Below are 71,706 nucleotides of genomic sequence, written 5' to 3'. Positions count from 1 at the left end.
GTGCTCTTGCTTACTTCACTAGAGCACCAAACAAATGCCGTGCTAAATTCACTTAATGACACAGTGGATGCAATTAATCCAAGAAAAATGATACCTACTCTCACCTACCTCTCCAGTGCAGTAATGCTCATCATCAAAACTACTAACCTGTGCAGTGCCAGTGCAGCAGCATGACTGGGCTCACAGGCTTCCTAGCTCGATTATTGTAAAGGTGTTATTTTTTTCTTTTGGCACCAGGGTTGGGACTGCCGCGATCTTGCTATCTTGCTCAAGTGTCATGTTTCTTTCTTCTAATATCTCTGATATCGCTGTGAGTTATTCAATACTTGCAGCTTGTTAGAGCTCAGCGGTCAGTTGCTCTGAACTGTGAGTCAGTATCAGTTTTGTTGGTGTAATATTGAATGGTAACTATTTTAACAGCAGTTTAATCAAAAAGGTTAACAACACGATCTGATAATCTATCGCAGCACACTTTGATCTTATGTCAGCTGGACAAAGACAAAGAAGAGCAACATCCACTGTTTGTTTTAGTTTCTCTACATGATAAAGAAATGCTGCTGTAGTAAATTTCTTTTTTTAAACTGTATGAAGTAAATGTATAAAATTACAGAAATGTGTAATTTAATTACTTTGGTGTATTGTGGATGGCCATGGGGGAGGTCTTTATCAGTAGGACAAGCTGTAAGACTTAAAAGTCCAAAATGTATGTCCTACTTCACATTTTCTAATTTCACATGCGTTGTACTCGCATCAGGGCTCCCAGTTTAGCCAGGACATCGGAATAGTAAATAATGGATACAGGGGTGGGTGGAAAACTTTGTTCTGTCTGTATCCATGTATCTCGTTTAGGAGTTGAGATACATTTTCGATTGTGGCTCAAGAGTTGGGAGTTCGCCTTGTAATCGGAAGGTTGCCGGTTTGAGCCCCGGCTTGGACAGTCTCGGTCGTTGTGTCCTTGGGCAAGACACTTCACCCGTTGCCTACTGATGGTGGTCAGAGGGCCCGGTGGCACCAGTGTCCGGTAGCCTCGCCTCTGTCAGTGCGCCCCAGGGCAGCTATGGCTACAATATAGCTGCCATCACCAGTGTGTGAATGGGTGGGTGACTGGATGTGTAAAGCGCTTTGGGGTCCTTAGGGACTAGTAAAGCGCTATACAAATACAGGCCATTGTCAGGGTCCTGGGTCTCCTGACCCAGCGTTTTAGTTCATTGTGATTTTTGTATTATTGTACTTGGTGTGAGTTTCTATGGTTTCTAGTTTCGATCCCTTGCCCTTCATGTTTCTCTATGTCCCCTCTGTTCTGTGTAAGTCTGTGTCTGCATGTTTGAGTTCCCCTCTGTGTCTCTCAGTTCTTAGAGTCCTCTGCCTTATGGTTTATGTCTCTGTTTTTCTTAGTTGCTGTCTCCACTGTGTCAAGTTCGCGTCTCTGTGTGATCCTTCCTGTTTTACTTTGTAGGTCCGTGTCTTATGTGAATGTGTCCTGCTTTGCTTGTCTCATCAGTTCTAATTTCCCCCAGCTGTGCCCTCCTTCTGTGTCTCATTCTCCTCGTTACTTCCCAGTGTATTTAGTCCCTGTGTTTCTCTGAGTCAGTGTTGCGTCGTACCCTCAACAAGCTGTGTGTGTTTTGCCTCCGTGTTACCAGTGTTTTGTTTCCAGCTCTAGCTCCAGTTCAGTATTTCTGCTTCAGTGTTTTAGTCCACCAGCGTTTTTGTTTGTCCTTTGGTGAGTTTAGTTAGTAAGAGGTTTTCCAGCAATAAAGCTGCGCTTTAAGTTGAACTTCTGTGTCTGAGTCCTGCATTTTGGATCCACCACTCCTGCTTGCCCGCCTGCCACACAGCCAACCATGATAGAACGACGCAACCATCAAATGGATCCGGCGGACTCACGGTCTCAGTATCTCGCGCAGTTGTGGAATTACTGCCGGGAAGTAATCCACGCTGAGGACACCCCCAAGAGACTCCTTCAGGTGGTCTTTTTTGACAACTTTTTGTCTTCCACCCTCTGCACAGCTGGTTTTTTGGACATTAACAGATTAAAACAACTAATAACAGCTCTGAGAGCCAGGATATGCTTCGAACTGTTTGGCATGGGCGGTCCAGGCACGGTAGAGTCAGCTACCCTCCTGGAAGCCCTCGCTGCCTGGTATTCTCAGCATCAGCATCTGTTCCCATCAAGCTTTATCACTAAATCATTCCATCCTCCCTTAAGAGAGGGACTGCATCCTCGTTGCCTTCACCCCAGTACACCAGCGTCACCTGTGTCTCCAGCAGCTCAGCTCCCAGTGTCACCTGCCCCGCAGCCTCCCCCAGTAGCTCCAGTGCCGCCTGTAGCGCAGGCCCCAGTAGCTCCAGTGCCGCCTGTAGCGCAGGCCCCAGTAGCTCCAGTGCCGCCTGTAGCGCAGGCCCCAGTAGCTCCAGTGCCGCCTGTAGCGCAGGCCCCAGTAGCTCCAGTGCCGCCTGTAGCGCAGGCCCCAGTAGCTCCAGTGCCGCCTGTAGCGCAGGCGCCAGTAGCTCCAGTGCCCCCGCTACCCGTAACTCTGGCTCCAGTAATAGTGGTCTCACACACTCACTCCATGCAGGGAGAAAGTATAATTTTACCTCAAGGTGCTTTTTGTAGTTCAGCCGCCTTTGGCACAGTTTGCCGCTCCAGGGCTTCCCCAGAGGCTAGGTCCCAGTCCTCAGCTGATTCTGGACCCCTGGAGTTTAAGCAGCCACCCGAGGGACCGCTCCGGCCTTCGTGTCCTGTTTCTGCTGGAGGGTCCGAGGGACTGCTCCGGCCTTCGTCTCTTGTCTCCGCTGGAGGGTCCGAGGGACCGCTCCGGCCTTCGTTTCCTGTTTCCGCTGGAGGGTCCGAGGGACCGCTCCGGCCTTTGTCTCCTGTTTCAGCTGGGGGGCCCGAGGAGCCCGTCCAGCAGCCTTCCTCGTCAGCTGGTGGTTCCGGAGAACCACACCGGCCTCATGCCTCGTCGGCTGGAGGGTCCGAGGGGCCCGTTCAGCCTCCCGTCTCCGCTGGAGGGTCCGAGGGGCCCGTTCAGCCTCCCGTCTCTGCTGGGGGGCCCGTTCAGCCTCCCGTCTCCGCTGGAGGGTCCGAGGGGCCCGTTCAGCCTCCCGTCTCCGCTGGAGGGCCCGAGGAGCCTGTCCAGCCGCCACCTGCGGCCGCTTCGGCGTCGCCTGGTCCAGCTTCATCCGAGTCTTCGTCTTCGTCCTCGTCTGGTCCAGCTTCATCCGAGTCTTCGTCCTCGTCTGGTCCAGCTTCATCCGAGTCATCATCCTCATCTGGTCCGGCGTCATCCGAGTCTTCGTCTTCGTCCTCGTCTGGTCCAGCTTCATCCGAGTCTTCGTCTTCGTCCTCGTCTGGTCCAGCTTCATCCGAGTCATCATCCTCGTCTGGTCCGGCGTCATCCGAGTCTTCGTCTTCGTCCTCGTCTGGTCCAGCTTCATCCGAGTCTTCGTCCTCGCCTGGTCCAGCTTCATCCGAGTCTTCGTCCTCGCCTGGTCCGGCTTCAGCCTGTGCTTCGCCTGGTCCAGCCTCATCAGAGCCTTCGGCCTCGCCAGGCCCAGCCTCATCAGAGCCTTCGGCCTCGCCAGGCCCAGCCTCCATGTCTTCAGCCTCGCCTGGCCCAGCCTCCGTGTCTTCAACTTCGCCTGGCCCAGCCTCCGTGTCTTCAACTTCGCCTGGCCCAGCCTCCGTGTCTTCAGCCTCGCCTGGCCCAGCCTCCGCCTGTGCTTCGCCTGGTCCGTCTGTTCCTGCCTTGTCATCGCCTGGTCCGGCCCTGTCATCGCCTGGTCCTGCCTCATCTGGTCCTGTGCCCACCGGGCCTCAGCCAGTACGCTTGACACTGGAGTATGTGGCAGGGACTAAACACGATCACAGACTTTAGAGGGAAAACCAGCACACCGCAGACCACGGCCTCTCTGTGTGAGGATCTAAACGTATTCTACGCTAGATTCGACACAGCGAACACCATGAGACCGGACAGTGTGCGCACCGCGGATGACGTCAGTGCGCACACTGTGTCTGAGGAGGATGTGCGGAAGTGCTTCAGGAAGGTGAACGCACGCAAAGCTACTGGTCCGGACGGGATTCCCGGCCGCGTCCTCAGGTCATGCGCGGCTCAGCTGGCTGGAGTGTTCACGCACATCTTCAACCTTTCCCTCTCTCTGTCTGTAGTCCCAGCCTGCTTCAAAATGGCCACCATCGTCCCTGTACCCAAATCCTCCACCATCTCCTCATTGAACGACTGGCGACCTGTAGCCCTGACCCCCATCGTAAGCAAATGCTTCGAGAAGCTGGTCAGGGACTTCATCTGCTCTGCACTACCCGACTCACTGGACCCTCTACAGTTTGCATACCGCCACAACAGGTCCACTGATGATGCCATAGCCCTGACACTACACACTGCCCTGTCACACCTGGAGAAAAGAGACACGTATGTGAGGATGCTGTTTGTAGATTACAGCTCAGCATTCAATACCATCGTTCCCTCGAAGCTGGACAGGAAACTGCAGGATCTAGGACTGAGCAGCTCATTCTGCAGCTGGATCCTTAGCTTCCTGTCTGACAGACGCCAAGTGGTCAGACTGGGCAGCATCACCTCATCCCCCATCACACTGAACACTGGTGCTCCACAGGGGTGTGTACTGAGCCCTCTCCTGTACTCACTCTACACCTACGACTGCACAGCCACTAACAGCTCCAACATCATTGTGAAGTTTGCGGACGACACTACAGTGGTGGGTCTTATCACCAACGGTGATGAGACGGCTTACAGGGAGGAGGTCAGCGCCCTGACCCACTGGTGTCAAGACAACCATCTCACCCTCAACGTCGCAAAGACAAAGGAGTTGATAGTGGACTTCCGGAGGTGCAGAGAAGTACACACCCCCATCACCATCAACGGCGCTGCTGTGGAGAGAGTGAGCAGCTTCCGGTTCCTTGGAGTACATCTGGCTGAGGATCTTACGTGGTCAGTACACACAAACAAAACAGTGAAGAAGGCGCAGCAGCGCCTCTTCTTTCTCAGGAGACTGAAAAGATTCGGCATGAGCCCCCGCATCCTCAGGACCTTCTATCACTGTGCCATTGAGAGCATCCTCACTGGATGCATCACCACCTGGTATGGCAACAGCACCGCCTACAACTGCAAAGCTCTCCAGCGAGTAGTGCGGTGCTCTGAACGGATAATTGGAGGTGAGCTTCCCTCCCTCCAAGACATCTACAGGAAGCGCTGCCTGAGGAAAGCGGGGAGGATCATCAAGGACTCCAGTCACCCCAGCCATAAACTGTTCAGACTGCTTCCATCAGGAAGGAGGTTCTGCAGCATCCGGTCCCGTACCAGCAGACTGAGAGACAGCTTTTTCCATCAGGCCATCAGACTGCTGAACACGTCATAGACACCTCAGCTTCACTACTGGAACTTCAACATTATGCACTCCACACTGTATATAAATGCCACTTGTTTTGCACATATTCAACTCTGTATATTTTATATATTTTATTATTATTATTTTTTTTTACTATTTAATTTGTAAAAATGTGTATACACACACACACACACACACACACACACACACACACACACACGTAGGAAAATATTTAGTATACACATCCAGAAATGCATACACTATTATATATTGTACATATATTTATTAGTTTCAGGTTGGCCATTCTTGTATTTTGCTCGTTTGTGTTGTTGTGTTTGCACATCTCTGTTGCTTGTGGGGCTCGCACACAAGAATTTCACTCGCATGTGCTGTGCCTGCACATGTGATGTGACAATAAAAGTGATTTGATTTGATTTGATTTGATTTGGAGCGCCGCCGCTGCCTTCCGCGCGGCCGGCCCCCTGAACTGCTCCGTCGTCTCCTTCGTCGCCGCCGCTGCCTTCCGCGCGGCCGGCCCCCTGAACTGTTTGGACTCCTGTGCTGTCGGCCCCCGGGCCGGCCCCCTGAACTTATCTGTTTTGGACTCCATTTGCTTCGGTGTTTTTGTTTCGTGCCCTCCTTCCTGGGCCCCCGCCGCCCGCCCTGGTCGGGTTGTTTCCTGTTTTGGGCGGTTTTTGTTTTTTTTCATTTTCTTGTGTTGGGCTGTCGGGAGCCAGCCCTTGGGGGGAGGGTACTGTCAGGGTCCTGGGTCTCCTGACCCAGCGTTTTAGTTCATTGTGATTTTTGTTTTATTGTACTTGGTGTGAGTTTCTATGGTTTCTAGTTTCGATCCCTTGCCCTTCATGTTTCTCTGTGTCCCCTCTGTTCTGTGTAAGTCTGTGTCTGCATGTTTGAGTTCCCCTCTGTGTCTCTCGGTTCTTAGAGTCCTCTGCCTTATGGTTTATGTCTCTGTTTTTCTTAGTTGCTGTCTCCACTGTGTCAAGTTCGCATCTCTGTGTGATCCTTCCTGTTTTACTTTGTAGGTCCGTGTCTTATGTGAATGTGTCCTGCTTTGCTTGTCTCATCAGTTCTAATTTCCCCCAGCTGTGCCCTCCTTCTGTGTCTCATTCTCCTCGTTACTTCCCAGTGTATTTAGTCCCTGTGTTTCTCTGAGTCAGTGTTGCGTCGTACCCTCAACAAGCTGTGTGTGTTTTGCCTCCGTGTTACCAGTGTTTTGTTTCCAGCTCTAGTTCCAGTTCAGTATTTCTGCTTCAGTGTTTTAGTCCACCAGCATTTTTGTTGTCTTTTGGTGAGTTTAGTTAGTAAGAGGTTTTCCAGCAATAAAGCTGCGCTTTAAGTTGAACTTCTGTGTCTGAGTCCTGCATTTTGGATCCACCACTCCTGCTTGCCCGCCTGCCACACAGCCAACCATGACACCATTTACCATTTTACAAGGCATTTTTACCTTCACACTGCTGAATCCCTCTCAAATACTGTTGCTAATATCAGTTAAAAGATGGAGTTATACAATATACAACATCCATCTTGTATATTGTGTGGAAAATACAAACATGTGCTGCTTTAAATGCAGTATTGTGTTGATTAAAATTTCTCACACAAAAATCTGAACAAATGTGCACAGAAAGTGTTGAAAGGGCTAAACAATGTCAGTGTGTGGCGTTGTTTTTAAAGCGCTTCGGGTCCTATTAGGCTCCAATGATTGCAGACAACACTGTAAAATCGGATCTTTTCACCTTCTGACCCTTAAAGAAAAGCAACATATCAGATGTCTGTGGGTTGCTACACCTCCCAGCTTTTCAGGTTTTATGCAGGTCACTGTTTGAAATCCAATGACGCATTTCACTGAAAATGAAACACATATTCCAGAAAAAAATAGCAGACATTAACACAATTGTGTGTTGTTTGTGGGGGGGTTTTCTATCTTTGTTATCAAATCTCCCCCACAGATTTATCATGTGATGCTTTGAAAGGAGTCCTGAGGCTGGGAACTACCAGCTTACACAGGAAGCTACAATATCGCCTTGACCAGTGTAGCAGGAAAATGCGATGGAATTAAAGATGATTTCATATACTGTGTCAGCTACTGGTAGAAGATAAGTCAGTCACAGGGCCCAGTCTAATTCAACACTTTACCCAAAGAAATTTGGATTTTCAAATCATATGTGTACTAGAAATGTATCTAATTACATATTTGATTGCATGCATACATATTTAAAAATTATATTAAGTACTAAAACTGAGAAATATCATTGTTTTTCCTGCTCTGTTAGAATTTGATACCAGATATATAAAAAAATTTTGCATGAAAAAACAAAGTTGTATCGGGAAACCAAAAATTAAACTAGTTCTTAGACTAGACAAATATTAGACAAGTAAAAAAAAAACACTAGTTTTGACATTTTCAACAAATTCAGCTAATGCAACAATGATGGGCATAAAAAGAGCATCACAGTAAGGCTGAGTTTCACTGTTGAGGTTTGAACCACTCTGTGGAAAACTGTCCTGTGGTGTGATCAATCAAAATTTGGTACTAGCACCACTGAAAATATCAGTATTGTTAAATCTACATAAATATGTCAGTATACTTTTAAAACCAAAGGCTCCAAATGATCCGAGTACAAAAATCTAAAAAAATATCCGGAGCCAAAAGCTCAAACCTCAGAATCCATAATCTTCACTCTCCATCGCGTCATCATCACCTTGACAGTGTTTTGTCACTTTGCTATTGAGTGGGCCCGTGGATCAATATCTCAGCTGTTAGAGAGCCCTCTTGTGTGTGAAACCGCAGACAGCTCAGACAGCCTCCCTCTCACCCTACTGCAGCTGAATAGACTCCACCCACCGCCCCACCCCCCGCAATCTTAAATTAGCTTGCTGGTTAGGAACATGGATGGATGACTGAACAAAGGCTAATGAAAAAGATCAGTTTAGTTAGAGCACAGGTGTTACTGGAATTCAAGCTCCATTAGTTTTATTAGACCTGCGGCCATAGTCCATCCATGTGCACCACTGCTTTCTTTTTTAATTGTTTATGATCACCAGCCAAAATGCTGGAGGTTTATATTAGAGAGTGAATAATATACTGGTCAAATTTACTCTCCAACCATGCTGCCCATATTGCACTTTTTACACCTTTAATTAAACTGTCGCAGAGTTTAATTAAATTTATTAGGGAATTATTGTTTCCTCTTTTTTGCTCTTAAGTACAATTTACACTAAAGACACATTTCTTCGTTTTTTCCTGATACTTTGTATCATACACTCCTTGTATTCGTGACAAATGAACAAACCCAGTCTCAAAGTCAAACACACACATACACTTATGTCACTTATATTTAGTGTGTGACGTCTCTGTCAGCAAATTACAAACTGAAGGGAACATGACTCATTTTTGCTATTAGAAATAAAACAACAGTTGTGTTGGAGCTTTGTTTTACATCAGTAATAAATGAAAATGAGTAATAACTGTCACTTTTAGGAGTTATAAGGAAATGTCTTTGTTTTCACTGTAAACCACATCCAGCTCGCAGTAAAACTATTGTCTATACAAAACTCCGCACCGCACTCATCTCTCGCTCACCCTTTCAATGAATGACTGAGGTGCTGTTTATTTTCCAGTTCGTCTTTGTTTTGTTACCTTAAGCACCGTGTCTGTCAGCCATAGTGTAATTATATGGAGACCGGGGGGGAGTGGAGACAGCCTTCTCTTTCAGCTGCTCTGAGCCGCGACCAGTTCGGCCTGAAGCTGCTCGCCTTTTGAACAACAGCCAAGAGATACTCCAACTCGGGTTTAACCCCTTAGATCACCCGAACAGGTTTTTGGTTTTTATCAGTTCACCTGTGTCTCAGAAAATAGTTCTGACCAATCGGCAAACGTAGAAAGTGACGTTTTTTACCCTTTAAAACGGTTGTGATCCACAGGTTGGTTTATTAACCACTGCCAGGTACTGAAAAACACAGAGAGGGGAGATTCTCGTTTGTTTTTACAAGACTCATTTATCATTCATTAGGTCTAATCCAGCACGGTGGCACGGTGGTTAGCACTGTTGCCGCACAGCAAGAAGGTCCTGAGTTCAATTCCTCCATCAGGCCGGGGTCTTTCTGTGTGGAGTTTGCATGTTCTCCCCGTGTTTGCGTGGGTTCTCTCCGGGTACTCCGGCTTCCTCCCACCGTCCAAAGACATGCAGCTTGTGGGGATAGGTTAATTGATTAATCTAAATTGTCACTAGGTGTGAATGTGCGAGTGAATGTCAGCGTGAATGGTTGTCTGTCCCTGTGTGTTAGCCCTGCGACAGACTGGCGACCTGTCCAGGGTGTACCCCGCCTCTCGCCCTATGACAGCTGGGATAGGCTCCAGCGCCCCCCGCGACCCTGAAAAGGATAAACGGAAGCGAATGGATGGATGGATGGATGGATGGATAGGTCTAATCCAGACTGAGGCAGCACCTGTAGGTGTAGAAGTAAAGAAGTTAAGGATTTTCTGCACCAACACAGCCACCGAGTGTGATGTGAAAATTTATGTTAAGCATCAAACTTTTAAAAAATCTTGGCTTCTCAGTGATCTCAATTGCTGACTTTAATCTTTGCTGCCTATTTAGTATTATGGTGTTTGCCCTACCGGCATCAAGGGGCAGCCCACCTCCTCTTCCTGTTGAAAATGACTAGCTAGTCCCTATTTTATCTACATTGTTTTGTTTATTTACTTTTTTATTTGACCTAATGCAGCATTTCCACCTCAGTGTCAGAGTGTTCAATGCACTTTGCTGTCATTCACAGACGTACATCTCCTGTGCTCTATCTCCATGTGTGTGTGCGTTTTACAGGTGACTAGAAGCAGAGCAGAGCAGCCGGGAGAAGATGAGATTACCTGAGCTGGCTGCAAGTCGTTATGTTACTCTAAGTGCCACAAAATGCGCTGATAGCAGGGAGGTTAGTCTTGGCCAGATGTTACAGCTGCATCCCCCTGATGAGCACCTGAGACCCTGGAACTCCTTCTGGCTGTACAAGTAGAAGCAAATGTTAATAAAAAAGCCGTTCACACTCAATATGGAACGACATAAAAAAAAATGCATATAGGGAAAAAACGGCATCATTCTCACCTGTTCACCTGACTAGAGGCCTGTTAGCCAACTGTATATCATCCCCCACTTTCTTCGTTTTTAAGTTTTTCTCTTCAACTGTTTCTTAACAAAACGCACTGTGGACATAAATGCAAACATACCAATATTGGATTTTTCCACTTTACAAGCTATGCACAACCCAATTATAGACCTATTTGTCAAATGCCAAAGTGGCAATAAAGCTAAGTGGCTTCTAAAGCAGGACCCAATAAAGACAAGTTCAAAATTCAAAAGGTTTATTGAGCTGAGGCAAACAGACACAGCCACGGAAACTATTGGGGACAATTTGGATCACAGGGACTGGAGCCACTAGTGGAGAGGAGAGGTTGGTCACCCCTGGTTAATTAATAATAATAATAATAATAATAATAATAATAATGGATACTTTATTGATCCCCATGGGGAAATTACTTGTTTTTCTCTGCATTTGACCCATTCACTCAGTGAAGCAGTGGGCAGCCCACTAAGCAGGCGCCCGGGGAGCAGTGTGTAGGGACGGTACCTTGCTCAGGGGTACCTCAGGGTAGCCGTTAAGTGGATTAATTCACGAGAGTTGCACAAAATATATGTGACTGCTTACTTGCTCGGTCTGGGAAGGATACTTGGGGGGCACTGGTCTGTTTTATGCTGGTTGTACAGTTGTAGCAGGGTGAGCAGCTCGGTGGGGACACTCTTCAGCCACACGGGGAACACTAGGAAGCAATATGTGCTTAACCCAGCCTAGACTAGAGATTGGGGAAAAAACCAAATCCATGGCACTATTAGTGTTCATAAAAGCTGAATGCATATGATGTCTTATTCTTACATGTTGCATAAATCTGCCAGACATCAAATAACAACTAGATCGGGGCTAGCTTGCTTCTTTCCTCCATCTTTTTGAAAGGCATGTATCTGAAAACAATGAAAAAGCACACAACATATGGTTGTCAAATAGTGGTTCAATAGTGGTTAGTGAAAATATCATGGCTGGTTATGCTGGAGTAGAGCCACACCACCCGGACGATAGCTACAGCACGAGACCACACCATCAAATATCAAAACCAGTCCTGTTTTCAATTTCTTATTGTTCACAGATAAAAGATTCCACTTACAAAACTTGCATTTATCCAAAATACCAGTGCCCCCCCCCCCCCCCCCCCCCCCCACACACACACACACACACACAAATAAATTAAAAAAACAATCACTGCGCAACCACTGTACGACTTGACTTTTCTTCTTTAAGAGGTTTAAATGTTTTCCATATTGCGGTATTCTAAATGGATGCAGGAAATGCTGTCACTCCACTCTGCTTTCCAAACTTCCACAGTGAGGTTTTGGCTCTGGTAGATGCCAGTGTGGTAGATTTCAGAACCGACCGACCCTGCTCAGGTTTCGTTTCGCTGGGGGAAGTCTCATTTCTCTGTTGTGCACACTGTGTTTTGCCTTTGTTAGCGATTGAGCTGATTTTAAATCCTGTACAAATGTGTTTGCGTGACTTTTCTAAACAGAAAATTTCTGAACAGACCCAAAAGGCATCATTTAAGCACAGCTGACCGTGCCCGTTTTTTCTCCTCCTGTACCATAAAGTGTCTAGATCATAGCAGATGCCCTGATGTGCTGTGCAAGCACAACGGAAAGCACATATAAATGCTGTGACATAGTGAGAAGCATGTGAAAATGTAGATGTAGATAAATTTCAGTATGCATAGCAGCATGTTTAATGCTGACCTAGTCTTGTCAGGAGTTGTTGGGGTTTTTTTTTAATTTGCATGAACAGCATTTAAAACTGACAGCAATTAGCTTGAAGAATGAGCCTGTCGCTACACGCTTGTAAGTGAACATTCATAAAGCCGCAGTTTATCTACTCCTCAGAAGTTTGTGCATTTCTGAAAAACTAATAAATGTCACAAAATGTGAATAAAATGTATTAAATATAAAATTCTTCCAATACACATTGAGAAACTGAACTGTTACTATTCAATGGCTCTGCAGCCATGCTAGCAGCTCTGCTGTTCTCGTTGTTGTTGTTGGATTTAAAAGCTAAACGATCATGCATGCTACTTTATCAATATTTATCATGTCGAGGATATTATGATACCAAGGCAGTGCATAATCAGGAAGGTAAATGAGGGAAGATGAGAAAACAGATTAAAGGTTAAGGAAATACAGTTTATCTTTATCAGGACATTTAAAAGTAGTCTGAATTGAATCACAGATTTCTACTTGCGACCATTAATTGTTGAACATTATTTTAGCCCTTCATCTAATGCAATACATTAAAGTCTCGCCCATAGTGCTGGACCAACCAGCGCACTGTTATTCCCATCCTACAGCTACACCCCAGATGTGAAAAAGAACGTTGGCGCCCTGCCCTCAGCTCGTACTCCGACACCCGGCCTCTGGCAGAGTCGGCTGCCTGTTGCTTCTGGTCTTTTGGGGCTCTAGACATGCGATGGTAGACCGTGGTAGATCAGGACATGTGTCCTCGGGTCTTCAGCTCTTTTGGGGGTCCGTGAACTGGCCGGGCCTCCTGGACTTTGCTCTGTCAGCCTTTGGGCCCCAGGGGCCGTTATTGCAGTTTCCCACCCTCATTGTTTGTCTCACGCTCACCACACACACACACACACACACACACACACACACACACACACACACACACGTTTGTGTATCTATTTTTTCCCCTTTCAGGTGCTGTTTGTCTTTGTTGCAGATGCAGCAGTTGATGACCCGTTCCACTTTATTTGTGCTTTGACCTTTTAGTCTTATCGATTCACCTATTTTTTCTCCTTTTTTCCTTCTCTTTTCTCTGCCTCTCAGCTTTGGCATTGTTACATGATACATATATAAAAATAAAAATGAAAACAAATTATGACGATCAGTTAATCAAGTGCATTCGACTAGCAGGATCTAGCTGCTTACTGACCCTCTTTATTCCTTTGGAAGCAGTAAGAGTGGACTTAGTTATTTTACACATTTAATGACGTCCCCTTTAAAGTCCTGTCCAGAGCTTTCAGATTTCTATACATTGTGCAGTTTAAAAATGGAAGTAAATCCCAATTTAGAGATTTTCTTTTTACATTTTCTTCCTTTTGTCTTCCCATTCACCTTTTAAATAAAAGCATTTAAAGAACTCATTAATTATACACTGAAAATAATAATATAATGGACCTGCCCATAGGCCTTTCATCCTTCTCAGTATAATTATTATGTTTAATGCTCTAACTGGCTGCATTCGTGACATCTGCAATCTGTGGTAACGGCTTCATTTGTGAGCAAGACTAAACTGAACCTGAACACAAGAAAGTGCAGGGCTGCATCAGACAGCCCCAAACGGCTGGAGACATTAAACGTGACTCTTTCATCTCTTTTCCTTTCTTCTTTTCTTTCAAAGACATTATCCCTCATATCAAAGCATGTTACTGAACTGCAGCAGCCATCTAAAGCCACAAAGCCTCGTTGTCCGACCCCATTTGAGCCAGTCAGAGGTATAACATCCATTTTTCTTCTCTCACCCTTTGTCTCAAGGAAGGTGTTAAAAACAAAAATAAAAAGGTGGAATTGAGAGAGCCCCTGCAGCTCTAAGGGTAACATGTTGGAAACTGAAGGAATCATTTTCAACCCATCGAACTGACAAGAGAAGATAACTCCTCTACTGTCAATCAAACCGAGGTGGAGGTGAGAAAACTATGTTGGCCTGTCAGGGTGCTAGTGTTACAAGTACTAGCCTGAGCCCTAAAGGCAACACAACCATCGCTACTGATGTTCTTGAGATAACTGAAGGAGTTGTCAACACATGCCCTGCAGTGCTACGTTCAAATCTGATTTCTCCCTCTCTGTCTGTGTTTCTTTGTGCTATTACATTTTCATCTATAATGTGCTGGAAAGTCCTGAAAATCAAGACATCTTCAAAACCTAAGGAGAACTTTTTTTTTCTTTTTAACTAAAACTCAAACCACAGAAATGTTGGCACCAGGGTTTGCATTGCATTGCACCTAAAAAACAATGGAATACTGTGCATATTGCAGATATTACATGCCAGTTATCCTTGCATCTACAGTGCAATTCTGACTTTACTAGAACAATTATTTTTCAGAGGCCTTTAAAATCACGCCTAAAATTCAAGCATGACCCATTTCACCCTTTAAAACACCCTGACACAGGCACACTGTAATCAGTTTAGTTATTTGGTTTCCTGTCTCTGAGGCAGATCTTCAGAGCAGTAAGGAAATCCATCATACTCATGACATCCAGTAGAGCAAGGACATTTGACAAGAGTTTGAAAAGTAATTTTAAAACATCTGTGATTTTAATTAAAAGTAAAATGTGAATATCACCCGCGGCTGTGGGATGTGGCTGTGGCTCAACAGCATGGTGAGAGTTGAAGCTGGAGGGTTCAGGGTGGAGGGCAATACCAGAAGAAGCTGGGCTGGTAAAGCTGGGGAGTATTTTATAATCCGGTTGTTCAGTCTGACGTCACTAGCCGTGTCTGGGCCTAAACTCCGCTGCAGGTCCATATATCAAACGATCACTATGGCATTACTGAGAGTTGAAAAACTGTCTAAAGTCTTTCATCTTTAATAAAATGATCTGTGTTCTGCTCTACCAGGTGTAACAATTGAGTTTAACATCCAGGCATCCATGAAAACGGAATTTATGACATTTAACGGAGTTAGAAGTTAGCATGAAGTTAGCTCGCTAGCTTCTATCTAAATACAATATAGCATGTCCTGACTGCTGGGTTTTGGAAACAAATTAAAACGTACAGCTCTGTTATCACTTCCAGCATAAATGAAGACAGAAAACTAAACAGCAGTGACGTTTGTAGGGTTACTGAAGTTGGGCTAGCTGGTATATAATGATGTGCTACGTGACCGCTAGCGACACAGCTATGTTAGCATAATATAAACAAGCTAACTTTTTTTCCACTCGATAAAAGTTACCGTGAGTGTTCTCGGTGGTCAGGAACAAATGTAATCGCATGGCAGGATGCTGTAAAAGGACCAAACTTCAGCCAGGAGAACAACTGAGATAATCCATCCACAATACGAGGTTAGTCATTCATATACTGCTGCATGGGCTGGGCTGTAGTTACATCCTAAGGTTTTAAAAACTGAGCTTAAATAAATGATTAGCGGTAATAAAAGCCGAGGGAGGTCAACAGTGATCACTGACTGTTTTAGGAGCTTTTTGAGATCAAATAGAAGAAAATACATAACATTAAACATGTTAACAACACAAAAGCCATATTAAACGCAGACTACTTTAGACCCGGAAGTAGGATTCGTCGCGTCATCACTGAACAACCGGATTCTCCTTCTCTTGCAGTACTGCGCCGGGACCAGGAGGAGGCAGTATAAGGAACAGCCACCAACGCTGCAGGGGCCATGCTGGGTAACCACTGAGAAGTTGCAGCATATACAGGGAGTGCAGAATTATTAGGCAAATGAGTATTTTGTCCACATCATCCTCTTCATGCATGTTGTCTTACTCCAAGCTGTATAGGCTCGAAAGCCTACTACCAATTAAGCATATTAGGTGATGTGCATCTCTGTAATGAGAAGGGGTGTGGTCTAATGACATCAACACCCTATATCAGGTGTGTATAATTATTAGGCAACTTCCTTTCCTTTGGCAAAATGGGTCAAAAGAAGGACTTGACAGGCTCAGAAAAGTCAAAAATAGTGAGATATCTTGCAGAGGGATGCAGCAGTCTCAAAATTGCAAAGCTTCTGAAGCGTGATCATTGAACAATCAAGCGTTTCATTCAAAATAGTCAACAGGGTCGCAAGAAGCGTGTGGAAAAACCAAGGTGCAAAATAACTGCCCATGAACTGAGAAAAGTCAAGCGTGCAGCTGCCAAGATGCCACTTGCCACCAGTTTGGCCATATTTCAGAGCTGCAACATCACTGGAGTGCCCAAAAGCACAAGGTGTGCAATACTCAGAGACATGGCCAAGGTAAGAAAGGCTGAAAGACGACCACCACTGAACAAGACACACAAGCTGAAACGTCAAGACTGGGCCAAGAAATATCTCAAGACTGGTTTTTCTAAGGTTTTATGGACTGATGAAATGAGAGTGAGTCTTGATGGGCCCGTGGCTGGATTGGTAAAGGGCAGAGAGCTCCAGTCCGACTCAGACGCCAGCAAGGTGGAGGTGGAGTACTGGTTTGGGCTGGTATCATCAAAGATGAGCTTGTGGGGCCTTTTCGGGTTGAGGATGGAGTCAAGCTCAACTCCCAGTCCTACTGCCAGTTTCTGGAAGACACCTTCTTCAAGCAGTGGTACAGGAAGAAGTCTGCATCCTTCAAGAAAAACATGATTTTCATGCAGGACAATGCTCCATCACATGCGTCCAAGTACTCCACAGCGTGGCTGGCAAGAAAGGGTATAAAAGAAGAAAAACTAATGACATGGCCACCTTGTTCACCTGATCTGAACCCCATTGAGAACCTGTGGTCCATCATCAAATGTGAGATTTACAAGGAGGGAAAACAGTACACCTCTCTGAACAGTGTCTGGGAGGCTGTGGTTGCTGCTGCACGCAATGTTGATGGTGAACAGATCAAAACACTGACAGAATCCATGGATGGCAGGCTTTTGAGTGTCCTTGCAAAGAAAGGTGGCTATATTGGTCGCTGATTTGTTTTTGTTTTGTTTTTGAATGTCAGAAATGTATATTTGTGAATGTGGAGATGTTATATTGGTTTCACTGGTAAAAATAAATAATTGAAATGGGTATATATTTGTTTTTTTGTTAAGTTGCCTAATAATTATGCACAGTAATAGTCACCTGCACACAGATATCCCCCTAAAATAGCTAAAACTACAAACAAACTACAAACTACTTCCAAAAACATTCAGCTTTGATATCAATGAGTTTTTTGGGTTCATTGAGAACCTGGTTGTTGTTCAATAATAAAATTATTCCTCAAAAATACAACTTGCCTAATAATTCTGCACTCCCTGTAGTGAGAAAATAACAAAAGAAACATGCAAACAACGCTGCTACAGCCCACAGAAGGCATTTATACTAGTGTATCCACTGGAAATAGATTTTTCTAAAAGGAGCAAAAGAAATGAATTTTTAAAAAAATTTAATTCTTGTTAAACTTTATAATGTCTCTATTTAGAAATAGTTTCACTTGTTGTATAAACTAAACACAATCCAACCTTTAATAGTGTTGTTAGTAATACTTATGTTTACCTCTACTGTTTCATATCAAAATGCTGTCTAAGAAATGTTGATTCATGTAAATAGACACTGTTAGTGAGTTTTTATCTTTGTTCAGCAGGCACTTGCTGCTCACTGTGCAACTGGCGAGTTTTTGCTGCCACCATGTGGCACGAGTGTAATAAGGCATGTAATGTTTCCGTCTCAACAGCAGACCTGTGTGGTACACAAAAACAAAACAAAACATTGTTTAAGTGTATATCCATTTTCAACCTCTTACAGAATTTCCCAGATAAACCTTAACCCACAGCTGAGATTATAATTAAATTAACAGCTAAAACCTTGATATGAACATAACAATTAGTAATATGTCACCACCTTCCCCATTAGGCATATAACAGCCCTGCACACTGGGCTTACATCATACTTTAATCAAGATATCATTATTATTTAATCACATTCGCTCAACAGTGTCACACAAATATGACACATACTTGAAGTGACCTGTTCAGCATTTCATAAATCTTTTTTTTTTTAAAAACAAATCAAAATATAACAAAACATATTAAACATGAATATGTACCAGTTAGCATAACTTATATTTGGTTTTAATGAGAGTTAGGCATGCTCAATTGCTCAATACTGGCATGTTAAATAAAAAAATAAAGAAAAATAAATATGTTTCAGTTAACCAGTATAATGAATCAGAAACGGAACGGTGATTCTGATAACAGGCCTCGCTCAGAGCTTGTTCACAGTCTGATCTTGCTGTGTTTGGTTGGTCAGAGCAATATACTGGAGCCACTAATCTCAGAGAATGTCTGACTTATGAAATGTATGATTTAATAAAAGGAAGTTGCAAAAAATAAATATAAATAATTAATTGGTGTTTGACAAACACAGAGTGCTAAGAGTGCACTCACACTGAGGCATGTCAGCAGCCACAGATCTGAGTATTCCAACCAAATCGACAGCCTTTGTGAATAAAGAGAAAAAGGTACAATTGCACTACCAGCGGCTATTTTCCTTTATTACAATCATATAGACCTAACAATTTATCTTTCTGACAATGTAGGTTGCTTACTCAACCAAATCAAATATTATATATCTCATAAAGTAATTAAAGCTCATTAATCCTGAAAAATCTTAATCTTTTTTCTTCTCCTAAAGACGAACAACATACTTTATGTCTAAAGTCCTCCTACTCTGTGGGATTTTATGAGCATGTCTGCTGCACATCATACGCTGCAAACAGAAAAGTGGATGAGACTGAGAGTAAAATTCCAATGTGACTCATAATTGCACATTATGTCAAATATACCAGCCTGCTATTTGCATTTACGGGGCAACTAAAACCCTCAGAGAACATATGCATAGAAGAGCAAGCATTTCTTAGTGGCTGATATCAATTCTCACTCGCCTGAGCCCCATTCACACACTCATGACAATATGCAAACCACTGTATTGCTGCAGTTGAGCAATGCGAGAGGTATGAGCACTCTGGTTGTTGGAGTTGTTATCAGACTATATAAATCATGGACACAAACAAAAGAGATCTGCCTCATAAGGGTTCTGCATGGAAAAAAGAGGACACTAAATTGATTTCACAGCTCATCGCAATTTATTCCAACTTTTTTTCCTCTTTCCTGCTCGTAAACAAACGGTCACCTAGGCAACCGGAGCCTCGGACATCCGCATGGGACCGGCTGGCAGCTGCATAGCGATGTGCGAGGACCAAATAGCTTCCAGTGTGTACGCAGCTTAATGGTAAGTAGTGTCGAATCACGTCAACATAAGAGAGATTAAAGCTGGAACATTTGAAGAGCATTTCAACCCAACCCAGATATTGTACCTACCGTTAGCGGAGTTGTTTACCTTCTGTGCGCATGCGCTAGGAACACGTGTACGTCATAAGGTGGAAAGAGCAAAGCATTTCGTATGACGTCAAAAATTCGCAAGATTAACTTAGCAGCAAGAAGTCTCGATAGGACAGCATTAACTGCAACGAATCCCGTTTATCTGACTTTACTGATTATTCTGATTATTTGGTGAAAGTAAGTACCAAATCTTTAAAATATGATTTCCCAAAGAAGGCAACAAGGTCTGTAAGATTTTGTTGCACAATATATGTTCTATATTTGTATTTAAAAAAACAATTCTTTCCATATTTGTCTTTCACAGCTATGCTGAAAAGAAGCAGTCGGTTACAGTCTAATGGCTATTATAATAGCACCGGCAAACCAGTCATCTCCTATAAGGAGAGACTGTATAGGTAAGTGTTTGTATGCATATTTTTTTGCTGTCAAACGTGTGTATACACCCATGTCATGTATGCTTTCATTAAACAGTCAGCAGTTCTCAAGCAGACTTTTGTTCTCATTTGGTTTTATTTCATTCAGAGTTTTCAAAAGGCGTCGATTTCATTTCCGAAACGGCGAAGAACGTCACTTTGAACATGACTTGGAGCATAAAATTTGCACAAGTGACGCAGAGCCTGGATGTGGCTCAACAAAAAGAAAGACATTTCTCCTCATCTTTCTGGTCTTCTCTTTTGGTAAATGATCCCTTTCCACAAACCATTACATCCTCTCCAGTAGCAATATGTGATTTTCTTTTGAATTAACGTCTTATCACATGATTTCTCTTCATCCACCAGGTCTACTCTTCAGTCTGGCAGTTTTCACCGGCATCCCCTCTGTCATCATGACAAAGGTATGGCGTACTTATGCAGTTTAGAAGAACAATAAAAGGAAAACAATCCTGAACAGAAAGTAATATTGTAAAGGTGTTTACATTAAACATAAACAAATTCTTTTTGCAATTATAGATATTCACTACAAGCTCCAAGCAGGCTTGGAAACAACTCGAGGAGCTTCAAAGTGAACTGGCCAGTCTGAAAGAGAAAATAGACTTTCTAGTTCCGGTGGCAGACAGGATGCCAAACTTTGCCCTGGAGTCACTCGGTAAGTCAGAAACTCAAACTGTCAGTTAGGTCCAAAGAAAATATGTTGTTGTTTTGGAATTTCTTTCTCACTGTTTTTTATCTATAGGAGCTAGAATAATTTACGATAAGACGTCAGAAAGCTATCCCCCTGATAAACCGGTGCTACGAATCTTTGGTTTCACGTTGATTTGTCCCAACCAGCGACCATACAGAAGCCCAAGAATCCTTCTTGAGGTAAAAAAACACGTATTCCACAAAGCAAAATATGTCATGATATAACAGCCCGACTGCTTTGCCCTTTACTCAACTCTATTTTCCTTTTGGTTCCCCTCTTTAGGGCCGGGCACCAATGCTTCCAGGTCAGTGCTGGGCATTTGGTGGTAGCCAGGGACAGATTTCAATTGGCCTGGCCCAATACATCACGATCAGCCACGTGTCACTGGGGCACATACCACAGATGCTATCTCCATATCTGACCGTGTCAAGTGCGCCCAGGAAGTTTTCAGTATTTGTAAGTCACAGATTCCTCAGTACCACACGATTGAACTTCTGCATACATTACAGTGTGTTATAGAAAAACTTGATATGCATCTCTTTGTGTCTCAGGGAAATCAACATGCTGAGGATCCAGTCATTTATCTGGGTACCTTTCAATATGACCCAAAGGGAGGGCCGCTTCAAACATTTAAGATAGCCGTGAGGCCACTGTGTCATTGTTCACATGCACATACACTTTTTTTTTACCAACTTTTTAGAAAATAATAATTGTAGATTATCCCCTATATCCTCTTGTAGTAATGATCATATCTCTGATTTTACCATCTTGTCACCTTTTTAACAGTCACATTGGTTTTGTTCAACTAACTGTTATTTATCTTTCTTGTCTCACAGGAATCTAACATCAGTGTGGTGAAGTACGTGACACTACGGATTCATGACAACTGGGGCAACTCCCAGTACTCGTGTATCTACAGTTTTAGAGTTCATGGCAAACTAGCATGGCATGAACACTAAAACTGTGGAGACATGCAGGACTGTGGTGGAGTTAAGTATAAATGGAAAAAGAGAGAAACATCCGTCCTCCACGTAACTCTAGTTAACAGTTTGTAGTCTGATGCGCCTCACACCCAGCCGGTCGTCATATTGTTGGGGTTTTCTCTCTTTCCTTTTTCTTTTTTAATTAAATATTTTTCATTTCATTTCATTTCATTTCATTTCATTTATTTAATTTAATTTATTAAAACATTGCTTTAAAAAAAAATCATGTGTGTCCTTTGAAAGTTCTTAAATGACTGTGTATATTATGATACAAAATTACTAATTACAAAACACCTCGAACAATCTGTTTAGATTTCACGTACTGAACAGTAAGACAGATGAAAAGCACTAGAGCCACACGGTTTTCCCCTTAATAAAATTCAAGTCTATGTTGAATGTGCTCTGATATGACAGACTTATACTGTGAAATAGGATTTAAGGATTAATGAGGAGACTTGAGGTTTGAATGGGTTTTCAGGTGTACAAAGGTGGCTTACTACTTACCCTGGGTACCACTGTTACCATCATAACTTTTGCTGCAGATTTATTCTAAACAATAAGAATTTATAGATGTATATATCACTAAAAACTGATATTTGATATGTATATCCACATAATTATGGATTATTATCATATATATATATAATATTATGCAAAAAGACAGACTGTATTTTAAAAGAAAATACGTGAAGAAACACATTATATTAGATTTTTATTTCAAATATGACAAAATGCTGATTTTACAGCAGTAAAATTATTCTATCTCTGCACTTTAAACATTTAATAGCCTTTCTTCCTTGCACAGAGTGGATAGTCAAACAAACTGACTAATCATAAATACATTTTATACAAAGTTATATTTATGTTATGAAGCTGCCAGTTTTAAATAATCTGAGGCCACGCCTTCTCAATTCAGACTGGCCTATAAAAGAGCTTCAACCGAGGCAGGGAAAATAAGATGGCCACCACAGAGGCAACCTGCGAACACTTTGCTGCATTAGTGCTTCTCAACAATTTATTACTTTATTTTTTTGTTTTTATTACTTTTTTATTATAGCACTAGGAATAAACAATAAGATAAGGATTCTGGATCTGGATCAGCACCATGATGCAAACTTGTGGTCAGAGTATTGACTGTGTTCTGGAGCAGGCATAAAATGTCACTGTGCATGTGTGCGTGCATCTCCACCACCACTATAACAAAGGTATGGCAAACAGACCCATTTTCTAATAAAATATATATATGTTCATAAAATTATTGACAATATAAGCATTTAAGCACAACTGGATCTAAAAAAGCACTTATCCCAGTGTTCCAAGTTGATGAAAATCACCCAACAGGAAAGCAGCTGGGCATTCAGAAATATGATGTTAATCAAATCCTTCTGAATTAACCATCTAACACGGCAAAAATGAGCAGATGAAAAGCCAAAAATTCCAGCAGGCGGTGCTGGACCAAGGCCAGGAAGATCGTGAAGGACCTCAGCCATCCCAACAACGGACTGTTCTCTCTGTTGAGGTCAGGAAAGCGATTCCGCTCCCTGAAGACCAACACAGAGAGACTGAGGAGGAGCTTCTTCCCGCAGGCGATACGGTCTCTCAATCACACCACCACACAGTACTGACCCACACATATGGTTCTTACACACACACTGGACATTCTGGACTTTGTTTTCACTTCATCACTTAAATCAAGACACAAATGTGGATTGCACAACACTGGACATTATATTTCTTCATTTCCATTTAATACTTGTACAGCTGTTGTTATTGTATATATATATATTTATATTTCTTCACACATTCTTATATACTTCTATACTGTGTATTGTGTATTTTGTTGTACAGTTATTTTATTTTCAACTTTAACTTATATATTTTATCTTATTCTTTCCCAGTTAAATTTACCCTTCATTCTAATTTGTGTTGTACAGTTATTTCATTTTTAACTTAAATTTTTATATTTTATTTTATTTTATTTTATTCCTTCCTAGTTAAATTTACCCTTTTTAATTTTCATATTTATTTCCCATCTTATTCATAGCCTTTTCTTTTTTTCTTTAGGTCACGAGTAGTTGTCCAAGCATTTCACTGCATATCGTACTGTGTATGACTGTGTACGTGACAAATAAAATTTGAATTTGAATTTGAAATCTATTCACAGGTTCACAATTTGGGCTGCGGTTCCCCCTGATTGTGCAACGGTGTTAACCATCAGCAAAACCACATATAAACCGCTCTGTGTTTAAGAATTGCAACGCTTATGCTATTCTTCTGATTTAGGATTATTTGGATGATGAGTTGGCGACACAGTTCTTATCTTCCTGCATTTCTCCAAAAACACACAAAACTGCCAAGGTTGAAGCTGGCACATGTACTCATACACACACACACCCTCAAACACTCAGACATTACAACAGCTATGTCTACTATTCAAACTGCTTTTCTCATACTGATCAAACATATTTTGATTTATATCCTTGTGAATAAAAAATTTTCACTATTTGGAAATAGAGAAAAGCTCTATTTTAGCACTCTGATGATTTTTACTCACATAAGGCTGAATATTGAGACCTTTTACTGTCTCTTAGCTGTGATATGGATGGGCGGGGACTTCAATCTCTTTCTACGCCTCTGTCAGTGCGCCCCAGGGCAGCTGTGGCTACAATGTAGCTTGCCATCACCAGTGTATGTGTGAATAGGTGGATGACGAAATGTAGTGTAAAGTGCTTTGGGGTCCATAGGGACTAAGCAAAGCGCTATACAAATACAGGCCATTTACCATTTACGCCAGGTCACATGACAAAATTAAACAGCTTGTGATGGACAGAGTTACCATAACAGACAAGACATAGAAAAACGTAATTTGTGCCAGTATAATTTTATTTTATGAGAAACAAATTAAAAATGTGACCAAGATACTAACATTAAACTAAAAACTGATCAGAACAGCTTTGGCTGAGCTCTTTACATTTATGTATGGGCTTTTTTTGTTAGGATGCCTGGGTCGTTGACCCAGGGTTTTTTAGTTTATTATGTTATTTATAATTTCTAGTCTTTGGGTTTTTGTTAGAGTTATGTCTTATGGTTTGTCTCTGTGTAATCCTTAGTTGCTGTCTCCCCTGTCCGCTATATCCCCGTGTCCAGTCAGTGTCTGTGTCTGCCCTGGTCCCACGTCTCTGTTCCCTCTGTTGTAGTGCCTGCATGTGAGTCTGTGTCTTTGTTCAGTCTGTGTTATGTGTTTCCTGTTTTACTTTGAAGGTCTCTGTCTTATCTCAGTGTGTTCACTTTACGCTTCCTTGTCTTGTCAGTTCTGATTTGCCGCAGCTGTGTTTCCCTCCTGTTGTCCATTCCCTGATTGCTCCCTCTATGTATTTAAGCCCTGTGTTTCAGTTTGTCATTGTTGTGATCTACCTTTATCTTGCTGTGTGTTTTGGCTGCATAGGTGTATTTTGTAGTCTTAGTTTTTGTTACCCTTTTGAGTTCAGCATTAAAGCTGTTTTGAGTTACTTTCTGTCTCCGGAGTCTGCACTTTGGGTCCTTCTCCTGCCTGCACACAGCCGTCACATAACATTTTTGCTGTCATCATGTAGCTGAAGTGAAATAAGACATGTAATGTTTCAGCCTCAACAGCAGACCTGTGTGGTATAAACAAACAATTATTAAACATATTTTAAGAGGCCTGAAACACAGCTGGGGGGGTTGGTGAGGCCAAACGTCATAACGAGGTACTTAAAGTGTCCCAGGTGAGTGTTGAAAGCAGTTTTCCATTTATCCCCTTCTCGAAGGCAGACCAGATGATAGGCATTGTGGAGGTCGAGTTTAGAAAAGATTGTGGCACCTGCTGTAGCTCAAAGGCGTATGCTATCAGCTAGCACTTATTCTTAACAGTTTTTAATTTAACCCCCGAAAATCAATGCAGGAGCGCAGGGTTTTATCCTTCTTATCAACAAAGAAGAATCCCGCCCCGAGGGGAGATGTGGATTGCCGAATAATGCCTGCTGCAAGTGAGTCCGTTATATAGTGCTCCATAGCCCCGTGCTCAGGCTTTGAGAAACTGTACAAGCAACTGTTTGGAAAGGAAGCGCTAGGGAGAAGACCTATACAAAAGTAATAGGGATGGTGAGGCGGGAGCGGCAAGGCCCGATCCTTACTAAACACTTGGGAGAGAACATGGTATTCAGTGTGAACCGCAGAGAGGTCAGTGATAACCTCTGCTGGGTTAGTGGCTACAATGTTAGGTACAGCCAACCTTAAACACTGCTTGTAGCACCTAACACTCCACCCTTGCTGCTTTAGGGGCATTTAGTACTTACTTTCGCCAAATAATAAAAAATAATCAATCAAATAAATACAGAAAAACATGGATTTGTTGTAGTCAGTGCTCCTGCTGCTACTTACAGCTGACCGAACTTTGCACTGACATCATAGCCCAGAAGTCTTTGATACATCAAAGGCAAACGTATGATGTACACGTATTTCAAGCGCATGTGCGCAGGAGGTAAACAAATGCATCAGGTGTGAACAGATGACTGCGTTCGCTAACTGAAGGTACAGTATCTGGGTTGGGTTAAAATGCTCTTCAGATGTTCCAGCTTTAATCTCTTTGATGTGATTCGATACTAATTACCATTAAGCTTCATACACACTGGAAGCTATTTGCTCCTCACACATCCTTATGTAGCTGCCAGCTGGTCCCTTGCAGAATCCCAAGGCTCCAGTTCACTAGTTGACCCTCTCTTTACAAGCAGGTCACATGTCAATATTCTTCCCTGTTCTTGGCAGACTCTTCAGTCAGCCTGTTGAATGTTTTTGCCTGCTCAGTGTAGTGGGGAATGCAACTGCTTGACACTGAAATGTTCCTGCTTCCATTCTTGCTGGAGGCACAAAAGTATCCAGTCAAGCACGTAGACTGACTCCAGTTTTACAAGTAAGCACCCAAAAAAAGCTGCTACTATTAATCTTATTTATCTTAAATTGGTTAAACATCCATCTCGAGGAAAATTTTAGTTTAATGTCTTCTTTTTTGCATGTTTTTCGGTAATGCAGAACCCTTATGAAGCAGACCTCTTTTGTTCGTGTCCATGACTTATACGTTACACATTTTTAAAGGCTTATGAAGTCTGATAACAACTCCAACAACCAGAGTGCTCCTTCCTCTCGCATTGCTCAGCTGCAGCAATACAGTGTTAGCCCAGGGACATTCTTTGCATATTGTCATGGGGTGTGTGAATGGGGCTTAGGCGATTGAGAAATGATATCAGCCACAAAGAAAAGCAATGGTCTGTGACCAAATGCTTGCTCTTCTATGCATATGTTCTCTGAGATTGAGGGCTTTAGTTGCCATATAAATGCAAATAGCAGGCTGGTATATTTGACATAATGTGCAATTATGAGTCAAATTGGGATTTTACTCAGTCTCATCCACTTTTCTGTTTGCTGATGTGCATACTGGAGCATACTAAAATCCCACAGAGTAGCAGGACTTTAGACATAAAGATGGCTGATCGTCTTTAGGAGGAGAAAGAAAGATTAAGACCCTATGTCCAGGATTAATGAGCTTTAATTATTTTATGAGATAAAATACTGACGATGTGTGCTGCTGGTAAAGTTTCTGGGCTGCCTTTCCTCATAAAAGCCATCCCTCAAGATTCTCTCCATATAAAGCAATGCAATATCAGGGACTATAACATCTAGTCCTTTTACTGAATCATGAGATATATAATATTCTGTTTGGTTGAGTAAGTAGCCTACATTGTCAGAAAGATGATTTATTAGGTATATATGATTGTAATAACGGAAAATAACCTCTGGGTGGTGCAATTTCACCTTTTTCCACCCTCTGGTTAGAATACTCAGATCCTACTCTGTGTCAGGGATGAGTTGATACCCGAAGTGGGGAACTTTAAGTAAGAGGGGAGCGTGAGATCGACAGACCGATTGGTGCTATGGCTGCAGTGACACGAATCCTGTACCAGTCCGTCATGGTAAAGAGAGCGCGAAGCTCTTAATTTAGCGGTCGGTCTGTGTCCCGGCCGTCACAAATGGCCATGAGCTCTGGGTAGTGACGGAAAGAACAAGATCAGGGATACAAGCGGCGTAAATGAGCTTTCTGCGAAGGATGACTGGCCACTTTCTTAGAGATAGGGTGATGTCCCACTGGGAGGAGGCCCCTAGGCAGACCCAGGAGAGATTATATCTCTCGGCTGGCCTGGGAACGCCTTGGTGTTGCTCCAGACAAGCCCGAGAAGGGAACTAGGGAGAGAAGTGGTCTGGCCTTCTCTGCTTAGGCTACTGCCCCCTGCGACCTGGTCCTATATAAGCTGAGGAAAATGGTTGGATGGAATTCGATGGTTTGATTTTGTCAGACCCTTAAAAGGCCAACCCTGGGTTTAAGTCCAAGAGCAGTGGTGCTGACTGAAGGAGTCATGGTTACTGAAATTAATTCTTGGATCTTTCTTTGTGCCCCCATTAATTTACACAGACTCACCAACATTGGACAGCAGGAGACTAGAAAAATGTTATCTGATGTGATGAGTCTCGATTTCTGTTCACTTGTTACTGCATCTCAGTTCAGTAGGGAGCTTTGAGTTGTGGTGGAGTGACAGGTTCACTTCCAACCCACAAATCTGTAGCAACTCTGTCATGCTGTCAATATGAAGAAAAATGTCTGAGGAAATGTTGTTGAATCTGTGCCACTAGCGTTCAAATGGTCGTTGAATGTAAGTCCCAAAGTCTGTAAAAACAGAATTTTTTCCTGGCAAAGCCAGTTAGTTTGATCATTTACTGCATTGTATTTTCCCATTTTGGCGCTACACTCTTGGTCTCCTGGTACCTTATTTCTGGTTTGTGGTGTCCGCATATGATGTCCACATATACCTCACTGAGGTGTCACTGTTGAGTAAAGTTGAAAAAAAAAAAGACTTGGTTGAAGCAACAGCTGTTCAAGTGTTAATTATTAAGATTGCTGTGCTAAGGGCTCAACAGTTGCTTTACACTGGAGTAAATTTAGAGTCATTAGTGAAAGGAGCTGATGATAGGAGGACCAGAATCATGCTGTTATACTATATGCAGCAGTCATTTTAGACACATAGATCATTGAAAGCTGTTTAAACAATGGGAATTCGCTGACTGAGTCACTTCAAATCACCTCATGAGTCACAGAGTTAAGTTCATTTAATGTGAATAAACAAGTTCAATAAAGTGAATGATGACTGAAAAATTGTTCGCTTTACTCTGAGAAACATAAAATGCCATTTACTTCCTGTTATTATATCAGTTTAATGACCTACTTTTACATTTGCTACAAAGTACCTACTGCCTATTCTTTTTTAAACTACTTTATAGTAAGTACTACCTATTTACTATTACTTATAGGTGAAAAGTTCCTGCAGGAAACTGACTAAATGGAGAATATCATGTTCCCTTCATCCCTTTTGAAGTTTTCTGAACCCTCAAAATACACATCTGGTAATATAATCATCATGTTTCTTTTGAAACAGTATAGTTATCTGAGAAAAATGAGTTTAAGGATAACTGAGCTTTATACGTTGTAAAGGAGTATGAAAATAAGTCAGAATTCTAGATTAATCTGATTTTGCTCAAAGTAATACTTTTAGACTTAATTAAGAGAACTGATTAGTTCCTTCATTGAATATCAAGTATATGTGTTACACTGTGGGTATGTCAATATGATGAGAAATCGGTTGTAAAGCTTATTTTATCTGACTTTCTGTCATCAAATATGTCTACGTTCAGTGGATTATTCTTCCAATTATATTTGGCCACATACTCTGCTACTTATCAAGTTTAGCACATCCCGAATTACAAGTGAAAGTACTCTAATAAGGCTGTTAGAGGATACCTAATGACTCCGTGTGTCATATGGCACAGTATTCAGTACTCTTTGCCTCCAAACAGTGTCTCAAACTGAGTGACCTTAACTCAATATCCTGTCTGCTATCAATGAGATTATGCAGGCATGCTAACAAAAGGAAATTTGCTCTCACAGGGATTGACCAACAGCCATTTATAGTGACTCATGACTCAGAGGTAAGTCATGGCAGCGCTGCCTCAGACGACACTGTACAAGCTTGCATTTTATAATAAGTCATAGTAGGAACAACGGGTTATCACCAGGGCTATCGTTTTTTACGGTGAGTCATAGCTCAAGTGGAGATAAACTTTTCACTGCAGATACAAAGACTAGGTTTACCACAGCTATATAAGGAAAGAGAAAAGACCCACCTGGACTGTGAGTCATGTGTGTTTATGTAGTACCAGGGAGAAGTCGTATGAGCAGAGTCACACAGTGCTGATGAGCAACAAACATGAGTCTGTGGTACCAGTCAGGACACTCACACGGACCCATTTCCCTGCAGGGTCATCCTGTCAATCCTACTTGAAAAACTAAAAGGAAATATTTATTACTGAGTTCCTATCCTTTGTTTTTCTGGGAATATCTAACAAATAGTTTAAAATTAAATATACTGAACTTTTATTTTGAGAAAAACAACAGCAGCTACTATTGGGCAGTAAAGTTCATAATTCAGCGGGTGTAGGGGGTAATATAAGCAGTTATTACCATTTTACATTTGCGCTGAGAGGAAATCTATCTCAGGAAGCTTGGCTTTATGGGAAATGTTCTTTGCTTCTGCTTTATTTTGCCAATTTGAGTCATCGTGCCATCAGACAGTGAAGTTTTATTCCTATTGCCCATTTCAAACAAATAACATGCATTCAAAATGCTGTGGCTGGCAAAAAGAGACATTACAATGACTTTAATTTATTAATTTGATTTTTTAAATTCATAGCAGCAATATTGGGTTGTTCTGGGGTTTATTTGTCATCTAATGTAAACATTCTGTATAATAAAAAACTGCTTCTCTAGCAATGCAAAAATAAAGAAAGGCAACACAATCTCATAGGTTTTGGATGTTATGTGGAGCATGTTGCCTCATTAGAAGGTCCTGGGTTTGAATCCACGTTCTGGCCGTTACCTTTCTGTGTGGGGGTTGCATATTCTTTCCAGGTCCTCGAGCGTCCTCACACAGTCCATAGACATGCAGTTAGTGTGAGCAAGTTAATTAGTGATTCTAAATCACCCGTAGGCGTGAATGGGAGCGTGAATGGTTGTCTCTCTCTGTGTAAGCCCTGCGACAGACTGGCAACCTAGCCAGGGTGTACCCTGCCTCATGCCTTATGGTAGCTGGGATAGGCTCCAGCCCTCCCGTGAGCCTAAATTGGATAAACAGAAGAGAATAGGCAAGCAGTCTTGTTGAACATATTGAGTAATAACTTACAGTACAAGATGTTTAAAAAAAAGACAGTCATTGTCGCAACAAATGTCCCTAGAGCTACTTGGCAGTTTCTCTAATTTAAGGAGATGAGATCAGACGTTAGGATTGCAGAAGTGTCGTTATAAAAAGGTGTCACTACAAAGCGTGCTCACTAAAAAAGTCCTACGACCAAGTTTAAAGTTTAACATGACTTTATTTGGAGGAAAAGTGGGTCTGCACACAATGGACGGATCAGCATACATTCAAAATTGTGTCCAGATTTTATTTAGGAGTATATGAGGAGAACCATAGTAAATGACCCCCCGTCCCCCCAAAAAACAAAACCCGCATGTTTTTGAATTATCAACTCAAGACTAAATTCTGACCCCTTAGCCCAACTAAAATACTATTGCCGGACCTGAAGACAGCTGCTCTATTAAGGCATTGCAGAAATAGTGAATTGAAACAGCTCTGCAAAAATGAACCTTCCTCATTTAATCATCATCAGTGTGCAATTCTCATAAGCAGCTACAGGAAATGGAGGTTGTTGCCGCTTTCTATGAGTTATATTGGCGAGAGTTCACTTGTGTGATTGTTTATTAACCTGCATTGTGTGTTAGTTCAGTCAGATTGAACGCTGCAAATATTTTAAAAAGAATGTACTCTCAAGTTTTTCTTGCAATTGTGTGATTCTAGTAACTGCAAACAACCAATAAGGGCATGCTTATGAAGACTGACTATGAAGATTTAGCCGAGTGACTGGCAATTAGACTGAGATGAAAAATAGCTGCCTTCCTGTTATTCATAGCAGAGTGACTTGCGCAACAGCACAAAGTTTCAAAAGATCTGTCACAAGGGATTTGGACCGAACACCATTTCCTGTGTTTGAGTAGATGAGCTGGTAAAAAGAGTGACGTCACACACAAAATAAGTGCCGGAACAAAACAATCTGTATACCAATGTGGAAACAGAGTCACTTTTGATGGGTCTGCATACAAAAGTGAAAGCACAAGCAGGCACAACGAACTGTCATTTATAGAGTAGTGAAGTGAGAAAGGAAGGGCCTACTGCATGTGGAAGGGTGTGTGTGGGTTTGCCTGTGTGTGCGTGATAGTTATGGTGTTGATTGGTACACCATGTGCTCGCTCTACCATCCCTGGAGGAGCTGTCATAAGCTGTTGAACGATTGATGGCTCTCTCAGAGGGAAAACACAGTGTCCTGTTATTGCCAAGAGGATCAGTGTTAACACTTTTATATGGCACCCCTGAGCTCTGTTCACTCATGAACTGGTATATGTCAAACACGCACAAACAAACACATGCAGGCAGTCACGCCAACTTTGTATATGTTAGTGATTCTCAGGGGGAGAAGCTGGTGTGACGGATCAGGAGAAGGAATTTAAAAAAAAAGAAGTCAAAGAATATTGCACCATTTTTAAAACTAAAATTAAAAAATTGTTCCTTTTTCATTTTTAATAACAGAAAAAAAGGTTTTTGGAAGATTATATACGTTTTTTTTCTCTCTAGCAGGGCATGCCAAAAAAACTTTGAGAGTCTGTGGTGAAACAATGGTGAATGGTAGATTTTGCGCATTTAGTTTGAGAAAGATGTGTATAATCTTCATGGCCAGGTAAAATATTGTCTTTTAAAATTATTTATTTCGTTTTTAACACCTAAAAATGTGTAATCTTCTGACATAATAATTGTGGATTTTATTGTAAAATCATACACAGGGTTGTTATAAAGTGATCTCCTTTGACAAACTATGAACAGTAAAATATGTAACATTTGGAGCAATCACTCTATTTCATGGTCTGGTTTTACTAGTTTTATTAGTAATCCATTGCGTTCGAGCTGCAACACTTCTGTGAGGGGTTTTTAAGCAGGATTTGTGACATTTACCTACATTTTTTTGTGTATTTTTGTTGCTTTTCAAACATCTGTAGCAACTGTCAAATACAAAATTTTATATGTGATTATCCAAAACCAGGACCTTCTGAAAAAACTCTAAACAGTATATGTTACAAAAATCTGCAGAACATAACCAACAGAAAAAGATCTGTGTTTATTGTGTCCAATATATAACTTTTAAATTGATTTTTTTAATTTACTGAAATAAAAGTGTGCGATAATTTTAGATGTAGTTGGGGTTGGTACACATGAGCGATGAATTAAACTTTCTAGGGGATGCTGACTGTATTTAAGCAGTTATTTACATCTAAGTTCAAATGATAATCTTCAGCATCTGTCTTTTTAAAATTGGCTAATAACTGGTCATCTGCTTCCTTATCACATCCATCCAGACTCCCACAGTTTGAATGCCTCTCCACTGGGACATTATGACGTCAAAGACCCACCCACACCCACACACACACACTGGACCAAGTCCCCTGAGGTTGCTGCCAGCACAATGTCATTATCATCCATCGGACTGCAGTGGCCACTGCCCATTGAGTCTCGCTGACGTTCCTTTTGTGCTCAGTAATTCTTCTCACAGAAGCCCACAACTCCACCCCCAACCCCCACCCGTACACCCGTCCTCCCGCCTGTCTACTGCGGCCCATCTGTAATCCCATCCCCCCGCCCCGCACCCCCATATCCGCTCCGTCTCGGCCAGCACTTCTCCAAAACAAACCAGCTGTCTTGGCCGGTCGTGTCCCTGGGGGCGTAAACAGGTGTCGAGAGGGCCGCGGGGCCTCAGCGTGTGACACACGGCCACACGCTCCTCCAGCCTTCTCCTCCAACCTGCCAACCCACCACAGAGCGAGAGAGTGGTGTGTTTTACACTTTTGTGGACTTGATTGTTACTACAGACAAGGAGCTGTTGATATCTGGGACTGCACATAAAACCTAATCTCTACAGGTCAAAGCAGCTGCTCACACTAAGTGCTTGTGATAGTTTCCTCACATTCATTGATCTGAGAAGTCCTTTGTTTATTTTTTAGAAAATCTTTGCTCAAGGGTGAGAATTCATTTAACAAAGATATCATGTATGAAGAAACCTTGACATGCCTGTAGCAGATATAAAAATACACACTGCTGTGCAACCAAAATAGATGAAAGGAGACGGGTATGTCCTGCTGAGCTTAAAGCCAGCTGTATTTTTAGCACAAACTTCACACTGTGCATAGGAGTGGAGGAGGGGGCTTGCTGGCTGAATGCAGGTCAATGCGCCTGTACACACATACCAAAATGGTAACAGCAGGTCAATGCCACTATAGTTGTATAATTCTGAACAGTCAGTGGAGGCAGTGAGCAAATATTGGCACCTCACTACCATCACTATCCTCATATATGCGTCCACTGTGGGCCATTTGAATTCCAGCTGTGTAAGTTCTTCTTCTGTGTGACTATAGAAAATTTGTAAACTAAATCCAAGCAAGTGCACCGGCTTCTTTGTGCAGAGCGTTCACATTTTACGACTCTTTCAAGTGCCTGCTAATAAGATACCCGACTTTGGAAACTGTGCTTGAAAGCAGTAAAGTCTTTCTTTTGAAGCTGCAGGAACAAAGGCAGCTTCACACCCTAAACAGTCCCGCTATCACTCTCTCTGCGGTGAGCTCAGCGGCACTGCACGGCCCATTGTACATCTGCCACTTGACTCCTTGACACTGAAACAGGGAGTGTGTGTGAAAGGTGGTGTGGTGGAGGTGTTTAGGCCTACATGTGCATGTGTCAAGCTGTACTTGTGCTTTAGTGGAGCTGAGCCAAGCTGCAAAGCCAAACTGCCACCTCGTTGATTCCTGTGTTCACATGTAAAACAAGCTGAGGCAAGTTAGTGGCTCATCTCTTGCATTCATGTACGACTCCTATCACCTTCCATCTTTACAGCAGCTCCAGAGTTATTCACCCATCTGGAGACAAAACAAGCCAGTAGCAATTACTGGAAACCCTTTGCGCTAGAGATGCTGAATGTCAAACCTCAAGCCTTTATTCAACAAAAACATAGGCACGGCTGTATTCTTATGCAACCTTGGTTATGTGGCTGACAGCCAGGCAATTAAGCATATGTGGATTTCTAAAAGTAAAATGGAAAAAGAAGCATAGAGTATGTTTTCCAGCTGAAGTTGGAAACCTACACTTATTTTTAAAAAGAACAGCTCTTTTGATTATAATTATGTCTCACAGTCCAAACTGAAACACAACAGAGCCAACGTTTTTTTATTTTATTTAGACAGCTCCACTGTCCTATACAGCCTACTGAAACAAAAGAAAAACAGAAGGAAAACAAGGACCTAATTTCATCAGAAATTTTGAAGTGAAGTCACATGCAAAAGAACAAAAACTGCCCAGTGTTACATAACTAAATCAAGTGATCTGTTGTGACTGCTTATTTAGACACAGCCACGTGGAGGTTTATCAGCAATAACAGGGAAAAGGATGGAGATTGCGCAATATCAGCGAAACACATTTGGCCAGCTGCTCACACTGGCCTTTCATGGGTCTGCTGTGCAGTCTAAAGTCTGAATTGAGACTCTCAGCAGCAGCTCATGCATTTGCATTTGATGCAGACTCTTAGCAGACTTCAGTCGGAGGCTCCAGCACCCGCGGATGACTCTGAACTTAACCAAAAACTTTGCTCGTGGAAGGCTAGAGCATTCAGAGACGTAAAAAACCTATCACGACGCTTTCGTTTCTGCCTTAGAGCTAGCGACGCAGTTTTGGGTGTGAGTCAAGTGAGGTGTGTTTAGACTAGCTCTGGCCTGAAAGAGTGCAGACGGAACTAGGTTTTCTGGCGGAGTAGCACTAAATCCACAGCGCAACAGACTACCGGTGCACAGTTCACCGCTGAGCTCGAGACAGACGGAGCGAGTCCGCTAAAAGTGGTCGGTGCGACTCCGAGATGTGTTTTGTGTGACATTAAAAACAACAACAACAACAACAACAACAGCAGCAGTTTGTCTTTACTCCCGTCGTCTCCACTACTCGGAGCGCTTTAGGGACAATTGTTCCTCCGTGTTTTTTCCAAACTGACGGACTTCTCGACACTGGACTGACTTCAGCTGAACTCAAAAGATGTCAATTTTGCCTTTCACTCCCCCCATTGTCAAACGACTTTTGGGCTGGAAGAAGGGAGAGCAGAACGGCCAGGAGGAGAAGTGGTGTGAAAAAGCGGTGAAGAGCCTGGTGAAGAAGCTGAAGAAGACGGGACAACTGGACGAACTGGAGAAAGCCATCACCACCCAGAATATCAACACGAAATGCATCACTATACCGCGGTAAGGAGAGTTTGAGCGTTGACCGTGAAATCAGCATCCTAGCTAGCTGTACACTTAGTAGCTTCCCCGGGGGGTTATTACTTCAGCTGATTTCATTACAGCTTTGTTACAGAAAACTCAAAAAGGTTTCTTCCCTGGTTTCTGTCATCCTCGGCGCCTTGCACATGTATGGCATCATTGCTCGACTTGAGAAGTTGACATTTCCACTTCCTTTCTGGCGTCAATATTTCAAACTGTTGATTTCCTTTACGTGTTTATTGTGCAGCAACATGGTGGCTAAGGTGCTGCTTAACGAGCTAGCGTTGGACCATGAGCAGAGCTAGCAGATCATGTCTGAAACATCTCGGTGGCGAGCTGCTGGGGCATCATGCTGTCATCGTGTGCACACTTCACTTTAAGCGAGCAGCCTTCAGCACTTTCTTATTATCACATCAGCATTCAGCTGAGGGTGTTTTGCTGAGAATAAAAAGGGTACAGTCCATGCATTAACTAGCCAGCAGAGCACATGCAGTGCAAAAGCATTAATGGAGTCCAAGTTATATAACTTGGCCTTAATCTGGGACGCTTTCTAGCGTTCTTAGTGCGTAGGCGAGCCCGTGGAGCTGGCTTCTTCTTGCTCTCAGTCTGCACAGCCATTTGTCCATCAACACATTATTTAGAACAAATAACCAACAGTGGCATTTGTCAGTAAATCACAGCTGGTAGCTTCTGTGAGTCACTTCTCTCCTGAGCAGTCATTCTCCTCCCTCGATGAGAGGCTGTGCTTGTAAAAGCCTCTGAGGTGCACAATGTAAACACAAATCATGGATTTTACCCCTGCCACTCTTTAAAATGTATGTGTGGTATTACTGCAGTGTTGATTTTTCAAGTAACTCTCAGTTGCCGGTTGTTTTAGTACACCTTAATCCACCCAATGAGCAGAGATTAACTGATTCGTCAACTTGAAAGTTCTTGTCCGTTACATGGATAATCAATTTGAGTCATTTTGCATACTCACATGTGTCAGCTTACGTGATGTGGTTTTTAAGGGGCATCCCTTTAAGATAAGATACTTGGCATATAATTAACACCCGTGTCAGTAATAAAAAGCTTTGTCAGTATCTACAGATGGAGAATGCCTCCAGTCTGTTGTGCAGAAGAAGCGAGTAGTCTGCAGCCTCCAAAATAGCTATAAAGAGCCTGTTACACGTCCCTATAACAGTTCTAAAAACTGAACATGATACATTTTGCTTTGGAGATGTCATATCAAATTGAATTAGTTTTAACCAGGTCCAACTGCAGCGAAAGAAAATGGATGGATGGACAGGTGGAACTTGTATTAAAAGTACAGTGTGTGCTCACATGTATTTTACTTCTTCTGCTTTCTCCACTTTTACAACTAAACTCTCCAGACCTTTGCTTGCATCTGCAAAATCTCACTAGTGTTTGTGGGCTATTCAGATTTAATAGCATACTGTCAGATGAAAATTGAGCCTCAGTGGGGCACTCCCACATTCTTCATTGCCACAAGTGTGCATATCACGGCTTGTACAGGCCTGGGCCAGCGTTTAGAATTAAGCCTACCCAGAAAGTTAAATAATGTTTGTCATGATCCAGGTTTCATATTTCCCACCACTAATGCAGAAGGGAAGAGGTGGAGTGCATTAAGATGACCCCAGATCAGAGCTGGCTGTCAGTGTTGGCTAACAGAGTCCCTGGAGAGCTGCTGTTTCTATTAATTCCCCCACGTTTTGGCTTGCTGACAGCAGCTGCTTGCATGTTCAGGCCTGTCCACAGGGAGGTCAGCTTCTATCTCTCTGACACATGAACTCCCTGTTCAAGCTCATTGCTACCCGTCTTAATGGTGGTTTGCAGTGATGCTGAGTCGAAGGAAGCGGGCTCTGTGTATATTGATTGAATCAATAGTTGTATATGGTGGGGGAATAGCAGGAAAATTATATTATATCACATCTCAGTGGTGTACATTGAGATAGAGTTATGGGGAAAGAAAGGATCAGATCTCAGCAGGCCAAGTGACAGAATATTATATTGAAATCTCAAGGCTGTTTTTTTTTTTTCCTGTCGTGTCAAGAACACTTATTTCTTTTTGTGTATGTGAGTTTGGTCTGTCAGATGAATCTTCGAATCAGCTGGGGAGCTTTGGGAAAGACTAGTTGTTTTTGAATGGCTGCAATCTGCTAGATAACACTAGCACACAATTACAGGACTATCTGTGGAAACTGTATAACAGCTTGGTGAGTTTGGTGGTTAAGTTATTTTTGGGTTGGAGGTCATTGACGTGGTCAGTGGGGCTGCATGTAGGTGTAGGTGTGCCTTTATCTTATGAAAAAAACATTAGTCATGTTCCCAGTTGAGGTCAAAACAAAGTATTGCAGGCTTTGACTGTTACTCAGAGAGTGCCATTGCTCTACTTGCCTTTTAGTGGTTTTTGACAATGAGCAGCTTTACTCATTTAAGACGTAAGTAAAAGTTTAAACCTCTGTCCAAGTTCAAGCCTGACTCATTCAGCAACGAGCAGCTGTGGTACTGACCTACCCTCTTCTTTTCTCCATTGGCCCTATTAAAGTCCTGTCTTCCTGTGAGCTGTAAACTTGGGTTAGCCGAAAACACTAGTGTGTAAAGTGCGTCAAGCCACTATGAGTTTCTAATGCATGAGGGAAGGATGTGTAGTGTGACAGCCTGCTGTGTGAGTGTGACAAGATGACTAACAGATGTGTGTCCTGTTGTTTACCAAGACCTGTATCTATAAACAGGAGCCAAGTTGTGTTTCCGTTATACCAGGATAAACTGGGAGCAGAGTTAAATATAGTTACAAAGTCAGTATTGGGAGGAGGTCAGGTTGGTTGGATAGGTCAACAAAACCTCAGGCTTTGAGACCAAACATGTACGTATGCTTCCTGTTTCCTAAGCGTAGTAAATGTCGTTTTTCTTTTTTCTTTTCCTGAGTTATGGCCATGATTGTTTCCTAACGTCAACCAAGATTACGTAGGCTTTTTAGCCTTAAGGAAGTAGTTACTTTACCCAGACCACATTTTTAAAGCAAACTATTACATTTCACATTTTAACCTAAATCCCTGACCTTTTGCCAACCCTAACCAGGTCACGTTTTTTTCTCTCAAACTCCAACCATAGTGGTGTCCATTCTTGAGTGGTTTTCTGTTCAGAGAAGTGACTTGTTTTGTCACTGTTTTGGGAGACACTACCACATTTCACCCCCCCCCCCCCAAAATGAAAAAACTTTGTCAACCATTGCCACACAGTCAAACTTAGTGTAACATTTAAACTTAAAGTTTTTGAGGTTGAATTTTAGGTGCAGGTAATTGGGAGGCAGTGGTTGAGCAAGTCAAACAGTTGCAAACAGTGTAACAAAAAATGCCATATTGATTAAAAACAATATAATCTCTTCCTGTACCTCCTTTAGAGATATTTATAGAAGGTATAAAAAAGGACATTGCTACCATAAGGTCACCTATTGGTTGCTTTAAACCCTTTTTGAAGCCTTTTGAGTGTTTCCTTCATTGCTATCTTGGTTGCAAAAAAAAACAAAACAAAACAGATGTGATGAGGACAGGGGGTCTAACTATGGTACTACACACTCACAGGCTACTTTGCATAAATCATGGTGAAGTATAGAAAACTCTGTTCTTGTCATCTATGACTGGGAATCCATTCATAAACTAGAGAACACCAATGTATATAATTCCATACCCTAAACTAGCTGTTACTTTGAAATTTATTATTACTACAGCGTCCTTTTTTTTAAATTTGTTTTATTTGTGTTTTTTATGGATTGCATAGATTAGTCTACAAGCAAACAGTTGACCTTCACCACACACCATTTTTGCTGTTGTGAATAGGAGGATCTCTGAGACAGACCTTAGAGATGGACTGTCTTCTGTAAATACTAATGTGTGACTGTCAGTTAGGGCAACCACTAATAACTGTTGCCGTGTTGATCAATCTCTTAATGTTTTGGTTACTCAAGTAATTAAGATGATTTTTAAAATGATAGAAATAACAAAGATACACTTTGTTTGTGCAGTCCAAGTTGACACTTTCAGATAGGTTTTGTTTAGAAGCGTATAGCATATAGATTATAATAAAATAAATGAAATTAAGACAAAAAGTGTTGGTTTTTGGGAAGCTGGAATCAGATATCGGCTTGAAGTTTTTTGAAATGACCAATTATACAAGTTGTCATTGGAGGAATCAGTAGTTCCTGTAAGTACAGTATAATGTGTGAACTAATCACAAACAAAACTTGTAGAAGATACTGTGCTGCTTTTGACCTGATTGTACTTTGTGTATGATAGTTGTTGTGACAATAGGTAGACAACATCACACTAACTCAATCTGTTGTCTAGTTGTTTGTGCCAAATGTTTAATAATTATGACACAATCATGCACCTGTGCATATAGGGTCTGTCATGTGTGAACAGAGGTAACTTTTCAATGACAAAACTTAATGGGAGTTAAATATTCCTTAGAAAGACACACTCATCAAAGTTGCGTCTTCTGTGTGTGTGCTTAAAAATATATATTTGGGGTTAATGAGTTCCAACAGTTGCACACTGGCATCAAAAAGACATTGAGACATTTTCCATTGTCTTAATATCATGTGTGATACGTGTACTGTGGACAGTGAGTTTTATATTCACAGAGCCTGGGGAAGTGGATTCCTCACCTTTTATCTTAATTTTCTCTGACTTTGTGCAAGGGGTGGTGAGAGGGTTTGTCTTATGTACACACATCTCTCCTGGCACTAAGGTTACAGTCTGATTCACACTGCATGTTGGGGCAGGAGGGAGTGTAGGATCTTCAAGTTCAGATGTAAAAGATGGGATAAAATGAGAAAGACAGGGACTGGACCAAGAGTGAGAAGGACTGCATCCACACTGCTGTTTCTTTATACATCACTGTTGAAAGTACTTCAACAATACAGTTCTTGATTAAGGAAATTAATTTTGTTGACTTTTGTCAGACCATCATGTTTTCCACCTTATCAGTGTGCAGCAGTTATGTAAAGATGGCTTTGTGATCCACATCAGCAGAATTTAATCCTGAAATGTAGACTGAAAACAAACAGATTTACTTTTGCTGTATACTTGGTGTCTTTTTATATTTGCTACTTTTGGTTAATAGTCCTTCCGGTTAGTCAATAGAATTAAAGCAGTATTTATTTTTTGCCTCATTATAAAAGCTGTGGACACTTGCACTGAAAGAGAGATGTAGAGGGAAAAAAAGTGCAGAAGAGAAGTATGGAATTCCCAGTGTTGCAAGGAAGTTGTTGTTATAATGGGGAAAATGTGCTTTAATGAGGGAAGATGAGACATTAATGGGTGAACAAAAACACAGTTGACAAATGAGAAAAGTATAAAAGTAGAAGGTAACAGAAAGTCAAGGGTTGAGATGAAAGACACTGAGGAAGCAGTCTCTTTGGCAAGCTGCAGCATCTTGAATTCTCAGGCTTATCAGAGGGAGACAGTGGTTAGTGGGATTCACACACACACACACAAAAATATACCGGCTAATAGATGAAATAGAACTGGTTTGTTTACCTTCTAGACAGCATTTGAACATCAAAAGAGATGTCTGCATGTGTCTGGATGACAGACTAGACTTCATTAAATGCACACTGACACACACTGCCAAACTCATACAGTGTGCACCTCGGCCCTGTCATGTCATTGTGCTGTTGTCATATTCAGAGTTAATTTTGTCTCATTCAAATCATCTGGTGATTTTGTAAGCGTAGGCCAGTGTCACTACAGAGGAGCAAGCATGTTGATGATCAGTCCGATGTGTCTGAGGTGGGAGCACAAAAGTGAAAACATAATGAGCCTTCGTGGTTTGGGATCTTGTCTGTTAGAGAGAGATGTGGTGCAGTTTTAAAGTGAAACAACAACAGAGCTGGTATTTGCTCATTCTTGTGCTAATTATATGAGCAGAGCAGGTAAAACTACTCTAGAAGCGTGCTAAAAGCACTTTATGGACGTGTCTTAAACAACTTTACTGCTGCACACTTTGCAAAGATGATATGGAGCTGCCAGACACCTGAGCAGAACCAGGGAGATCTTTTCATGAAATTAGCAGTCAGTATGTTGCTTCATAATAAAAGTTTGAGTGCACAGCTACCTTCCAGAATACAAAGCACGCCAGGCTACAGAATTGTGCAGTACATTTTTCCCTCCTACAAACAACCTGTCCAGAGTTCTTTGGGACTGGATTAAGTAAGACAGCTAAAATAACTAAAGCTGAATGGACTTGAGCCTCTTATGAAGGTTCTGGTTGTTCTATTCTGCACTTTAGTGTGATTGCCTGCTCAATGAAATCGCAGCACAGGGGAAACCCTAACTAAAGGGCATGAGTGTGAAAGCACCCACAGAGGTTTGTGCCTGCTAAACTTTTGTTTTGGTAGTTCCGTTCTGATTCCTCTCGTTCTCAAATAATAATTTTGTAATTTTCTGTTTATTTAACTACTTATATTCTCACATAATCAAATCAACTGTGTGGTTTGTATAATTTCAGAACTGTAAGAAGTTCATCTTTTTTTATGCAATTAAAAATCCAACCCCGCCTCAAGGAAATCAAACTTTTTAGAAAGTTATGAGAATGAAGAACACCAAGTTTTCAAGGTAGGAAGCTGAAAGCTAAAATGACAAATGAATGTAAAACATTAGATTGATATTGTAGGCGTGATTTAACAAAATGCGTCATCACTTTGTTAAATGAGCACACACACTTTGTCATTCACTTTCATGTCAAGTATCACACCTGGGTCACCCGAGACAGTGTTGTTCAACAGGACTCTGTTCAAGACGGGTCACAGAGAGTTTATGTGTGTTGTCTGTCTGTGTGTGGTTGGCGTCTCTAATGACAGTGACAAGTCTGCTTCTTCAGGATTGGGTTCAGGATTCCTGTCATTGTTTGATTTACTTGACTGAAAGGGATTGCTGCTGTGAGTCATGACTGAAGTCTGTTTGTAGACAGTAGTAACTGTGTTGTTGTGCTTACTTTGTTTGGACCTTAAAAACAAAAGAGTTTAGTGTCCTCGCTACTGTTGGACAGTAATTTCTTAGTTAAGTCACATGGTGATGTCATCCTAATATTGTTGCATTTTTGTTGAGGGTATCATTGGTTGTACAAACAATAACAGAATTTATTTAAGATCCTGATCAATTATAAGTCTAGTGTATATGCCATGCCTGAAGCTTGGTGTTCATCGTGCTTCTGTTTTCTGTTCCTTCAAAGGAAATAAACAGAATACTGACTGTAGAATTCAGGCTACTTAACCATACGTTAATAGATATAAATATATTTATGCCATTGTACATGACTCTGTGTGCGTGTGTGCATGTAGTTAGTCAGCTTAGAGGAATGCTCTTTCAGACTGCTGGGGCCTTGAGGAGGGTGTGGGCTGCTGTTTGGTTTGTGGCTTGCACCACGGGTGGAAGGGTTAGAGACACAGCTCTGCCTCGACTTGGCCCTAGCCTGTCTCACTATCTGCGGGGGAGTGCACATGCAGAAACACACACACACACACAGACGTGTTCTCCAGACAACAAATGCGCCTTTGTGCTCCACTGGCCACTGCCACCACCACTGCTGCCGCTGCTGCTGCTTCAGGTGCTAGGGTAAAGCTGGGTATGTGGGGGAAGGTCAGCTGATTGGAAGGAGTAGGGGTTTTTAAGCAGGGAGAGGAAGTACAGGTGAAAGTCATAAAATACAGAAATTACGCAATGACTTTTCAAGGAGGTTGTGTGATAAGTGTTTCTTACTGAAGTTGCCATAGTCGTTCAGGACTTGCTGAAAACACAAGAAACAGGAAAGAAACATGAGTCTTTCTTGGCCACAGGGCCACAATTTGTAAGGTTTGATAGGCTGAAACATTTTATCACGATAAGCGGTGACTGTGAGGTCTTCTTACACTTTACTGTCAATGACACCTGAAATAGTGACACGAGAAACTTTGGGCAGAAACATGATAAGAAATGCTTTAGATATTGTATCGTGTGTCTAGATGGATATATTATGCTATAATTGTACCAAGTGTTGGGAAATGATTATATGTCTTGATGCATTCTCAATCATCCAGGAAAGTAAATCTCCAAAAGTTGGTTCTGTTCATCTGTAGCGTTTTGTGGGAGAAATGTTTCGTCACTCATCCAAGTGACTTCTTCAGTCTCAGCTGACTGCAGTTTTCCCCAATCTTATAAACAGTACATTTGCATAATGACTGAAACCAGTCCACTGAAGGAACAATGGGCTGGGAGGTCAGTTCCTTAATCTTAATTATGCAAATTCTCATGACCATTGATCAACAACCACTGACCAAAACCCACTGATCAATGGCCATGAGTACCATTCACAGAGAGTTGGGGAATGGCTGCAATCACAGCATTGTGAGATGGCGAAAGATGTACCCTTAGGGCCCCTCCTCGATTCAGAGATGGACTTTCCCTTTTCACATAAATGGCCTCCTTGACTCCGCGCTCAAACCAGCGTTCCTCCCTGTCCAAGATGTGTACATCCTCATCCTTGAAATAGTGTCCACTGGCCTGTAGGTGTAAATAGACTGCAGAGTCCTGGCCTGACGAGGTAGCTCTTCTGTGTGGGTGAAGAATTTGTCTGACAGACAGCTCACCCAAACAGAGACAAAACATCCTTGCTAAAGGGAATTTTGCTGTCACACTGAGACAAATCCCGCTAGTGGAGCTGATCACAGCCACAGAAACAGCAATTTGCAACAACAATATTGCAGAAGTGGAAGCAGAGCAACTATGGAAAGTTTCGGCCTGTCTCAGCAATGCAAAGCCCCCAGCATCCAACATCACCATGGAGGAGAGGAAGGCACTCACATCACTTAGTGATGACAACAACATTATCATCCTTCCGGCAGACAAGGGTAGGTGCACAGTATTGCTAAACCAGAAAGACTATCATGAGAAAATTTTGTCACTACTCAGTGATGAAAATACTTATGAGCCCCTGAAACGAGACCCAGGAAGTGGCTACAGGAAGAGGGTGATAGACTATCTGAAGCAGTTGGAACAAGACAAGGCTATTGACCGGACCTCATACCACAGGCTATCCGGTTGTTCAGTCTGACGTCACTAGCCGTGTCTGGGTCTAAACTCCGCTGCAGGTCCATATATCAAACGATCACTATGGCATTACTGAGAGTCGAAAAACTGTCTAAAGTCTTTCATCTTTAATAAAATGATCAGCGTTCTGCTCTACCAGGTGTAACAATTGAGTTTAACATCTAGGCATCCATGAAAACGGAATTTATGACATTTAACGGAGTTAGAAGTTAGCAGGGAGTTAGCTCGCTAGCTTCTATCTAAATACAATATAGCATGTCCTGACTGCGGGGTTTTGGAAACAAATTAAAACGTACAGCTCTGTTATCACTTCCAGCATAAATGAAGACAGAAAACTAAACAGCAGTGACGTTTGTAGGGTTACTGAAGTTGGGCTAGCTGGTATATAATGATGTGCTACGTGACTGCTAGCGACACAGCATAATGTTAGCATAATGTGCACAGGGTGCACCTTTAAGACCGACTGTCTGCATGATCGACTCTGTCACCTATAACATCTCCAAGTTTCTGCCTTCCATCCTCAACCCGCTGGTGGGCAGCTCTGAACACCAAATCCAGAACAACCTGGATTTTGTTGAGAAGGTGAGAGATGTCATCATGGAGGCAGATGAAACCATGGTCTTGTACGACGTTACATCTCTCTTCACTTGCATCACAGTCACGGAAGCGTTGGAGGTAGTCTGTAAGAGATTACAGGATGACACCAACCTCAGCAACAGGACCACTCTCAGCATCGACCAAGTGTGTTTGCTTTTGGAACTGTGTCTTCATTTCACCTACTTCACATACAAGGGTCAGTTCTACAGGCAGAAACATGAGTGTGCCATGGGCTCCCCAGTTTCACCCATTGTGGCCAATTTGTACATGGAAGAAGTGGGAAAGAGGGTTTTGCTATCCTACCCTGGAACACCACCAAGCCATTGGTTCAGATATGTGGATGACACCTGGGTGAAAATCAAATCTACGCATCAAATTCACCAGGGAGGATATGAAAAGTGGCAGGTTAGCCTTCTTAGACTGTGAGATTTCCATCAGTAATGGGGGACATCTAAAAGCTGATGTGTACCGTAAACCTACACATACGGATCGGTATCTAAGGTTTGACTCTCATCATCCACTGGCGTACAAACTGGGTGTCATTACGACGCTACAATACAGAGCGAACACCATCCCCACTGACACAGCGGCCAGGGAGGCAGAAGAACACCACATCAAGAAGGCCCTGAGTAAATGTGGTTATCCCAGCTGGACTTTTGTCAAAGCTGGAAAGGCACCTAAAGAAAGCTCCAGCCGATCCAGGAGAGAAGGACAACCGCTGCCCAAGCGAAAACCTGTAGTGATCCTGTATGTATCAGGAGTATCAGAGCAGTTGAGACGCATTTTTTCTAAAAGTCTCTGTGGCTTTTAAACCCCCAAAACACGCTGCGCCAAAAACTGGTCCACCCCAAGGATCGGATCCCCCGACACAAACTGAGTAACATAGTGTACGCTGTTAAGTGCCAAGAGGATTGCCAGGATTTATACATCGGGGAAACCAAACAACCTCTGGCGAAGCGGATGGCACAACACAGAAGAGCTACCTCGTCAGGCCAGGACTCTGCAGTCTGTTTACATCTACAGGCCAGCGGACACTCTTTCAAGGATGAGGATGTACACATCTTGGACAGGGAGGAACGCTGGTTTGAGCACGGAGTCAAGGAGGCCATTTATGTGAAAAGGGAAAGACCATCTCTGAATCGAGGAGGGGGCCTAAGGGTACATCTTTCGCCATCTTACAATGAATTCTAATCGAAAGCCTAATAAAGAATAAGCAGTCAGGATAACAGACAAATATCCAGCATCTTTTAAACAATTCTGACATGTATGAATTCGAGCACACAGGTTTCTAACTTTGGCGAGGAAAGCATCCAGGGTTCACGGCACACACATGCACCGTAATGACCTTAATTTATCTTAGTTACCCAGTTCTGAGCTTTAATTATATCATCATTTGGATTTTTGCCACTGAAGAATCAACAAGTTAAGGTCAGTTGTGAAATTTGTGAATTTTTTTTATAGTGGAAATTTCTCTTTGAGGGATATCAGGCTGACACAGCATGGGGGTATGTTTTTAAGAATAAACATTAATTTTTCATGAGAGGTAAACCAGCCTACACTCTGCCCTTCCCTACGAAAAAATGCAACTAGACTGTAGAGAGAAATTTATTGATGACTTGCATCTGGAATATTCTCTGTAATTCATCATCATGCTTCAGAAAGAGAGAGACATACTGCTCTGCTCATTGACTGTTTGCAGTAAAACTAATGGCTCCCAGTCCTCCATTGTCTCCCCAGATTTTTGGAGTCCAGACTCTGTTATTTGTCGTCTAGCCCTGCCAGTCGTTTGTCTGCTGGTTTTGTATTTCACTTTAGGCCCTCCTTCACTGGTCCCAGTACACTTCAGCCCTATGATATCACCTATGGGCCAGACACCCCCTCCTTTCCTCCTTCCTCCACCTTTGTTAGAAATAGAGAAGTCTGATGGCTTTTCCAGAGAGAGTGGGAGGTTGGTGTGTGTCTTTGTGTGTTTTTCCGCCCGAGCCTCATCACTGCTGGACTGCTGCAAGTCCATATATGTTTAGACATCAGTGATTAAATGTATGTAAACTAAAGCATTTGGATGAAGACAAACTCAACTCAAGAAAAAGGTCATTTACAGCAATTTCTGATTGTTCACTTAATTGTTTAGGCTATAAAATGTCTTGTTTTGTAGCTCAAACCACTTTGCAAAACATGAAAGTTACCAGACTTTACAACCCATGAATGTTCAGAGACTTAGCTTGAAACTGAAATAACTGGTCAGCTATGAAATTAGTTAGCTAACACATTTCTATTTGTTGACTAAAAAATTATTATTTCAGCTGTACTAAGTACACTATTTAATTCAATTCAATTTTATTTATATAGCGCCAAATCACAACATAAGTCGCCTCAAGGCGCTTCATAGATGCAGAGAAAAACCCAACAATCATATGACCCCCTATGAGCAAGCACTTTGGCAACAGTGGGAAGGAAAAACTCCCTTTTAACAGGAAGAAACCTCCGGCAGAACCAGGCTCAGGGAGGGGCGGCCATCTGCTGCGACCGGTTGGGGTGAGAGAAGGAAGACAGGATAAAAGACATGCTGTGGAAGGGAGACAGAGGTTAATAACAGATTTAGTCTTGATTTAAAAAAAACAAAAAAAACCATGGTGAAATCTGTTTCTGTAGGTTTTTTTTTTTTAATTTGCAGCTGACAGTTGTTTTAGCAAACCAGAATAGATTAACCAACCACAGAAAGTATTATGTGGCAAGTAGGGTCAGATGATATCAGGATATGTAAAGTAAAATAAGGAAAACTTTTTGCAGAAGTGTTGCAATACCTCTAATGTCGACACAGTTCACATGGTTGCATATATTGTGTTTATCTGGATGATTAGAGCATATCCACTACTGGAGAGATTGGGACTTAATTATCCCAGTCCAAATTTGAAATATCTTCCATGTGAACACTGGAGGTTGTTGCATTATTGCTGATGTGGAGATGGTGGCAGAGAAACTGGGCATCTCAGTTATACATGAACTTCTCTTCCAAACTCTACAGTGATCCAGAATCGCTGCTTTTCTTACTTTATAATATTGCCTGCCCCGGTCATGTTGTGAGCTGTATTTTTAGCAGTTGGCATAAGTTTTTCAGGACATTAGTAACCACACTCTCAAGGAATACCATTGTGCACATGTGGGCTTGTAGTTCAAACAAGTATATTAGTGAACTAGCAATATGTCTGTGAAGGTTCTCAGTCATCCAGGTCATCGTAGTCAAAGGAGCTTGCAAAGAAAAGCGTCTGGACTTCTTTAAGTTACTTGAAGATGTTTCACCTCTCATCCGAGAAGCTTCTTCAGTTCTAAGGTCAAATGGTGGAGAGTCCCAGATATAAACCTAGTGGGAGTATCCCCCCACAGAGGGACAAAGGACCCCCTGATGATCATCTAATCGTCTGAGCCAAGGTGTGAAACTGGGTGTGGGTCCCAATCAGCCAGAGTTTCGGGTGAACTAGCAATTTAGAAATTTGTTATTCTGGATGATCCTTCGTGGATTATTTAATTTTCTTTCAGTTATCTAAAAGATAATGCTGCATTCTCCCTCGTATCGGCTGGCATTGGCCAAGGAAGACAAAGAGACTTTACAAAGAGGTTGGTTGCAGAGACAGTCCAGATTGTAACCAACTTTATTTTCCCAGTTGTGTTATGTTGTTGACTCTGTGTGATTCTGCAGTTTCAGATCCTTAAACTGTTGGGATAGTGAAGGATTAATCTGTGATGACGCTTGCACAGAAACAGCTACTACAGGGAAAAGCAAATTAAACAATTTTTCGCTTCATCACAGGGCTAACAAAAAATTATTTAAAGGTCACAGACTGCTGAGTTAGTCGTGTCTAACCGAAGGTAGAATTGGTAAATGATTTGTCTCTTTACATGTTGTTGTTGTTGTTGTTGGAAGGCACCAGCCTCTGCTAAATGTCACCAGATTGTAGCCCTGTTGGTCGGGGTTCAACAGACTGGCCACAGACTTTATGAAAGGCACAAAGGCCATATCAGCCCAATAGCCCCTCACCCCCACCGCCCTCATCCCGCACTCAGCACTGCAATGGAGGCTGTGAGATCAGGATAGTGGGACAGACGGAGGAGAAGGAAAGGGGGGGTTTAGGGGTTCAGTCACAGACACTCTGAGCTACCCTGAGCTGTTGAGATGGTCTGGCAGACCTGTTGTGCAGCTGCAGCCCTCCTTTCTTTATCCATCACCCACTTTGTCCTCTACCCTTGCATGCTTTTAAAGGACAGACTGTGACTGATCCTGATCTTTGTGATGTGTTTGCAGGCACCTTAAAATGGTGAAAATATTCTACTTTTAAAGTTAAACATGCAAGTTTAGTTACATAGTTAATAACCAGCATTGGATGAGAACAATTTTTTCTCCAAGGCCTTCAGTTTCTAACTGTATGTGCTGGCATCTTCTTAGCGAGGTAAGGCTTTCAGTAAGAGAGTAAAAAAAGTCCATGTTAAGCCCACAAGGAAGGCGTGTGTGTGTTCAACACTTCTCGGACTGTTGCCAGCCTGGACACACACACACAGTGTATATGTTTGTGTCTCTGAGCGTAACTGGGTATGCCTCAGGGTGTTTGTTTTGCCCCCTCCCCCTTCCCCAGCTTAGTGAAGCTCAATCTGCTCTGTCTGAGTCAGCCAAAAGCGCACATATTCAAAATTTATGTATGTACTAACCTTCACAGCCACTAACATCTGCTTATATATTTTTTTTATTTCACTACTTTTGCTACACTGGCAAATACTAAATTAATGCATACTTCAAATGTAAAGTTACCTTAATTATTTTATATCCCTTCTGTTCTTACATTTCTCTATACGTGTGTCCATCTGTGGAGCTCTACCATTCACGCAAACATACATGCTGGATGGATGTAAAGCTCATGTTCAGTCTCAGCTTTGGATCATGAGCCAAAATGATGTTGACACATTTACCCCTCTGGCAAAAATCTATACCTATTTATCCCTTTATTTTTAGACATCAGTTCCGGTCTATATTCTGAGATCAACATCAGCTTGCATGAAAAAACACAAATATTGCCCCAGATTTCATGGGGCAATATTTGGGGCAGGCGAACTGTAGGCAAAGGAAGAATACATATGGATCTGAATCACTTTATTTTAAATTTTGTGCTCCAGGATTGGCCTTGCTGAAGGAAATGCTCCCCCTCTGAAGTTAACTTTCAGCTGAATTTAGTTTTCTTTTTAGATAATTGAATTATTACACAGCCAATGTTTTTTTTTTTTTTTTTTGTTTTTTTTTAAAGAACCAAAAATCCATTATAATTTTTTCATTGTACTTCCTTCAATAGAAACCTGATTTGAGGATTTTCTTGATTATGTTATGTAACAGCAAAATATACACCCACTGGTTTTATTTGATTTTTTAAAAAGAGTTATCTAATACTTAATGTAGTTGATAGATTTAAGAAATCTTAGCCATTTTTAACAAAATTTTATTTAAAATTTAAGGTCAAATTAACCTGTAGAGCTAGAACTTGATAACCAGGCCAATCAATCATGGCTTTTCAGGGGTAGGCAACTCCAGGCCTCAAGTGCCGGTGTCCTGCAGGTTTTAGATGTGTCCTTGATCAAACACAGCTGATTCAAATGGCTAAATTACCTCCTCAACATGTCTTGAAGTTCTCCAGGGGGCTGGTAATGAACTAATCATTTGATTCAGGTGTGTTGACACAGGGTGAGATCTAAAACCTGCAGGACACCGGCACTCGAGGCCTGGCGTTGCCTACCCCTGGTTTATAGCATTATGGTATTGGATATACTGTAAAAATAGAATTATGTTGTGATATATTGTTAAATGTGACTCCCCTAGCTTTGGATGCATTCACTGTCAATAATGCTATTCATTCATTTTAAGTGCCCATGTTCACTTTTTCAATTCACATTTTGGTTTTGTAGATAAAATCAGTCAGTGCTGATTTGATTAGTTTCTGATCCTGTAGAGAGAAGCTGAAGAGTGAAAAATGTCCTGTATAAAGTCTTGAAGGCCCCACCCATGGACTTCAGATCTTCAGTTTGGAACACACACGCAGAGGTCAGCCCAGCTGGGAATTTGGGGTCATGATTATTCTCCCCTCAGCTACCTCCTGCCTCATGTCTGGAGTATTTTGAGGTCCAGATCATTTTTTTTTTCTTCAATATCTGAGGTTGGCTGTTTAAATAGAGCTACTACTGCCACTAAACAACAAACTGAGGCTTGATGGTTTCACAGGAGTGGTTTTTGCTGTCAGAGCAGGGTTTCTCATTTGTCTCATTCAGTGGGCCATCGTAAATCTCTGAAGTGAGTCACTCTCATTGAGCAGGATATAATGTGTCTTGACTTGTCTCATACGCAATACTGTCTGTTGCTGATAGCGTTGGTTTACGTTTAAATCATACAAACACCTTTGTAGGAGAGTTAGTTGACCTTGCCTGTCAGCAGTGCAGAGTAATGATCTAATGCTTGTTTACCCTCAGTTGTTCATCTGCTAAAGAAGAGTTTGCTGATCCTATTCGCTGACCTTTGTTCAAGTAAAATTCAACCTGGATCCCTTGTTTATTGTTAATAATTTATATAAAAACTGTGGAATGTGAGCTTTTTGTTCCGGGTTTAGAAGAAGCGAAAGGGTTGAGAACCACAGAGTTGAGCTCAGTAGCTATCGTGGACTAAATGATTCATCACAGTTTGAAGTACACTGACTGTGATTTGGTGCTCTCCCACATGTATAACCTATCTGACTTACTCTTCATGCAGAAACTGGGTGATAAACTCTCTGGTGTAGTAATAGAGATAGTGAGAGCTGTGCCCATATAAGTAATTCACTGATTAATTTGGTAATTAAACAGCAGATCAGGTGACAAAGAAATTACTTTCTTTTATGTGGAAATTGATGTTAGACATAGATATAATCATTTATGATGTAATGGACTATAATGATGTGGTGAGTGTGGTGTTTGGCTGAGGTGCAGCTCTGCATAGACTGTTTGTGGCAAAGAGAAAAAACACTGGGGAGTTTATTTCTTAATTTACAGCCTGTAACAGCAAGAGGGCATCAAGTCTCAGTTAATGTTGTTGATGGGTAGCAAAGATTGATGCAAACTAACGTGATTAGTGGATATACACTATCAGTCAAAAGTCTGGACACGCCTTCTCATTTAATGTTTTTTTTATTTATTTTTATTAGTTTCTACATTATAGATGCGTACTAAAGACACCAAATGTATGAAGCAAGATATATGGAATTATGTAGCAAAGAAAAAATTGATTAACTCTAAAAATGCCGTATATTTTATATCTTCAAAGTAGCAGCCCTTTGCTTTGTTGACAGTGCTGCAAACCTTTGGCGGACTCTCAATGACCTTCATGATGTAGTCACCTGAAATGGGTTTTCACTTCACAGGTGTGCCTTGTCAGGGTTTATTTGTGGAATTTCTTGCCTTCTTAATGGAGTTGGGAACATCAGTTGTGTGTTGTGCAGAAGTCAGGTTGGTAAACAGCTGACAGCCCTATTTGACAAGTGCAAGAATCCCTGTTATGGCCAGAACCAATCAGCCATTTCAGGTGACTACCTCATGAAGCACATCGAGAGAATGCCAAGAGTGTGCAAAGCAGTAATCAAAGCTTTTGACTGGCAGTGTAGGTGGGCAGAAACTTGACAAGTGAAACAGCATCAACTCACAACTACTGCCAGATATGGTTTAGTATTACTCTTTTAAATCTCTTGCTTCATTTTTCTTTGAGGTGTATTTGTATGTATTTGTAAAACAGCTGGCAGCAGTAGTAGGTTCATACATTTCAGTTACTAACTAAACAGTTGTAGCTTCTGTATTAGGAGAAAAAATTCCCCAGTACCTGAGTATGCTTGAGTAGGAGGTCAACTTAGACCAGGATGGACTTGGCACAAACTTTGATCTGCATCTGATTTCAGTTCTTGGTTGGGAGGTGTTGAGGCTCCTGTCAACAAATCGTGCATTTTTAAATGAGAGGTCTCGGGCCTAGGTGGGAGATAATTGTCCTGGTTATCCAGGCTGATTTGCCCTGTGTCTTATTGAGCAGAGGAGAGTTCAATATGAATCTCTTTCTCCGGCCTCTGTGAATGTAAGTTGTGATTACACATTTCTAGTACATATGTGCCCACTCCAGGTCAGGGATGAGTTACTACTACAGATGGAGGAGTTGGGGTATCTTAGGGTCTTGTTCACAAAAGAGGGGAGAGTGGTGCTTGAGACTGACAGAAAGATTGGAGCGATGCTGTATCAGTTTCGTTATGGTGAAGAGAAAGATGAGCATAAAAATGAACCTGTTGATTTACTGGTCAGTCTATGCCTCAACTGTGGTCACAAGCTCTTAGTAACTGAAAGAACAAGGTCGTGGATCCAAGCTTCAGAAATGGGTGTCCTTTAAAGGTGGCAGGGCTCTCCCTTAGTGACCCATTGAAGAGCTCGGTCATTCGGCTCAGCGTAAAACAGCTGCTCCTCCACATTAAAAGAACCCAGTTGAGGTGGTATGGGCCTCTGGTAGGATGCCTCCTACTGGTGGTCAGTGCTGGGAGAAAAGTTATTTAGTGGCACATGTAACAACCACAAGATCATCATCTCAACACAAATCAGCAATTGCACTGTCTATAGCAGTAGGAAAATCTATGTTACACGTCTAAATAAAACTGGTTAGTTTATACAACATTGTATCATCCAGTCTTTTAACTTCAGGGTGCTAAATCAGGATGACGTAGAGCCATAAAAAAGTGTTATTCCTACACCAAAAGCCATGCGCACTTTAAATATAGAGTAGAAGCCAGTGTTAAAAGTTATATTAAGGGTGTTTTCACAGCTATAGTTTGTTTACTCTGGTTTTAATCAGTTGATGAGTTTGTGAACTTGTAGCTTTTCCTTATGATTTGGTTTGTTTTCACACAAGAAAATTCCAAGTGGACTCCAAGCAAACCAAAATGTGTCACTACAGACCGCCTGAAAATGTTCGGCATGCTTATTGGCCAGATGTGAGCACTAGTGTTTTTTCACAAAAGACATAGCATGCCAGCTCATAGTTTAATTCTAAGTTTTTCATTATGTCTCTCAGTAATGACTAAAAGCCTGCTTGACATTTTCTTCTTGTCCTGACTTTTATTACTTCACTCCTTTTTTCTTTCTGGTTTATAAACTGTTGCTTTTGTAACTGTTTATAAACCGTGTCCATGGACTCACAATGTCCATGTCACTGAGACATTGTTCAGCACATATATACTATAAATCAAATAACTTCAACTGACTATTAGTTAATGCCTGCCTATACATAGGTGATGTCACTTGTAATTACTGCAGTATAAAGTCATATACCCTTTTCCTGGTTGAAGTTATTACTGTGGCTGATATATTATTATACATTATAACGATTAGTTATGTCTATAACTTCTGTTCCCTGAAGGAGAGGAACGAGGTACAACACATAAGTATGGGATATCACGCCCTCGCGTGTCCTGGCTGAAGAAACCTTTATTCACGCCTTTACGGCAGATGACGTGTGATGACACGCGCAAGGCCCCGCCCGCACATATAGCCGCTGCCATCACCGTCATCCCTCAGTTCGATAGCCGCTCTTCACCGAGCCAACTGCTCAGTGGGGCCACCCTGTGTTGTACCTCGTTCCTCTCCTTCAGGGAACAGAAGTTATAGACATAACTAATCGTTCCCTTTCAGTCGATTCACTCGGTACAACACATAAGTATGGGACCTATATACACGCCCCGCAGAGCAGCCACCGAACCGGAACGGGACCACCACATCCTTAGTGAGTGGTAGACCCAGCAGAAAGGACAGCATGAGCCACCGAAGGGGCTGTAACGTCCAACCGATAAAACCGCACAAAAGTGTGCGGCGACGCCCAATTAGACGCTGCACAAATATCAGCCACAGGCACCCCTCTAAAAAGAGCCCATGAGGTCGCCATCCCCCTGGTGGAATGAGCTCCCACCCCGTGGGGCAAAGCAAAACCACCGGTGCTGTATGCCAGCGAGATAGCTTCTACAATCCAGTGGGACAGCCTCTGTCTGGACAGAGCTCTACCTCTATTCGGATTAGCGAAGCAGACAAACAACTGGTCACACAAACGCACATCCCGAGTGCGCTCAATGTAGGTGCGTAGCGCACGCACCGGACAAAGAGAATGCACCCCCCTCTGCTCCTCAGATTCAAAAGGAGGGGAGCAAAAGCTCAGCAACTCAAACTCCATTGAACTATAAGATGCAGGCATGACCTTGGGAAGATAGGCGGCATTCGGACGCAATACGACCCTGCGGCCATCAGGAGAAAACTGTGTGCAGGCAGGATGCACAGACAGCGCATGAAGGTCCCCCACTCGCTTCGCCGAGGCCAAAGCGAGAAGTAATGCGGTCTTATACGAAAGAAGTTTCATATCTACCGACTCAACGGGTTCAAACGGAGGGCCACAAAGGGCCTCCAGCACCAAAGACAAGTCCCAAGCCGGGACACTGGACTTAAGCACGGGCCTCAGCCGGCGAACCCCTTTCAGAAAACGCACGGCGAGGGGATGCGCACCTGGTGTCACCCCGTCAAAACCGATATGACAAGCAGATATAGCCGCTAAATAAACCTTGATCGTCGAAAACGAAAGGCCTTTATCCAACAGCTCCTGCAGGAATGTCAAAACATCCACAATAGAGCACTGAAATGGGAGAGTGTGGCGGTCCTGGCACCATCGCTCGAAGGCTCGCCATTTGTAAGCGTACAAGCCTCTAGTAGACGAGGCCCTGGCGCTCTGAATCGTCGCTACCACACTAGGTGGCAGACCCTTAGCAACCAAGTTTAACCTCTCAGCAGGTAAGCATGAAGGTGCCACAGATCCGGGCGCGGATGAAACACTTCCCCCCCCGCCTGAGAGAGGAGATCCCTGCGGAGAGGAAGCTGCCAAGGACTTGCTGCAAGCAGGCTGATTATTTCTGCATACCACGACTTCGCGGGCCACCAAGGGGCCACCAGGATCAGAGAGAGGGAATGCCGACGCACCCTCTCCAGAATTGGAGATATCATTTCCACTGGGGGAAATGCATACAGGAGCACGTCTGGCCATTGGTGCGCTAGCGCGTCCAAGCCCAAGGGTGCATCGTGGTCAATTATGGAGAAGTACAGGGGGCAGTGAGCATTCACCCTGGAAGCAAAAAGATCTATTTGCGCCTCGCCAAATAGATCCCAAATCTGAGCCACTATTGAAGGGTGTAACCTCCATTCTCTCACCAGAGGACCCCCCCTGGAGAGAAGGTCCGGCCCCAGGTTCAGGTGGCCCGGGACATGGGTGGCTCTTAGAGTCAGAAAATGAACACTGCACCATAACAGCAGAGAGCGAGACAGCTGCAACAGGGGAAGAGAGCGTGTTCCTCCCTGCCTGTTTATATAAGACACCACTGTTGAATTGTCCGTCCTGACTAAGACATGCTGGCCCTGCAGGACTGGACGGAAACGCTTTAGAGCTAAGAACACTGCTAACAGCTCTAAGTGGTTGATGTGCAGCTGGCGCTGAGCCGCGGACCAGATCCCTCTCACTGACGCACCCTCGCACAGCGCTCCCCACCCACTTAGGGAAGCATCTGTGGACACCACCTTGCGAAACAACACCCTCCCAATCCGAGAGCCCTGGTGCAGTAGCCCGGGCTCCCTCCAAGGACGGAGAGCTAGCATGCAAGACGCAGTTACCGGCAGCCTCCTCCGGAGGTGACGCGAAGCACACAAACGGTGAGAGAGAGTCCAGCGTTGAAACGCTCTCATTTTCAACAGCCCAAGCGGCACTACGGCGATCATAGATGCCATCATGCCCAACAAGCGCAATATCGTCTGGAAACGCAGTCTGCGTCCCAGCTGAAATTGAGCGAGGCAGCGATGAAACGCGGCCACTCTGTGCTCTGACAACCGTGCGCGGCTGGAAAGAGAGCATATTTCCAGACCGAGAAAAGCGATCTGTTGACCTGGGATTAGCGAGCTCTTCTGAAAGTTCACAGAGAACCCCAGTGTCTGAATGTGTGACAGAACCCGCGACAGCTGCGTCTCCGCCTGTTCTCTGGAGCAAGCCACGAGAGCCCAGTCGTCCAGGTAGGCCAAGATGCGGATGCCCCTCTTCCTGAGGGGCGCTAGCGCTGCCTCGGCACATTTCGTAAAGGTGCGGGGAGCGAGCGACAGCCCGAACGGCAGCACTAGGTATTCGTAGGCTACGCCCTCGAATGCAAACCTCAGAAACTGCCTGTGTTTCGGGTGTATAGCGACATGAAAATAAGCATCTGTTAGATCGATTGTCGCAAACCAATCTCCCGGGCCGACTGCACTCAGGAGCTGTCTGAGTGTTAGCATCTTGAACCTGTACGTTCGCAGGTACGTGTTCAAGACTCGCAGGTCGAGGATGGGACGAAGCCCTCCCCCTTTCTTCGGAATGACAAAATAACGGCTGTACCAACCTTTGTCCGTCTCCGAAGCGGGGACCACCCGTATTGCTCTCTTCTGTAATAGCGCCTGTATTTCCTCTCTGAGTACCAAGGCTGCCTCGGGGTTGACAATCGTGTTCACGACTCTTTGGAAACGAGGCGGCTTGACCCGGAACTGCAACCGGTAACCCATGGCAACGGTTTGCAGCACCCACGGAGAGGGGGCGCAAGCGCGCCACTGAGGGAAGTGAGCAGCCAGCCGGCTGGCCTGCAGCACTGACGGCGGGGCGCCGTCGCCCCCCAGTGTGTCTGCAGGGGACTGCATCCCCTGCCTGACCTGGCTCATTTCGCCTGCAGGTTGAGCATTTGAGATTGTTTGAGAGTAAACAACACTCTTTATTGATTGCAACATGGGAACATGTACATTTATACATTTTGTTGGGTGCACCTTTTCCGGGGCATAACAATGAAAAACAGCGGGAACACTCGATGTGGTCGCTTGAACATTCAACACATCTGAACCGTGTGCAGGGGTTATGTGCTTGGGAGACCGCGATAGGGAAGTGCAGCGCCTTCTGGGGCTGACAACCTGAACAGAACTTAAGCGGCACCTCTTGTGCGGCAACAGAGGGGTAAGAGCAGCGTCTCCCTGCTGCCGGATCCCTTCCCCACTCGCAATCACAGCTAGGAGGGCTGAGGCTTCTTCCTCCTGGGCGTCGGGTCCCGTCGGGGGCCCGGGGGAGGGCCTTTGCCCCAGGCCGACTGGCGTGGAGCTCGGGCCGGAGTACGTGCTCTCGCCGGCGGCCCTCCCACTCCAGCAGTGGGCGCCGGTCTCTTGCCAGCTGTCAGAGGAGCGGCGGGCCTGTGAGAGCTAGCAGTGGGCTTGGGCTGGGGCTGGCGTCTGGGGATGATGTCGCGCAGAGCTTCCGTCTGCTTCTTCCTCAGATCGAATCTAGCCTGAATGGCTTCAAGTGAATGTCCGAATAACCCAGCCGCAGACACTGGTGCGTCCAGATACACAGCTCTGTCTCTATCAGGGACGTCGGAGAGGGTCAGCCACAGGTGCCTCTGCGCCACCACTGTCGAAGCCATCCCTCTGCCCAGGGAGAGCGCTGCACAGCGAGACGCACGGAGGATGTAATCCGTGGTGACTCTAACCTCGTTAAGAAGAGGTGACAGCGGGCTGTCCTCCGGAACCAGCGATCCAAGCTCCGCCAGGCACATTGCCTGGTACGTCTGGAGCATGGTGACGGAGCTCATGGCTCGAGCGGTGCCGGCCTGAGCCCGATAAATCTTCTCCAGCTGCGAGGCCGAGAATCTGCAGTGCTTGGACGGCAGAGTTGCGGGGCCACCGACACCATGGTTATGGGACGGGGCCAGATAAGCAGCCAGAGACGGCTCCATAGGGGGTGGGTTAGCTAAACCAGCTCCCTCGGCGCCGTCCAATTCCATGTACTGTCCATAGCCGGGCACAGTGACGCGGGTAGACAGAGGTTTGTCCCATGACGCTGTTAGCTCGCAGAGAAAGTCTGGGAACATGGGGAGGCAGTTTTTGGCCGTTGCGGGCTCCGGTGGAAGGAAAAAACCCGCAAACCGCGACGGCTTCCGAGCTGGTGGAGGAGAGGGCCAGTCCACCTGCAGCTTCTCAGCGGCACGGCGAAACAGGAAGAAAAGAGAGGTGTCATCGTGGCCGACCGGCGCAGCAGCGGCGGCATATTGGGTCGACAATGAGCTCTCCTGCTCATCCTCCGACAAACCATGGATGTCCAGGCCGATGTCCAGCACGTCATCGTCTTCCTGGGGAGCGCTGGCGGGCTTCAACCCAGGCTGAAGCCCGTCAGCGCTCCTGCATGGTTCCGGTCCGTCATCGGCTAACCCGTCAACGTATTCCATGTGGTCAGCCCAGCTAATCGCGGGGACATCGACCTGAAAATTTTCGTCTTCGGACTCGGACGAAGCCGGGGCTCCAGACTCGGAAAGAAGAGGGTCATGCCGTGCGACAGCCGAGCGTCCCAGCACTCTTTCCACAAACGTCACCCGTCTTTCCAGGGTCGAGCGTCGGAGCTGGCGACAAAACGCACAAGCTTCGGGCTCCGTCAACGCTCTCCTAGCGTGGACGATCCCCAGGCAGACAGGGCAGGCATCGTGCTGGTCGCTGTCGTGCAAAGAGAAACCACATCCCTGAGGACAGGGGCGAACAGAAGATTTCTGCTTTGCTCGCTTCGGTTTGGAGTCCATTCCCAAAACGCAAAGCGAAACGCTGCACAAGAAAAACTTGAAAATAGCGCTCCACGGGCAGCCTACGCACCAGCTGGGCGGTGGAGGCTAACACCAACAGGGGCAGTTAAGCTAGGTTCAAGTTGGCAGACAACGGAGCTAACTAGCAGTAGCTAGCTAGCCCAACTCAGCAGAGGTGTTCTCAGCGAGGTGAAGAGCGTAAGAACTGAGGGATGACGGTGATGGCAGCGGCTATATGTGCGGGCGGGGCCTTGCGCGTGTCATCACACGTCATCTGCCGTAAAGGCGTGAATAAAGGTTTCTTCAGCCAGGACACGCGAGGGCGTGATATCCCATACTTATGTGTTGTACCGAGTGAATCGACTGAAAGGGAACTATTTTCTTATTTAAAAAAACCCAAACAAAACTGAATGGAAACGGGGACAGTAAGTAGGGCACCAAATGACCAGTAGATTTTGTATGTCTGTCTGAGCCCACACAGTCCCACCCACCCAGTAGCAGACATACCAGTGACATCACATCAGCCCTCTCTCACGATTCAACACATCCACAGTGAAAAATGTCACATTCACGTGCCTACATGTGAATGTGGTTTCCTTGTAGATGCACTTTCCATGCATTTCCTTCATGTCATCATCACTGTTGGTTAATTTACAGTGATTCACTATTTCAGCATAAGCTCTGTGTAACATTAAGTTTTTCCCAAGTTGTTTATTGAATGAGGGTGCGTGGTTAAGTTGTTTAATAGAGGTCTAACAGCAGTCTAAGTGACTTCTTGATGCGTGGCTTTATGCAGTATGGTAAAAGGAAGCAGCCACAATAAGTCATGACAATAAATGCCAACACAGGAAAACCGCAAAAGAAAAGAGATACTGTGTTTGCAAGCAGACCCCCATAGAATCAAGATTATGCAAAATCTGGCTTAACATTACTATAGATTGCTATATAGCTTTGATAAACAGGTTCTTTCAGCTGCTCTCTTGTTCAGGGGTTGCTCCAGCACACTTGAATTGGCAGATCTTTACACCGGATGCTTTTCTGGTCACAATCCTGCCGGGGATAGATTCCTCCAAAAAGGGGATCTTTTACATGTTGGGTGTTAAACAGTGCACTGTGGAGTCACCCACTATAGATCTTGTTGACTAAATGAAAACTGGTATATTCAGAAAGCAATATTGAACAAATGGTTTTCTATTCAATTTGCATAGTAACCCAGAGATCTTTGTTTGCTGTTTAAATTGCCAGGTCTTTGTAATTTTCTATGTTTAATTCTCAACACTTTTTAAAAATAAAGTTTTAGAAGTTATTTGATCAGACATTTGCTTCGTTTCATAGCTCTCGACTTCTGCATGGGAAACAATAAAAGCTTCTGTCGTTGCTTTCCCAGTTCCAGTATGATACCAGTATCTTGGTTTTGGGTATCTGCCAATACACACCACATCACACCATACACCATTCACTTGCCCGATGTGCCGTGGTTGACCTAGATGAGGCTCAACTGAGCTTTCCGCAGTTGGGCGTGGCCTTGTTTTTATTTAGAGAGTCATATTTGTCCTTCTAAAGAGCTTTATCTTAAGCCTTTGACCCTTACTCTGTGTGAGAGAGTGAGTGGGTGGGACACAGAAAATGAGGGGACGTATGTGACTGCTGCCTCTTGCGTAAGATGTTGTGCAGGGTTTTTTAGTTTTGTTTTGGAGGTTTTTTTGTTTGTTTTTTTTTTCCCCCTCTGTCAAGGGTTATTGTGCTCCAAGATTACAGCCTTTAACCTTATTATGACAGTCCACAATGTCAAACTGTCGCTCATTACTATCTGCCGGCCTAAATCATCATCCTGCCAGAAGCATGCCAGATGAGTGCAGATGTTATACAACACAATGAAATTCCTTTTAAACATACTGTAATGTCATTGCCGATTGTTTATTATTAGACATGACCTCATATCGCCTCTGCACTAACAGCTGGGACCCTCGTCATGGGGAAGTAGTTGCATAGCACAGTAGTGAGCACCAAATCCAGCATTTGATAACATTTAGAGGACAGAGCAGCGTACAGTGAATTTTTGCTTGAAAACCAGTTTAAAAAAAGAAGAAATATATTTTAGTTGTTCAGGACTGTCAAGGCAAAGACTGTATACCCATAATTTGGATATCATCAAGTACCAAAAATACTGTAACAATTAATCAAAAGGAGCGGTGTCACACAATTACTACTTGATGACAACAATGGATGAGAATATTTAATTTTAGGTTCATGAATTTGTTTTTATAAACAAAAGGTCACAGCAGGGGAAGGGACAGGTGGATCAAACCGTAACCAGCCTCAGAGTGGTAGTACCGACATAGCCCTTTCAGAAAAATGACATCAGAGCCAGATGCTATCAAGAAACAAATTCAGCAGTTCTTCTTTTTAGTAACTATTCTATTTTCTGTTTTCAGTTGGAGGTTTCAGATATTTTTCTGCTGGCAAGTATAAGGTCGTGCCCAGGCACACTTCCCTCTCATTTTAGTCACAACACACACTCTGACACGCAGCAGAAAACAATATAAGCCTACACAAAAAGAAAAAAAAAAAGCGGTGGATAACTGGAAAGTCAAACCAAATGTCTCAAACTTATGCTTCTTCCTCTTCGTGTATTTACAGATCTTTGGATGGCCGTCTTCAAGTTTCCCACAGAAAAGGTCTGCCCCACGTCATCTACTGCCGTCTGTGGCGCTGGCCCGACCTGCAGTCCCACCACGAGCTGCGGGCGGTGGAGCTGTGCGAGTACGCCTTCCACACGAAGAAGGATGAAGTGTGTGTCAACCCATACCACTATCAGAGAGTAGAGACACCAGGTATGACAGCTCGGACAAACAGAGTTCTTTCTTTGTTCACTGTTGTGTTGTTTGAAGAAAATAGTTACGTACATTTCCAGTGTGTTCTAATGGGTCTTGGTTAGTGGAATAGGTTTTGTTTTTTTGTTTTGTTTTTTTCTCCCACTGGATGTTTTTATAGGTTTATTTGTATCCACAGGGTTTGTGAAACACCTTTCCTCTTATCAGCTGATCAACGGTTTATTAATTTCTGTTCCAATAAATATTTACTTTATCCATACATGAAATCAGTCATTGCTTTATTACTATATTCTGAGAAAAATACTTTCTGTGTGTTTGTGTCTGTTATGCAGTACTCCCACCAGTGCTGGTCCCCAGACACACAGAAATCCCCACTGAGTTCCCACCTCTGGATGACTACAGCCATTCAATCCCTGAAAACACCAACTTCCCTGCTGGCATCGAGCCCCAGAGCAACTATATACCAGGTACCAGCGTGCCTCCTAGCATGACTCACACAAAGTACCTCCTTATGGTTTATGCTTTGTGAGAACTAGTTTGTAAGGTGGGCTGTTTATGCTGTACTGAAGAGTTTGGTGAAAACTGACTGTAACAGAGAAGGAGTAGTAGTAAAGTACTTAAAATATGAGGATGATGGTGCACGCTTGTGGGTTGTTTGTCACAAAAAAGGCGGAAGTACAGCTCTTGGAAGAGACCTACCTAGTTTGTGATTGCAAAGGTGTGTGTGTGTGTGTGTGTGTGTGTAATTAAACTAGTTTTACTATAATTTTCCTTTTGAATCTTGAGTTGGATGAAAAGCTTTTACAACATCGTCCCAGGACAGGACCATCAAACATAGGACGTGGGGTCAGAATTGGCCTGACAAAGACTCCAATCTGGTCCTATGGAAAGCTTGGAATATGTGAAGAAGGGCACAAACATTGGACTTCCTAACTGCATTTTCATACTTTTTACACTTTTTCATACTGTTTAGGGCCTCCCCTTCTCTTTATATGGAGAGATCGGGCAGCTGCATGACTGGCCCACATAAGGTCAAAGCGTGCTTCATGTGGGCCACAATGTACAATAAGTTTGGTGTTTCTGTTTCAAGATTAAGCTTTTAACATTATAAATAAACATAGAGCCACATTTATAATGTGGCTGTATGTTTATTGTCAACCGGTAGCTGTTGAAGTGTTATTGATCCTTTTGATTTACTTTTCTTTTGGCTTTTCTGTTCAAAAGTCGAGTTCTGATGTATTGTGAGAGAATTGAGAAAATGGCCTTTTGACTATGAATTTAGGAAGGGATTTACTTACATAAGCTGTTTTTCAACAGGTTAACGATTATTAAATTTTAAACACTTTCACTCATTCACTCACCGACTAGAACCTTCTCACTATTTAGGAAGTTCTGTGTAGGTGATTGTACGGTCACTCTTTGCGTCGTTAATTATGTTGTACTTCAGAATAATTAAAGCACAGCAGGCCAACTGTAATAATAGTAGTAACACATACTGGATTTAATCAAATTATTAAATACAAGTACTTTTGGGCTACTCTCATTCCTCATCTCTATCTGTTATTTTTCCCTCAGTGCAGCTACAATGCTTGGTTAGTGATCAGGGGCCACCAACATTTCAGTATGAGTGAGTGTTTGTGTCTTTGCTTGTCTCAGAAACACCTCCACCAGGCTACCTCAGTGAGGATGGAGAAACCAGTGATCACCAGATGACTCATAGCATGGACACAAGCTCCCCAAATCTGTCACCTAACCCAGTTTCACCCACACACAATAACTTGGGTAAGAAATGCGTGTGTCTGTTTGTGTACTTTTCTGTTTGTCTGCCTTGATTTGCAAACAAATGTTTCAGCAGCGTATCTCCCCAGTGGGAATTCTCTGTTTGGTTTAACTCATTTCTGTAAGAGGAAACCAGATGATGAAAGAAGCCTTTGTGTTCCCCGCTCACCATGTGAACTTTTGAACAGGTCAAGACACCACGCAGCCCACACTAACATCAATAACAATATCCTAGGTTTATTCTATCAAGACGGAAAAGCGCCAGGAGGCTTGGCTGGAACGCAGTTGGTGAAATAATAAAGCAACAACAGTTTCATTTGGCAGTGCTGTCCGGTTGTGTTCTGGACTTCAAAGCAAAGGACAGAATGTTTCTCAGCTGGTAGAGGGGGACAAAAAGGAGCAAATTACCAGAAACAGTTGAATTTACTGAAGAGTACCATGGACAAGTCCAACTGGGCTGCAGAATCCTTCAAGTGAGGGTTGAGTTTCCACATTTTGTCTGGTTAAAGCTTCTGGGAAACAGTGTATGGGTTTGACATTTTGTGACGCAGGCTCTCTCCGTGTTTTTGTTGGTTTTCTCTTTTTTTTTTTCCTCTGTCTGCAGCCTCTCAGCCCTTTTCTCCATATATTTGCCTCTTCTTTGTTATCACTGCTCTTAATGTATGTTTTCTTTACCATCTGAATAATTTTCTGTCTATTAATTCTGTGATTTCTGTCTTACTATTCTACTACTTTGACTTTGAGAATACATTCAAACATTGCATTAGTTTAATTGTTCTGCACTGTATTAGCAACAGTATTGAACTCAGTTCTTTCCTTTTTGGGGTCCTCCTCTGTCTCAGACCTCCAGCCAGTGACGTATTGTGAGCCGGCCTTCTGGTGCTCTATTTCTTACTATGAGCTGAATCAGCGAGTCGGGGAGACCTTCCACGCCTCGCAGCCCTCGCTGACAGTGGACGGCTTTACGGACCCGTCCAACTCAGAGAGATTCTGCCTGGGTCTTCTGTCCAATGTCAACCGCAACGCAGCTGTGGAGCTGACACGCAGACACATTGGTAGGCCTTATGACTCCATTTGGATAATATCTCCTTTGCCTTCTCAGAACACTTTTATTCACTTGATTTCTTGAAAGACTATTGGCTTATTAACAAACATGATTACGTATTGCTTTAGACCTGTTATTCAACATTGTACTTTTAATTATTGTTGTTGCTGACTTGTTTCGGCTCTCTGCCTCTCACTCTTTACCTCAAGGTCGTGGCGTAAGACTGTATTACATTGGTGGAGAAGTGTTTGCAGAATGTCTCAGTGACAGTGCAATCTTTGTCCAGAGCCCCAACTGTAATCAACGTTATGGTTGGCATCCTGCTACAGTCTGCAAGATCCCTCCAGGTATGTGTCCAGCTAACACTGGGAGCATCGAGAGACATACAGGACAGGGAAAGGGAGTAAGACAAATGAGTAGGACGGAAGACAGTGCAATAGAGAAAGACCAAAGTTTACTTTTCACAGAATTGGCAGTTCGATCCCCAAAACTTGTGTGTGTGTGTGTGTGTGTGTGTGTGTGTGTGTGTGTGTGTGTGTGTGTGTGTGTGTGTGTGTGTGTGTGTGTGTGTGTGTAAATGGTTGAATGTAAAGTAATTTGGGATTGAAGTGCTATATGATTCCATTCAGTTTTCCAAAGAGAGGCAGAGGCCAATATACACAAAAACAAATTGATTGATGATTCAGAAATGATTCCCTGAGGCTCAATCATCAAATGAGGCTACAACACATCGCGTACCTCATCACCAGCCAGCCTGTCAATGTCTCCTTTGGCTAAACTGTGGTCGGGTTAAAAATAAGGTTTTTTTTCCTTTCCTCACTGGTCTCTTTATTTTTACCACATAATCGGTTTGGATTGTTAAAAGCTTTCCCCAAGCACATCTGTAAATGTTAACAGTTTGTTGTCTGAAACAAGATGTTTATACAATCATTGCAGCATTTAGTTGAGTCAGTGACGCATTCAAGTACACATTCCTTGAATTTGGCTGTTTTCATCCAAGTCACTGCAATCTGATTCGGTAGGACCACGAAAGATATTTCTCCACTTTTAACACAAGTCTGTGTGGAAAGCCATCAGATTAATAATGTTAGTTTGACTACTCTCATGTAAGATAAATTTAAATTGTTTGTTTTGTAGAAGCTAGAGATCAGCTTCATCTTGATTTTTTTTTTTCTAGCACCTCTAATTGATCTATTGTTTGTTGTTCTCATCAGGATGTAACCTAAAGATCTTCAACAACCAGGAGTTTGCTGCACTGCTCGCACAGTCAGTAAACCAGGGCTTCGAGGCTGTGTACCAGCTCACCAGGATGTGCACCATCCGCATGAGCTTTGTGAAGGGCTGGGGAGCCGAGTACAGGTAAGCTGCAGCTCTGAGTTAATGCTAGCCACTTTCTCGTCTCCTGTTTCTGCAACAGTGTAGCAGTGTAAAATCCATACGAGGTCTGCATGTAAACGAAGACAATAGACACAAACAGACTGTGAATTACATCCCACAATCCACCCGCCCCCGCTCGCTGGCATGTGCACACACTGGTGAATCCGGTCAATGATGTCACAGAGCTCTCGTCTATAGAAACGGGCCCCAGTTGGCAAACCAGACTATTTTTAAGCAAACACACATGTGGTGTGTCAAAAAGAGATGTCAGACTTTCCCTCTTCCATTCCCTCCCCTTTTTCCACACAGTCTGACTCACTGATAGTAAGAAAGGAAGAGATGGAATTAAAGGCAAGCAGATGATTGGCTGAAAGTTGGCCGTGCTCAGGCGGTTTCCACAAGGGAGAAACCTTTGAGCTGGGAGTGACTGCTCAGCAGTCCTGTCCAGACCAAATGCTCACATGTGGAGACACTTAAACACAGGATTCAGGTTACTGGAGTAGCCAGGCCCTCCTTCTCTACCTCCACCTTCACCTCACTCTCACTGCCTGTTTCCATTGTTGGCTGTGTCTGTTTAACTCTTTAGTCCCTTGTGTCTGTTCACTTCTCTCTGCTGTGAGAAAAGCAGTAAAGGAAAAAATGTTATGGCCCCCTTTTTGTCTTTAGTGAGAAAAAAAAACTAAAGAAAAAGCTTAAGAAACTGCATCATTTTGTAGTTTTAGGTTTTTTTTTTGCAGTTGCTGCAAGTCTTCCAAATGATTTCTTTATTTGAACTGTACAAATTCAAGAAGTATGTGTCATTGATTAGAACTACAAATACATATCTTAAGAGGTCAAAATCAATAGTTGCCGTTGTTGGTTTTTCAGTCAGTAGAATTTTTGCATTCTATCTTTAGTGACACAGTGTGTTAAAGTGTAACTCAAAGAAGCTGTGAAAGTTGTCTGTCTTACATCAACACTGTAATGAAAGCAGAGCAATGTGACTTTGTAAGTTTGCCCACACTCTTTAACAGCTGTGTCTGTTTACCTCACATCCCTTTGTGCCTCTTTGGTCTCTCCCAGGCGACAGACAGTGACCAGCACCCCCTGCTGGATCGAGCTGCACTTGAACGGGCCCCTGCAGTGGCTGGACAAGGTGCTCACACAAATGGGCTCCCCGAGTCTCCGCTGCTCCAGCGTCTCTTAGGGAGACCATTCACCTGCTCATTTCCTGTCAATGACTAGAAACACACAAACTGCACACGGACGAGAACGGCTACACAAGTACTGAAAGATGACGAACCCCCTCATTCAGCCACTGTTACTTTGTTCTTCCTCCCCACCAGCTGTCAGTAGCACTTTTTATTTACTTGTCTGTTTTGAAAGGGGCCGAGTGCATTAAAACAGTTAAATGTTAGAAGGATCTCTAAATTTGACGTCTGTAATTATCCTTTGTTACCTAAAGGACTGAAGTTATTGCTACACGAGCTTCTTCCTGTCTGGTCGTGTTTGTTTAAACATTAGTCTCATAGTTTTTACCTGTTTTGTACAGATGTTAAAGAAAACGGCTGATCCAAAAAAACATTTTAAAAAAAGATTTAATTTTTAACCATTACTTTTGAATTTGTAATGCATGTGTATGTGCATGTTAAATGCATTTTACATGATTTTGTTTCTGTTTTTGGGCATTTAATACTTTATGAAAATGTGACCCAGTCAGATGGCTTGAAAAAGAATTGTATAGTGGGAATAGTCAACCAACATTTATAAAAAATACAGCGTGAAGGAATGGGAATATATTTCTGTCTGGGTGAATAACAGGATGTTTTAGCTTCACAGTCAAACTTCAAACGGAAACAAAGGAAAGCAAAGCTTCAGTCAAACTTGCTGCCATTCAGGTGGTTCTTAATCAAGTGCTGATTTGAACTACTACCTGAATCACAGTTACATATCTCACATGTGGGATCATTCAGGGTGGTGCACTTTTATAAAATGTTGATTCTCCGGTAAAGTGTTGTTGCAGCAGCTGAGGTGGTGCTTTATCAGTGAAATGTATTCTGCACTCATTTCTGGAAGCTTTGCCAATTTATATTGTAGTGTGTCACACATGCAGACTTGAAAACATCTCACATACTGTACATTTCTGCATTGTTAAAGGGGACCGGTTATGCTTATTTCTGCTTCCAGGTTTTTATTGTTGAGCTCAGTGGTCAAAATAATCCTCATTTTTGTCACTCTGATCCTGCATCCAGCAGCTCTGGTTATGCTTTGTCAGGAGCAGACTGTTACCTCCTCTACTCTCGAGGTCACCTTTCTTCTGATTGGCTGACCTTTGCAAACTGAAGGTTTGAATAGGAGGCGCTTAAGAGCTTTCTGCTTGAGATTACCTATTGTGTGCTATTACAGGATCTGAAGTAATGGCCATGTTTAATAACAGCATGCAGCACTGTAAAGGTACGTGTGTATAACAAAAATATAAAAGGTCCCCTTTGAACTGCAGATTGAACAGACTTGTTTATGTATCTGCAGAACGCTTTGAAGTGCAAGAGGAGCAAAGGGATGCCTTTGCTTTCGCTGATATTCTCAGCCATACATAATATTGGTCTTAAAATTAGCCATGCTGACTTTGTGCACTCAGGACTGTAAAAGAACAAAAAAAAAAACAATAATATACAGAAACCAATGAAAAGAGGAGATGTATGACCTTTGAGACTTTTTAGTCTATTTTGCTATCAATTAGGTTTGTAACATGATACAGTGGAAAATAACTGCTGGCAGGTCTGGGGGGGGGGGGGGTAGTAGCCCTTTAAATATATATATATATTTTTTCTTAATAATCTGTGAGGATAAGACAGTTTAAGTACAAAGCACAGCTTTTAACAAAGGGACTTGTTGAGATAAATAAGAGGCATGTAAATACCAATAGCTTCTCAAAATTCCCTTTTTCTTTTTTTTTGTCTTTTCTTTTTAGGCCTGTACATATAGTATATACGTGTGTTTTAATAATGTGGCCATTAGCCTTTATAATGTTGATCGTTTTGGAAACAGAAGAAGAAAAAAAGATCAAAAACTGAAGAAAAACAAATGTTGGGAAAAGCGATGGCAGAAATAGAAAGACAGTCAAAGCTTTAGTCCCGTTTCCTTTCAGCCACCCACTGTGATGGAAGTGGAACCATTTCCTTCTTGTTCTCTAACACTAGACAAAGACTCAGTGGGTGAGCATGAAAAATATTTTAAATCTTTGTACTGTGCTTATTTACATTGTCCAGGCTCTTGATGTTAACAGCAGCCCAGTGGTGCTAGTCTTTAACATTTTAGGGACTGAAGAGTAAACAACAAAGGCCCGAGAGTTTACCATCAACGCTGGTAGATTTTGATCTCTTTGGAATGATGATGACTTTTAAACCTGCAAACTTTAGTGGGATGGTTTCAGAAACAGTAGCATCTACCAATCTGAGACGAGCCAGCTCTTTGTAGAGCTTCTAGTGTCCTCGAATGCAGTAGTCCTGATTCTGATGGGCTCATAGTCATTGTATTTACCTGGTAGGGATTATTTTTAAAGCAAATTTGTCATTTTTATACATTCTGCTTGTGTTTAGTTTAGTTTTGTTTGTTTTTTTATCCCCTTTGTTTAAATCTCACCCTGTAATCGCTATTATTAGTTGTGATTTCTGCTTCTGTGCTCTGAATTGGTCTTTTTAGATGTCTTGTACAAAACCCTTTTATTTTTCTCTGCTTATGAAGAGTTGATGTGATGCTTTATATTTCTGTGTATTATTGTTGTTTCGAAAATAAAATATATATCTTGTGGTGATACGTGAGCCTATGTGCTAAGTACGAAAGAAACTGAGGCTGGGTGGAACTAATCTTACATGACAAACTGCATCTTTATTTCTTGACTGTGCATAATTATTCAAACATCGGAACAAATCAACATTATGAATCACAGTTAGCTGAGTTTTGTAGTTAAACGAGATTTGCTCGCATGAAATGTACTTAAAGCCCTTTATTAACATTTCCTTCAGTGTGGGGAATTCCTTGTCTGCGGTGGATAATTTCATACTGTCTTCAGAAGCAGACAGAGACGGTAATTACAGGCCCACAGCAGCCCTCTCTTGTTTCTTTACTTACTGCTACGTTACGAGCTAATTCAAACCATAAACATT

General features: G+C 42.9%; 2 protein-coding genes and 1 long non-coding RNA gene across 5 annotated transcripts; 2 read left to right on the top strand and 1 right to left on the bottom strand.

Annotated features, from left to right (window-relative positions):
* Positions 1–9,953: 9,953 nt before the first annotated feature.
* Positions 9,954–11,323, bottom strand: LOC113018661 (uncharacterized). Its single transcript, XR_003271845.1, has 3 exons — positions 11,086–11,323; positions 10,485–10,582; positions 9,954–10,383 (listed from the first exon to the last, which is right to left on the bottom strand). It is a non-coding gene; the product is annotated as an uncharacterized LOC113018661 (long non-coding RNA).
* A 7,838-nt stretch (positions 11,324–19,161) lies between these two features.
* LOC113018553 (SUN domain-containing protein 2-like) lies at positions 19,162–21,749 on the top strand. 3 transcript variants are annotated; one of them, XM_026161771.1, is made up of 9 exons: positions 19,162–19,426; positions 19,841–19,931; positions 20,059–20,213; positions 20,316–20,371; positions 20,487–20,622; positions 20,710–20,837; positions 20,941–21,114; positions 21,210–21,299; positions 21,495–21,749. In XM_026161771.1, the coding sequence occupies exons 2-9, from the start codon at positions 19,843–19,845 to the stop codon at positions 21,615–21,617; spliced, it is 951 nt and encodes a 316-aa protein (XP_026017556.1). In that variant the 5' UTR covers positions 19,162–19,426; positions 19,841–19,842; the 3' UTR covers positions 21,618–21,749. The 3 variants fall into 3 exon arrangements, with proteins under 3 accessions (XP_026017556.1, XP_026017464.1, XP_026017638.1); XM_026161679.1 differs by lacking the exon at positions 19,162–19,426 and adding an exon at positions 19,619–19,713; XM_026161853.1 differs by lacking the exon at positions 19,162–19,426 and adding an exon at positions 19,619–19,713 and having other exon boundaries at positions 21,210–21,246; positions 21,495–21,554.
* Positions 21,750–35,440: 13,691 nt separating this feature from the next.
* smad3a (SMAD family member 3a) lies at positions 35,441–71,356 on the top strand. Its single transcript, XM_026163273.1, has 8 exons — positions 35,441–36,138; positions 63,167–63,360; positions 63,693–63,827; positions 65,017–65,142; positions 65,982–66,194; positions 66,394–66,531; positions 67,399–67,543; positions 68,624–71,356. Exons 1-8 carry the CDS (start codon positions 35,936–35,938, stop codon positions 68,745–68,747), a joined length of 1,278 nt encoding a protein of 425 aa, XP_026019058.1. The 5' UTR covers positions 35,441–35,935; the 3' UTR covers positions 68,748–71,356.
* The last annotated feature ends 350 nt before the right edge of the window (positions 71,357–71,706 follow it).

The sequence above is a fragment of the Astatotilapia calliptera genome, chromosome 1, assembly GCF_900246225.1.
Source record: "Astatotilapia calliptera chromosome 1, fAstCal1.2, whole genome shotgun sequence".
Classification (NCBI taxonomy): Eukaryota; Metazoa; Chordata; class Actinopteri; order Cichliformes; family Cichlidae; genus Astatotilapia; species Astatotilapia calliptera.
Note: the sequence above shows the minus strand (reverse complement) of the source record. Positions and strands in the feature narration are given on the sequence as shown.

Bases quoted from the DNA above. Each gene is read 5' to 3' on its own strand.
- LOC113018553 (XM_026161771.1), top strand. From the start codon at position 19,843: ATGCTGAAAAGAAGCAGTCGGTTACAGTCTAATGGCTATTATAATAGC. The intron at 20,623-20,709 runs GTAAGTCAGAAA...TTTTATCTATAG, and splicing joins CTTTGCCCTGGAGTCACTCG to GAGCTAGAATAATTTACGAT. The intron at 21,115-21,209 runs GTAAGTCACAGA...TTTGTGTCTCAG, and splicing joins CCAGGAAGTTTTCAGTATTT to GGAAATCAACATGCTGAGGA.
- smad3a (XM_026163273.1), top strand. From the start codon at position 35,936: ATGTCAATTTTGCCTTTCACTCCCCCCATTGTCAAACGACTTTTGGGC. The intron at 63,361-63,692 runs GTATGACAGCTC...TCTGTTATGCAG, and splicing joins TCAGAGAGTAGAGACACCAG to TACTCCCACCAGTGCTGGTC. The intron at 65,143-65,981 runs GTAAGAAATGCG...CCTCTGTCTCAG, and splicing joins ACCCACACACAATAACTTGG to ACCTCCAGCCAGTGACGTAT.